This window comes from Salvelinus alpinus, chromosome 18 (assembly GCF_045679555.1).
Source record: "Salvelinus alpinus chromosome 18, SLU_Salpinus.1, whole genome shotgun sequence".
In the NCBI taxonomy this organism is placed as follows: Eukaryota; Metazoa; Chordata; class Actinopteri; order Salmoniformes; family Salmonidae; genus Salvelinus; species Salvelinus alpinus.
Window position 1 is genome coordinate 1,620,007 of NC_092103.1, and position 72,089 is coordinate 1,692,095.

Here is a 72,089-nt window from a genome sequence, read left to right on the forward strand (position 1 = left end):
CAATTAAGGCCGAAAATGGCAATTGTAAACGTGGGTCAAAATCCTTGACAGCAGTCATGATATCTTAAGCTTTAAGACACACTGGGGTTGGGGGGCTTGTAGCATAAGTCAGTAGCCAAAGGGCAATGTGGTACCGTCAGGCAATAGCTGTCTCTTGTCATAGACTACCCTGAATCTTTTAGTGAGTGGGGCGTTTCTTAGATGGAACCCCTTTTTATCCTGCACAATTTTTTTTGTAGGAGCTCAAAATCTCCAAGTCACTATTCCTGTCATTTATGAACCCCTCGACCAAGCGCGTGATTGATTCCAAGTTTACGCGCGGGGCATTTTCGTAGTTTTGAGTCACGCCCTTGGCTTTCAACACCACGTGATTGTCTTTAGTCCTAAAAGCATAGCTTTTGGGGCCACATGAGGACCATTCTGTAATATGGTCACCCTCTTCGAGTTCACTCGTTAAACCCCCAAGATAGTTGCTAAGTGGGGGGTTCCAATCCCCCTGTTTGCTTACATAGACCACAGAGTCTGTGCTGCAAGAAAAATGCTGCAAGAAACACATTTACATTACCAGGGGGTAGAACCCACTTTTTGTGTCGCCGCCATTGCACCAATGCAATGTCTTGACTCAAGAATGAAAAATGTGAAATTTCGTATTGGTCCGAAAAAACAAATTCCAAAAATTCTTCCGGGTCTTTAATGATCGACGTTGTTAGCATATTGCATCTTTGCGATAATTTCCCCCAAAGGGAGTTCAAGTACAATTTCGACACATTTCTTTTGGTTTTGTTGACCTCTATTCTGTCAGGGTCAAGAAGTATGCCTTCTCTGTCATGGTAGTCTTGAATGTACTTGTCTTTACTCTCTTGATCTGTGACCAATGCAGGATAGCCTGAAGCCATCTGCTTGCATCTCAAGAAGGTCTTGATGTACTCTTTAAAAAGTGTGTCTGATTTCCTGGAAAAGTTCCACACTTCAAAGATTTTGGCCACACGATACCCCTTCTCTAAAGCCTTAGAGAATTCAACGGTGACCCATACACCGGTCAGGGCTCTTTCTTGATCTGAGTGATCACAATGGTTTTCCTGGTTGTTGTTTTCACTGCATGTGCGACAAAGGGGAAAGAAAAGTTTTCCTTTAGGTCCCTTGTAAGGCAACACAGGTATAAACAGGCCCCTAGGCGGGTAGACAGTAGCTTTGATTAAACCAAAATAGTTTTGGCGTAAGTCAAAGTCGCGGTGAATAATTTCCGGATGCCCCATAGGATAGCATGAGGAACTCATTACATGAGGATAAAGGGATGTAAAATCTACATATCCTATTGTCTCGTCGGGTTGAGCTACATACCGCAATGTCAAAGCATTGGTCCGGCCTCCATACAAGGCCTGTCGCGGTTCCAGGGGCTCTGGAGGGCCATAGTTGGTAAGGAAGGCCTGAACATGAGGATCAGACTTTTTGAGGGCTGTCCATTCGTGCTCCCACAAAACCACAACTTTTAACCCGTAAGTAGCCTGTAAAGAATTCAATTTGTCTTGAAACTCTTGGTACATTTCCACAAAAGTCTTTTGGGTTAGGACACACATGGCCTGGGGCACAAAGCATGATTTATAACCGTGGAAGAAACAACCGTTGTACTCATACACTGTCTCAACCCCGTCAATCTGTGTGTATCCATCTACATGGTAAGGCCCAAAAGCCTTCTCCCCCCGATTCAAAGCATGTTGGATAAAAATATCTTTATCCTGGGCCAAGTACTCCAACCATTGAATGGAACCACTAGAGTATGCCTTGAATTGGCGTCGGTAGTTGTCTGGCGATGGGATAGCTATAGATGCTGGAGTTAGATAGTGTGTACGATAGGTTTTCATGCACGCGGATGCAATAGTTGTACAGCTCCAGGGGTCAATGCCCGCATCTTTGATTACCTCTTCTCTGAATCTGAGGCATCCTTCACGAAGTATAACCACGTCATTGTCACAGTATGATTCCATCTCTTTATGGAAATCAAAAGTGCCATGTCTTACTGTCTCGTACCACGTCATGAATCTCTCACGCTCTTTGGGAGATATTTGATCACACCCGTACATTTCGGGGCAGGGATAAGATTCTATATAATGTAGATTCTCCTCAGATGTGAAGAAGTGGGGGAAATATCCTTTCACAGAGTTTTCAAAACCCAAGGCCTCTGGCATTTGAGCCAATCTAATGGGTAAGAAGCTTAAGCTGTCAATGTATCTCTGTTTGAAGGCGGGGTCTACAAAACATAAGATTTTACTACCTTGAGCTATAACGCTGGGTGCAACGCCTTGCTGTATCAAGGGGTTCAGAAGAAGGTAGGAGTCATAGGCTCTAGCATTGTGCGCTATAAACGTGAAGTTTCTGTACTGGGGTTTTCTAAAGTGTTTTAGAAAGAGCAGTGCACAATTGGGTCCCTCGGCCGACCACTTTTCACCCTTGAAAGTCATGGTAGATACAAAAATAGGCAAGTGAACCCCTGATTGCTGATTTGTCTCAAAATCATAAAACACATATTTCTCTGTATGTTCATCTTCAGGCACGGGCTGAATGTAACACTCGTGTGGTACTTCTTGAACCACTTCAACGTCTCGGCTTTTCAAAAGCCCTTTACAGATTGGGCAATGTAGGAATCCACACACATGCGGTTTAGGGCTATCTATTTTAAGGTTGTAATTGCAATGGCATTTTGGACATTTCTTGTTAATGTCACAACTGCTTACAGATTTACAGGCCTTGGGGTGCCATGTTTCAGTTTTGTGTTTTTCGTAACAGTAAGCCGATCGACAGGTCCTATGACAATCCTCACAGGGGGTCAAGTTTAGCGGTTGCATAGGGCAATTTTTATCCAGACATACTGAACAGTTATAACGGCACGAGTGCCCCCCCATGCGGGTGTAGCCGGTATGACATGATGGACACACGTATGGTGCGCCTAAAAAAAGCGTTACGATTTGGAGGTGGAGGGTCCGTCATGGTCTGGGGCGGTGTGTCACAGCATCATCGGACTGAGCTTGTTGTCATTGCAGGCAGTCTCAACGCTGTGTATTACAGGGAAGACATCCTCCTCCCTCATATGGTACACTTCCTGCAGGCTCATCCTGACATGACCCTCCAGCATGACAATGCCACCAGCCATACTGCTCGTTCTGTGCATGATTTCCTGCAAGACAGGAATATCGGTGTTCTGCCATGGTCAGCGAAGTGTCCGGATCTCAATCCCATTGAGCATGTCTGGGACCTGTTGGATCGGAGGGTGAGAGCTAGGGCCATTCCCCCCAGAAATGTCCGGGAACTTGCAGGTGCCTTGGTGGAAAAGTGGGGTAACATCTCACAGCAAGAACCGGCAAATCTGGTGCAGTCCATGAGGAGGAGATGCACTGCAGTACTTAATGCAGTTGGTGGCCACACCAGATACTGACTGTTACTTTTGATTTTGACCCCCCTTTGTTCAGGGACACATTATTCCATTTCTGTTAGTCACATTTCTGTGGAACTGGTTCAGTTTATGTCTCAGTTGTTAAATCTTGCTATGTTCATACAAATATGTTAAGTTTGCTGAAAATAAACGCAGTTGACAATGAGAGGACGTTTCTTTTTTTGCTGAGTTTATATATATATACACACACCGTATACAGTTGAAGTCGGAAGTTTACATACACCTTAGCCAAATACATTTAAACTCAGTTTTTCACAATTCCTGAAATTTAATCCTAGTAAAAATCCCCTGTCTTAGGTCAGTTAGGATCACCACTTTATTTTAAGAATGTGAAATGTCAGAATAATAGTAGAGAGATTGATTTATTTCAGCTTGTATTTCTTTCATCACATTCCCAATGGGTCAGAAGTTTACATACACTCAATTAGTATTTGGTAGCATTCCCTTTAAATTGTTGAACTTGGGTCAAACGTTTCGGGTAGCCTTCCACAAGCTTCCCACAATAAGTTGGGTGAATTTTGGCCCATTCCTCCTGACAGAGCTGGCGTAACTGAGTCAGGTTTGTAGGCCTCGTTGCTCGCACACGCTTTTTCAGTTCTGCCCACAAATGTTCTATAGGATTGAGGTCAGGGCTTTGTGATGGCCACTCCAACACCTTGACTTTGTTGTCCTTAAGCCATTTTGTGTGTGTGTTTTGGAGTGTCAGTGTAGTATGTGTAAGTGTATGGTTAGAGTCCAGTGAGTGTATATCGAGCCTGTGCAAGAGAGTCAGTGCAGAAAATAATAACAAATATGAATAAAATAAGGGGGTCAATGCAAATAGTCCGGGTAACCATTTGATTAACTGTTCAGCAGTGCTATGGCTTAGGGGTAGAAGCTGTTAAGGAGCCTTTTGGCTCTCCGGGACCGCTTGCTGTGCAGTAGCAGAGAGAACAGTCTATGACTTGGGTTGCTGGAGCCTTTGACAATTATTAGGGCCTTCCTCTGACACTGCCTGGTATAGAGCTTGAAGAATATTGAAAAGAATAATGGGCAAATGTTGCACAATCCAGGTGTGGAAAGCTCTTAGAGACTTACCCAGAAAGACTCACAGCTGTAATCGCTGCCAAAGGTGCTTGTACAAAGTATTGGCTCAAGGGTGTGAATACTTATGTAAATTAGATATTTCTGTATTAAATGTTCAATACATTTGCAAACATTTCTTAATATATGTTTTCACTTTTTCATTATGGTGTACTGTGTGTAGCTGGGTGAGAGAAAAACATATATTTAATCCATTTTGAATTTAGGCTGTAACACAACGAAATGTGGGATAAGTCAAGGTGTATGAATACTTTCTGAAGGCACTGTAGACAAGGATGGGGGCTTGGGGATTTGATGGGAAAGGTCTAGACTTTACAGGGAACGACCATGGTTAGCAGGGTTGGCCTTCATTCCATTTCAACTCAATTAACTCTGAAAATGAAGTCAAATGCAGTTCACTCAGTTCAGGAAACAACAATATCATTGAATTTTCTACATTTTCAAATGTCCAATTACTAAATTGGCTGAGCTGAGCCAGACTGGAATGGAATCAGAGTTTTGCAGGCAGATCACCCGTGATACAAGTCAGTATTCGACATCCATGGCTGAGGATGTCAGGATATGACGTGGAAACCGGCCACTAGGGGCAACAGTGAGCGCTGTTACCTTTAAGTAAGTTTTGGTTTTTCTAGGACATTGTGGATGTGGATAAGCATCTGCCTCTGATTCCAAAGGTTTCATGGTTGAATCCAGCGATAACATTAACCTTAACCCTAACCTTAAAATCCGGATTTAATCCCTAAATTTAACCTTAAACAATTTGAGATTTTACGTTTGGAACAACTTTGAAATTTGAGAAACATGGATAAACGTCTAATTCTAATGTGAGACAGACCTTGCAGGAATTTTGACACTTGCTGATAGATTTGTGGATGCAGGATCACATGTTGGGATGTGGCTCCCTCTAGTGGTGCTTGTCCATATAGACTTACCCACACTCCAGGGTTTCGCTAGTGTTTTATGTTAATGTCAGCTCGGAAGACTTATGGCGAGGGCATCAACAATCTCCGCATCATTCAAGTCTGTTGCTTTGTGAGAAGGTGTTAAAGTTCACAGTTAGCCATTGTTATGCAAAAGACAGCTGAAAAGAAAACAAGCATTGCCTTGGCCCCACTTGAATGAGAGCAGGTCTACCAGATCCATGGGTAAAATACTGGGGTAAATCCTGTATGTAAATGCACCATTAGAAGCTGTATGTAGAAACCAATGGTTTAAACTCTGGGTGGTCGAGTTTGTGAGGCACCATCTTTTACTTGAGCATTATTTAGGTCACTGTAAACAAGGGCAACAAAGCCCAAATCCAGTGATAATCAAACAGAACAGAAAATACAACCACTGTTGTAATGTGTGGTGGAAAGAAGCAAACATTATTTTTGTCCCCACCAGTGACTACGCTTCTCCACTTGTGCTCTAACTAGCTATCCCCCTTTCCCTTTCTTTACATTTTCTCATGAATGGATTTCACATGAATTCTTGGTTAGTCCCATCTATGCAAATGGTATGTCCGGCATCTAGTGGTGTTTTGCAGTATGACATGACTGGAGTCTTCTCTGTAACATGCTGACCAGACCAGACATGTCGCGTGCGCGAGCGTTGCAAAATAAATGCACAGATATGTTATTCAATCATTGCACCCACACTGAGCATCTGCTTAGCCAGGTGCTAATATAGAACTTGGTTCTATTTGTGACACTGGACATGCTGCAAGTCCTGCATCTCCTCATTGGTTTTAAGGAGCATATATCAAATTTCAAATCAAATTTATTTATATAGCCCTTCTTACATCAGCTGATATCTCAAAGTGCTGTACAGAAACCCAGCCTAAAACCCCAAACAGCAAGCAATGCAGGTGGAGAAGCACGGTGGCTCGGAAAAACTCCCTAGAAAGGCCAAAACCTAGTTAGAAACCTAGAGAGGAACCAGGCTATGAGGGGTGGCCAGTCCTCTTCTGGCTGTGCTGGGTGGAGATTATAACAGAACATGGCCAAGATGTTCAAATGTTCATAAATGACCAGCATGGTCAAATAATAATACAGTAGTTGTCGAGGGTGCAGCATGTCAGCACCTCAGGAGTAAATGTCAGTAGGCTTTTCATAGCCGATCATTAAGAGTATCTCTACCGCTCCTGCTGTCTCTAGAGAGTTGAAAACAGCAGGTCTGGGACAGGTAGCACGTCCGTTGAACAGGTCAGGGTTCCATAGCCGCAGGCAGAACAGTTGAAACTGGAGCAGGAGCACGGCCAGGTGGACTGGGGACAGCAAGGAGTCATCATGCCAGGTAGTCCTGAGGCATGGTCCTAGGGCTCAGGTCCTCAGAGAGGGAGAAGGAAAGAGAGAAAGAGAGAATTAGAGAGAGCATACTTAAATTCACACAGGACACCGGATAAGACAGAAGAAGTACTCCAGATATAACAAACGGACCCTAGCCCCCCGACACATAAACTACTGCAGCATAAATGCTGGAGGCTGAGACAGGAAGGGTCATTAGACACTGTGGCCCCATCCGACAATACCCCCGGACAGGGCCAAACAGGCAGGATATAACCCTAACCACTTTGCCAAAGCACAGCCCCCACACCACTAGAGGGATACCTTCAACCACCAACTTACCATCCTGAGACAAGGCAAAGTATAGCCCACAAAGATCGCCACCACTGCACAACCCAAGGGGGGGCGCCAACCCAGACAGGAAGATCACGTCAGTGACTCAACCCACTCAAGTGACGCACCCCTCCTAGGGACGGCATGGAAGAGCACCAGTAAGAAAATTGATATAAAACATCCCCACTACATTTTTTTAAATGCTCACGAATTTCTACAAAATGAGCACAAATTTATATTAAACATGGCTACAAATTATGAAACGAGCTCACATTGTAAATGTCCACGCACTGTAATATACATCCACTATACTTTTAGTTTTGGATGTTATGATGATATTCCCTGGAGGTCGGGGCCCACAGGGCAGGTGCCCTGCGTGCCCATTCGGTAATCTGGCCCTGATCATCAAGTTAAACCACAGGTATTGTTGTTACACATCCTCACACTGTCTTGTAGGATAAAACTGAGACTGGAGCCAGCTTCCATTTTACCAAATTTTATTGTCCAAAGAATGTTCTCATAGTCCAGAAGTATTGGATGAAAATCCACAATGTTGGTGCCATACAGGAGCACTGAACAATCTGCCTCCAAAAGAGGACTGCTGCTTTTGAGGATGGTGTGGAGGTCAGTGGTTGATGATCTGAGCACCCCCTGAGATGGTGAGTATGGTTTCAGTAGACCACTATTGAGCTGGTAGATCAGATAGGAGCTTCGAGGAAAGGTAATTTAGTGCTTTGCATGTGGTTCATATTGCCTTATAGTGGATTCAGGACTTGGACAAGGAGTCAATGCAGTTTAAAGATGCATTTACATGGGGCTTTGGATGATAGTGTCAAATTTCTTAGAATGAGCAAAAATATTGGAGTTTGGGGACTGGAGGGGATAATAGTCAAGTTGGGAAATGTGCAAATTTTAGATACAAATATATAGTCAAGTTGGGGATTATTCAGATATTCCTGTTGAAAAAGAGAAAAGACAAAGATATAATCTTACAGTGATGACGGTGAATCAACGTGGAAAACACAATTGGATTTTTTTCACCCAACTTTTAACCAACATTTTTGGTTTATTTCCCAAATTTAAAACAAAACTAGACATATTTTGTGGAAATATGTCTTAGCCCTGGGCTAAAGCCATTTGTGTCCCTTCCCTTCCTACTGTCTTTCTATCACTCTACCTAGCTTCATCTCCCTGTCTAATTTGGGGCAGGGAGATGATTTGGGGCAGTGGGCTGTCTAATTTACATTAGTGTGAGTACATGAGAGGGACTGACCTGAGCCGGTGACAGCCTTTGGCAGGCTAAGGAACCTTATGGGCCGAGGCAGTTTGCTCCTGGGCTTGGTAGGAGGGGGAGCAGGCCTGGGTGGGCTGTCACGCAAGTTGACCGGGGTCCCAACATCCAAGTAGTCACGGAGCTCCGCAGAGGTGTTCATATTCATTGAGCTCAGGCTTCCCAGAGAGCTGGTGGCTATTTCCCCCATGGACATGGCCGAGCCCAAACTTCTCCTGCCCATGGCCTTCACCTCATGTACCACCTTTGGCGTAGACCAGAAAAGAATGCTCCCATCATAGAAATACATATAGAACTTGTATATACATAAACTAATACACAGAGAGATCCTGTATTCTAGGATCTATTCTATCATGCTGTCAAAGAGAGTATCCTTTCTAACCTGTACCCCCGCACACTGACTCGGTACTGATACCCCCTGTATATAGCCTCGTTATTGTTATGTCATTGTGTTACTTTAATTATTATTATTTTTTACTTTAGTTTATTTGGTCAATAATTTCTTAACTCTACTTGAACTGCACTGTTGGTTTCACGGTAAGGTCTACACTTGTTGTGTTCGGCGCACGTGACAAATAAAGTTTGATTTGATTTTAAGACATGGAACCACTATCTGTTTTGGCAATTTATCAGTCCAAGTATAATTCTGAACTGCAAATTTTTACATTTACTATAAATTCGAAGTCCATCCTACCTTCCAGGCGTCCTCCTTCAGGTGAGTCTCGATGTCCCTCACCTCCTCAATCAGGTCAATGGGTCTGTTGTTGTCAGCAAAGCCCTGGTCCGACTGAACTTTCAGGGCTTTGACTCCCCGCCTGCCCTTCTTCTTCTTGCCCCTCTTGGAGGGAGCTCCAGTGGGAGGGACGGGAACAGGCCACACGCTACTGCTGCTGAATGACTTATTTACCTGGATGGACTCCAGAGAGTGAGATCCGGGTCGAATTTGGGCTCCGTCCACCCCCACCACGTTCTTCAGTGGGGCCAGAGCTATGTGTTCAAGCCTTCGTGGCAAAGGCCTTGGTGGAGCTTTCGGCCGTGGAATGCACTGAATAGAGGGGACGAAGTGGTGCGTGAAGGTGCTGCCAACCCCGATGAGAGCAGTCCGGACATAATTCTCATGGATAGCACTTATCTTTCTTTGCTTTACTTCCATGGCCTCTCTCTCAGCTCTCTGCATCTGCAGAAGTCTGGCATCACTGATGAAGCCACGATGGCCCTCTGGGATTGGGTAGCTCTCCTGATAGCCCTGGATCACAATGGGACAGTATGAAATGAATAGCAGAAGTGAAGTAGGCAAAATAGTTTCTACAGTGTCATAAAAAGCTTTTATGCTAAAGATTTTATGGATGTAGGCCTACTGTATGTCTATGAAACCACATAATAAACACAGTGATATTTTTGAAAAACATTTGAAAATCTGATGAGCCTTACAAAACTTGAAAACATGTCCTGGTCATCCTGTTGGTTTAAAGCCATGTTTTGCTTCCTCAAGTTTTCGATGACGCTCTTCATCTGAGAATTCTCCTTCTGGAGTTTGTCAAACTCACTTGATTTTCTTCCTCGATAATTTACATTTTACATTTAAGTCATTTAGCAGACGCTCTTATCCAGAGCGACTTACAAATTGGTGCATTCACCTTATGATATCCAGTGGAACAACCACTTTACAATAGTGCATCTAACTCTTTTAAGGGGGGGGGGGTTAGAAGGATTACTTTATCCTATCCTAGGTATTCCTTAAAGAGGTGGGGTTTCAGGTGTCTCCGGAAGGTGGTGATTGACTCCGCTGACCTGGCGTCGTGAGGGAGTTTGTTCCACCATTGGGGTGCCAGAGCAGCGAACAGTTTTGACTGGGCTGAGCGGGAACTGTACTTCCTCAGAGGTAGGGAGGCGAGCAGGCCAGAGGTGGATGAACGCAGTGCCCTTGTTTGGGTGTAGGGCCTGATCAGAGCCTGAAGGTACGGAGGTGCCGTTCCCCTCACAGCTCCGTAGGCAAGCACCATGGTCTTGTAGCGGATGCGAGCTTCAACTGGAAGCCAGTGGAGAGAGCGGAGGAGCGGGGTGACGTGAGAGAACTTGGGAAAGTTGAACACCAGACGGGCTGCGGCGTTCTGGATGAGTTGTAGGGGTTTAATGGCACAGGCAGGGAGCCCAGCCAACAGCGAGTTGCAGTAATCCAGACGGGAGATGACAAGTGACTGGATTAGGACCTGCGCCGCTTCCTGCGTGAGGCAGGGTCGTACTCTGCGAATGTTGTAGAGCATGAACCTACAGGAACGGGTCACCGCCCGTAGCCCGAATGCGATAAGCCATTGATGATAAATATTAACACTCTCAAAATAAGAACTTAACCTATTTCTGTGAGAGATCTATCATGAAATGAGTGGAAATGAAATGTTGCTTGTCAGATGGAACCAGCAATGATATCATGGCAAGGCTTCCGTTATATTGTGATGTCATAAAAAAAAAAAAAAAAAAAAAAAAAAAATGTAATAAAATGTATGCACTCTACTGTAAGTCGCTCTGGATAAGAGCGTCTGCTAAAATGACTAAAATGTAAAAATGTAATGTCATAATGGGGTCTGTTGACAGTGCTGAGCACATCAGCACATGGTGAACATTCATGAAAGCTTTTTGATTCCCATATAAAATCATAAATTATATATATATATATATAAACTCAGCAAAAAAAGAAACGTCCCTTTTTAGGGACCCGGTCTTTCAAAGAGAATTCAAGTAACTTCACAGATCTTCATTGTAAAGGGTTTAAACACTGTTTCCCATGTTTCCCACACACAATCCCTCCATCAGTGCTCAGACTGTCCGCAATAGGCTGAGAGAGGCTGGACTGAGGGCTTGTAGGCCTGTTGTAAGGCAGGTCCTCACCAGACATCACCGGCAACAGCGGGCACAAACCCACCGTCGCTGGACCAGACAGGACTGCCAAAAAGTGCTCTTCACTGACAATTCGCGGTTTTGTCTCACCAGGGGTGATGATCGGATTTACGTTTATCGTCGAAGGAATGAGCGTTACACCGAGGCCTGTACTCTGGAGCGGGATCGATTTGGAGGTGGAGGGTCCGTCATGGTCTGGGGCGGTGTGTCACAGCATCATCGGACTGAGCTTGTTGTCATTGCAGGCAGTCTCAACACTGTGTATTACAGGGAAGACATCCTCCTCCCTCATATGGTACACTTCCTGCAGGCTCATCCTGACAGGACCCTCCAGCATGACAATGCCGCCAGCCATAATACTCGTTCTGTGCATGATTTCCTGCAAGACAGGAATATCAGTGTTCTGCCATGGTCAGCAAAGAGCCCGGATCTCAATCCCATTGAGCACATCTGGGACCTGTTGGCTCGGAGGGTGAGAGCTAGGGCCATTCCCCCCAGAAATGTCCGGGAACTTGCAGGTGCCTTGGTGGAAGAGTGGGGTAACATCTCACAGCAAGAACTGGCAAATCTGGTGCAGTCCATGAGGAGGAGATGCACTGCAGTACTTAATGCAGTTGGTGGCCACACCAGATAGTGACTGTTACTTTTGATTTTCACCCCCCTTTTGTTCAGGGACACATTATTCCATTCATGTGGAACTGGTTCAATTGATGTCTCAGTTGTTTAATCTTGCTATGTTCATACAAATATTTACACATGTTAAGTTTGCTGAAAATAAACGCAGTTGACAATGAGGACGTTTCTTTTTTTGCTGAATTTATATATATATATACACACCGTATACAGTTGAAGTCGGAAGTTTACATACACCATAGACAAATACATTTAAACTCAGTTTTTCACAATTCCTGAAATTTAATCCTAGTAAAAATCCCCTGTCTTAGGTCAGTTAGGATCACCACTTTATTTTAAGAATAACCTCATGCTAATCACATTGGCCTACGTTAGCTCAACCGTCCCACGGGGGGGACACTGATTCCGTAGATGTTATCTTCTCTGGTACCGTCCCACCTGGCCAACATCCAGTGAAAATGCAGAGCACCAAATTCAAATAAATTACTATAAAAACAAAACTTTTATGAAATCACATATGCAATACACCAAATTAAACCTACACTTGATGTGAATCCAGCCAACGTGTCCGATTTCAAAAAGGCTTTACGGCGAAAGCAAACGATGCTATTATCTGAGGACAGCACCCCAGCAAACAAACACAGACAATCATATTTCAACCCTCCAGGCGTGACACAAAACACAGAAATAAAGATATAATTCATGCTTTACCTTTGACGAGCTTCTTCTGTTGGCACTCCAATATGTCCCATAAACATCACAAATGGTCCTTTTGTTCGATTAATTCCGTCGATATATATCCAAAATGTCCATTTATTTGGCGCGTTTGATCCAGAAGAACACCGGTTCCAACTCGCGCAACATGACTACAAAATATCTCATAAGTTACCTGTAATCTTTGTCCAAACATTTCAAACAACTTTCCTAATACAACTTTAGGTATTTTTTTACGTAAATAATCGATAAAATTTAAGACGGGATAAACTGTGTTCAATACCGGAGCGAGCTTTCAGGTCATGCGCCTCTAACAAAGAGTACACTTCCCTCGAGCCTCATTCTGAACAGTGCTACTTCTTCATTTCTCAAAGGAAAAACCTCAATCAATTTCTAAAGACTGTTGACATCCAGTGGAAGCGATAGGAACTGCAAGCAAGTCCCTTAGAAATCTGGATTCCCAATGAAATCCCATTGAAAAGAGAGTGACCTCAAAAAAAAAGAATCTGAATGGTTTGTCCTCGGGGTTTCGCCTGCCAAATAAGTTCTGTTATACTCACAGACATGATTCAAACAGTTTTTGAGTGTTTTCTATCCAAATCTACTAATAGTATGCATATCTTAGCTTCTGGGCCTGAGTAGCAGGCAGTTTACTTTGGACATGCTTTTTATCCAAAATTCCGAATGCTGCCCCCTACCCTAGTGAAGTTAACCCCTCGTTCCATGTGTCTCTCCTCAGTCCGGTGGTGGCTGGCCCGCTCCAGGAGACTGAGGTGCGGGAGGTTCCTCCGCCCCTCTGGACATCAAGGGGGCCCCGGCGTATTCCATTCACTCCATACTGGATTCGAGGCGTCGGACGAGGGGCTTTCAGTACCTCGTGGAGTGGGAGGGGTACGGTCCGGAGGAGAGATGCTGGGTTCCGGTGGAGGACGTTTTGGACCCGTCACTGCTGCAGGAGTTCCAAGGAAGAAGAAGACACAGGGGCGGAGCTTTGGTGGCATGCCCGAGCGCTGAGAGAGCACGGCTCCTATCCCAGCCTCGTACGCGTCCACCTCCACTGTGAACGCCAAAGAGGGATCCGGGTGGGCCAGCACGGGAGCCGAGGTAAACAGAGCCCTTAGGTGACCAAAAGCACTGTCCGCCTCAGCCGACCACTCCAAACGTACCGGGCCCCCCTTCAGCAGTGAGGTAATGGGAGCCGCTACCTGACCAAAACCCCGGATAACCTTCGGTAGTAATTGCAAACCCTAGAAACCACTGCACCTCCTTTACCATGATGGGAGTCGGCCAATTACGCACGGCTGAAATGCGGTCACTCTCCATCTCCACCCGAGGTGGAAATGCGGTACCCTAGGAAGGAGACGGACTGCTGGAAGAACAGGCATTTCTCAGCCTTGACGTACAGGTCATGCTCCAACAGTCGACCAAGCACCCTGCGCACCAGGGACACATGCTCGGCGCGTGCAGCGGAGTATATCAGAATGTCATCAATATACACCACTACACCCTGCCTGTGCAGGTCCCTGAAAATCTCGTCTACAAAGGCTTGGAATACTGATGGAGCATTCATCAACCCGTATGGCATGATGAGGTAATCATAATGCCCTGAGGTAGTACTGAACGCCGTCTTCCACTCGTCTCCCTCCCTGATACACACCAGGTTGTAAGCGCTCCTGAGATCTAGTTTGGTGAAGAAGCGCGCCCCGTGCATTGACTCAATCGCTGTGGCTATGAGAGGTAGCGGGTAACTGTACTACACAGAGATCTGGTTTAGGGCTCGATAGTCAATACACGGGCACAGACCTCCCTCCTTCTTCTTCACAAAAAATAAACTCGAGGAGGCGGGTGAAGTGGAGGACCGAATGTACCCCTGACGCAGGGTTTCGGAGCTAAGTTCCCATAGCCGCCGTCTCCGCCTGTGACAGGGGATACACGTGACTCCTGGGAAGTGCGGCGTCTACCTGGAGGTTTATCGGACAATCCCCCCGACGATGAGGTGGTAATTGAGTTGCCCGCCTCTTAGAGAAGGCGAGAGCTAAATCGGAATATTCGGGAGGAATGAGACGTGGTCTGGACTTTCCACCGTAGAAGCACCAACGGAAACCCCTAAACACCTCCCCGAGCACTCTCGCGACCACCTCGTGAGAGCCCTCTGTTGCCATGAAATAGTGGGGTCATGACAAGCTAACCAGGGAAGGCCCAGCACCACGGGAAACGCAGGAGAGTCAATGAGGAAGAGACTGATTCTCTCCTCGTGACCCCCCTGAGTCACCATGCCCAGGTGATTAGTGGCCTCCCTAATCAACCCGGACCCTAATGGTCAACTGTCCAGAGCGTGAACTGGGAAGGGCCTAACCACTGGAACAATAGGGATCCCTAAACTATGGGCGAATGCTCTGTCAATAAAGATCCCTGCCGCGCCTGAATCGACAAGTGCCTTATGCTGGGAATGTGGGGAAAACTCAGGAATGTTAAAATGCAAGAACAGGTGTGCATCAGAAGGCTCTGGATGAGAATGGTGCAGGCTCACCTGGCGTGACGCCAGAGTGCCCTGCCTGCTGCCTCGACCCACAGAGGAACCAACCCGACACCGACCGGCAGTGTGACCTCTGCGGCCACAGATGGTGCACGTGAAGGCCCCTCCTCTGGCCCCCCTGAGCGCAGCACCTCCCAGCTCCATAGGTGGTGCTGGAAGAGGGAACCGACAGAGCCCTCTCTGAATGTCCGCGGGTGGCCAGCAGGTTAAAGGATGCGGCTGTATCGACAATCTTGGAACTGAAAAGTCAAAGGACTAAGCCTAAACCAACAGAATGTCAACAAGTGTCATACAAAGTCAAACAGTTACTGCAAGAGTGGAACAGGCTCCATGTCTCACCAGATGGATAATTACAAAGGAAAACAGCAAAAAGGACACAAGTTGTGGTATCAAGTCAGTATAGAACACTGATTTACAAGTACTTACACACTGAAATGGCCCATCTCGGAACAGAAAGAGTGTTGAACTTAGCACGAGAACACTTTTATTGGCCGCGCATGCAACATGACATTGAACACTTTATCACCAAAGTGTGTAAGTGTATCAAACAAAAGAAACCCAGTGTAATAACTAGGACCCCAATGCAACATGTACGAGCTACAGCTCCATTCCAGATGATTTCAATTGACTATGTGCATTTGGAGAAAAGCAGAGGGGGCTACGAGTACATTTGAGTTATTTCAGATAACTTTACAAAACTTGCACAAGCCTACCCCACCAGAAATAAGTCAGGGAAAACTGCAGCAAAAAAGCTTTTTGATGATTTTTTCCCAAAGTTTGGCTTTGTGTCAAAAATCCACCATGATCAGGGAAGAGAGTTTGAAAATCAGTTATTCAGAGCCTTGCAGAACTGTACGGGAATAGCCTATTCCAGAACCTCTTCATATCATCCACAGGGGAATCCGAGATTTAACCATACACTGTTGTCAATGTTGCGCACACTAGATGAAGAGAAAAAGGCCAACTGGGGTGATTATCTGAACAAGGTCATTCATGCATATAATTGTACCACCAGTGATGCTATTGGGTTCTCACCGTATTTCCTGCTATTTGGAAGGGCTCCACTACTACCTGTTGACCTTGTCTTTGGGTTACAGATAAAGGAACAGGAGAAATCATACCAGGATTATGCTAAGAAGTGGCAGCAACAGATGGCTGAAGCCTATGACATCGCCAGTAGAAACATGGAGAAATCAACAGCAAAGGGAAAAGCCTACTACGATCGGAAGAAAATGAGTTCGGTTCTGGTCTCAGGGGATCGTGAACTGGTGAGGAACATGTCAGAACGTGGGGGGCCGGGAAAGATAAGATCACACTGGGAGGACCAAATACATGTGGTGGTAACCAGGAAAGGTGATGACAGCCCTGTCTATGAGGTCAAATCCGAGAGGGGTACAGGCAGGTTCTGCATCGCAATATGCTCATGTCATGTAATTCCCTACCATTTGAGGAACCTGTTGAAACACCCAGTAGAGGTCTGTGGAGAAGGGAACCACCCCAGCAAAAACAGCAAAATGGGGAGAGTGCTGAGTCTGAGAGCTCAGATGACGATTCTTATCCAGTATTCATCAATAGGCCACGTAGGGATGAAGAGAGCAGACAGAGTAGCACACAACTAGTATCAGATAATAGTGAGGAACGGGGTCAGACTGATAGAAACTTCACTGTGAAGGACTGCCAGCCAGTCCTCAGAGAGCCCGGAGAGGACAGGGGTAAATATGGAAAAGGCTGAGGGCTCAGAGACTCAATCATCTCATGATGAAGTGGACACTGATTCATTGGGGTCACCCATGACCTTGCCCCGCCGTTCAGCCCGGCAGAGGAGGCCCAGAGACATTCTAACCTATAACACTTTAGGGCTGCCAAGCTCTTATCAGGATACCAACTAGAGATGTTCTGATGTGTATATATTTTCTCATTTACCTTTACTAATCACAGTGTGATAATGTTTAGTGGGGGTTGCGTCTTTGCCCATACAGGCAGACTGGACATGTCTAGATAGTTATATGGCTGTTAGGCCAGTTTTTTCCATTGTTCTCATGACCAGTACATACATCTTCTGTTTGTTTTGAGGCCAGTGAAATGTTTGGGGGTGTTGTAAGGGGCTTAATACACGTGTAATCCAGCCACTAGGGCAGACATGGGCAAACTACGGCCCGCGGGCCACATACGGCCCGTTAGGCTTTTTAATCCGGCCCGCCGAACTTGTCCAAATTATAGTAAAAACCTCCTTTTTTCCCCCTTTCCCTGCAATGCCCACGTTTCCCCAATAGATGGCGCACTCAAAACACATTGACCGTTGTTGGAGTGGCGCGTATTTCTCTTTATTTCACTTTAATTTTCACTTCGTTTCACGTCACCATTAAGCCCTTCTGTGAAAATGAGCGGACCAAAGAGAAGGAAAGTGGACAGCGAATGCCGAGTGTTTAATAAGGAGTGGACAACAAAATACTTCTTCACTGAAGTCCGATCAACGGCTGTATGTCTGATATGCCAAGAAGCTGTTGCGGTTTTCAAAGAGTACAATATCAGCCGTCACTTTGCCACGAAGCATGCAAACTATGCTAGCAAGCAGTCAACACAAGAACGGGCGGTTACTGCTCAGAGGTTGGCAGCTAATTTACAGAGTCAACAGAACTTTTTTCACCGACAAACTGCAATTCAAGAGTCAAGTACCAAGGCAAGTTATTTGCTGGCATTCAAATTAGCAAAGGCTAGCAAGCCTTTCTCCGAAGGCGAGTTTTTGAAAGAGTGCATGGTAGAGACAGCAGGTCTCTTGTGTCCGGAGAGCAAAGCCAAGTTTGAAAAAATCAGTTTAGCACGCAGGACAGTGACTCGCCGCGTGGAACTGATTGACGAAGATATAGTCAGCGAGTTAAACAAAAAGGCGGAGTCCTTTAAGTTATATTCACTAGCACTGGATGAAAGTAACGACATAAAAGACACTGCTCAGCTCCTAATTTTTATCCGAGGGATTAACGACAGTTTTGAGATAACGGAGGAGCTTTTGAGCATGGAATCACTGAAAGGGAAAACGCGAGGAGAGGACTTATATGAACAGGTGTCTGCTGTCATCGAGAGAATGAAGCTACCTTGGAGTAAACTTGCCAATGTCACCACGGATGGATCGCCAAATTTAACTGGAAAAAACATCGGGCTGCTGAAAAGAATCCAGGATAAAGTGAAAGAAGAAAACCCTGACCAGGATGTTATTTTACTTCACTGCATCATTCATCAGGAGTCTCTGTGTAAGTCTGTATTGCAGCTTAATCACGTCGTGGATCCAGTTGTAAAACTTGTTAACTTCATACGAGCAAGGGGACTTAATCATCGTCAGTTCATTACGTTCCTGGAAGAAACTAATGCGGATCACCAGGACCTACTTTACCACTCTCGCGTCCGCTGGTTAAGTTTGGGGAAAGTGTTTCAACGAGTCTGGGAGCTCAAAGACGAGATTCGCTCATTTTTTAATTTAATGGGGAAATCCGAAGAATTCCCCGAGCTGAGCGACACAAACTGGCTTTGTGACTTTGCGTTTGCTGTGGACATATTTTCACACATGAATGAGCTGAACGTGAAGCTACAGGGGAAAGATCAGTTTGCGCACGACATGTACACAAATGTGAGAGCCTTCAAATCCAAGCTGATTTTATTCTCCAGGCAAATGTCAAACAAATCTTTCGCACATTTCCCCACACTAGCCGTGCAGAAAGAGGCCGCCCGAAATGCGAAGAAATACTGCAAATCACTGGACGATCTGCACAGAGAATTTTGCCGTCGGTTCTGTGATTTTGAAAAAATTGACAAGTCACTTCAACTGGTGTCCTGTCCCCTGTCACAAGACCCCGAATCAGCACCGCAGGAGCTGCAATTGGAACTGATCGATCTTCAGTCTGACTCCGTCTCAAAGGAGAAGTTCAAGTCTCTTAAACTGAATGACTTTTACGCTTCACTTAACGAGACCGCGTTTCCAAACCTCCGGAGGACGGCGCAGAAGATGCTGGTGTTGTTTGGCTCGACCTACGTGTGTGAGCAGACGTTTAGCGTCATGAAAATCAACAAAGCCCATCACAGATCCAAGTTAACTGACCAACACCTCAGATCTGTCCTGAGAATTGCCACAACAAAACTAACTCCAGACTTTGATGCACTGGCAAAAAAGGGAGACCAACAACACTGTTCCCACTGAAATGGTGAGTTTTTCTGCTGTGTTATGAAAAAATGCATATGGAAAGTTTGGAAGTGCGTCTTTTAATTAAGAGCAATGCGCATTTACGCACAGCAGCGGTACAGTAGCTTTATTAACACGCCGCACATCGCTCTTAATTTAAATTTTCAGCTGCAGGTAGGATATTTAATACAGCCTATGTCTGTGTGCTTGGCAACGATACACGTGTACTGTTTGCGCGTGAAGGCGAGGGCGTCCGTGGCGAGTTTGTAGAGCGCGCGGTCAGGACAATCCATCCATGATTTTGCGGAGTTTAACACAAGTAGATATTATTGAGCTTGAGTATTTCGTTGTGTAATAATATGTTTTGAATGTTGAAAGTGATTCCATTTTTCAATAAATGTTGATTTCTTTAACTTTGCACCTTCGATTGAAACTTATTAAAAACAGACGCAATCTTGATAAATCACAGTGCGTATGTTATTTTAATCTATTTACATTTCCTCATCCCGGTATCTGCGAAATAGTATGTAAATGCCATATCTTGCATATTCCTTGAGACAAATTTATTAACTGATAAGGGCTATTTTTCACATTTGAAAGACAGTTAATAAATTGGGTTGTAGTGTTCTTACTGTGCTATGAGGTTTGCACACACTACATTTAATGCTTTAGTATATCCGGCCCAAACACTCCCTCCAAATGCTCCTGGCCCTGCCCCTCTGTCAAATTTTAGAACCCATTGTGGCCCGCGAGTCAAAAAGTTTGCCCACCCCTGCACTAGGGGGTACTTTGGTGAAGCCCATGGGAAATAAAGAAATATAGTTTAAGTGAATTGGGAAGAGTAAGAATGAAAAACTAAAGAAAGACTGTAAATGGCTGTTACCTGTGCTGACATGATTAAAAGTGAAGTAAACCGTACTTTTCGCGTTGTAGTTTATATGATAAGCTCATTGGAAGGGTCGAAAACTATAAACTTTGTGAGACAACCCAAAAATTGTTCCTCAGCTAGAAATGTTACACCCTCTCATGTCGCCATCTTGACCATGTCACTGATTTCATGGAGCTCTCCTGCGCATCATTTACTTCACAAAATCGCGCAAACGTGAAAGCGCCAGAAATAAAAATCGCGAGATTGTAAATATGTGTGAGAGTCAGAGATTTGAAAGCAGACGCTTTCATGCAAAATTATGTACAGTAATGCGTACATACATTTTAGGGTGGCCCAGGGAAATTAGACTTTTTCTAAGCAATTTTTTAATATTTTTCTTTGTAATACTGTATGTATTCAATCATTTCGAATTGATCACTTCCCAACGGGTACATACATCAATTCAACTTTTATTCCACGTTGGTTCAACGTATTTTCATTGAAATGAAATGGAAACAACATTGATGCCCAGTGCGTTTATTGTGTCACAGTGAATTTTATAATCTGCAGTCAATTTCATTATGTTTTCATGTGCCATGATTCTGACATTTCACATATGATCCTCATAGGATTAGGCTACATAATTACAGTGGTGCAGTAAATGTAATCTCAATTCAATACGATGTGCATATACTGTACATATAGCCAATATAGCTATTAAACCCATGTTCAGTGACTGTAATCTGTGACGCAAGTGGCCTAATATGTTTGTGACGTTCCATGGAACCCACGGTATTGTTTAAAACTAGATTCTGATTGGCTTGCAGGTCATTCTACAGTGTAAATTATAAATGAAAACGTGCTTTTATATCAGTGTTACAGATTCACATTACCGAGCGTGTCTCAACCCGTACCGCGCTTTTATCTGCCTAAAGGTATCTTCACGCACGACTGGATAGGCCTGTTGGATACGCTTGTCCAAGGTAAGGATATGCGTCAAGCTATAGCCTACTTTTAATGTTTTAGGTCCGAACTCAAGTTACTCCAGTCAAGTGATTAATCGTAAAAGTGAGTTGTTTTGACTGAGCAGTCCTATGGCCAATGCTGTTTTTGGACTATGAGATCCTCTGCTATATACTATGATGAGCCAATAACATGCGTAGATTATGCATTAGGCATTGCACAAGTCAGTGTCTAGGTCAGAATATAAATCTGCTATTTCCGTCAACTCAAGTTACTCAAGTCAAGTGATTAATCGTGAGAGTTAGTTGTTTTGACTGTCAAAACAAATAACTTTGATGGAATATTCCAAATTACAATGGCAATTATGCATCACAAATTCACAATATTACTTGTATTTCAATGATTCATCCAGGCCCAAGACATAAATTAGCCTGAAAGCTGTGTAGCAATCATTCCATTGCTGACCCATAGGATGGTAATCACATACATGATTGGCTTAATCTAGAATCATGGATACCTTTCATGTGAGTACTCCCAAACCAGATTTTTTTTACATACCTCAGAAGGAAGATACCTCAATACCTGGAAGCACTGTCTCATGTACAATTGTTAATGCTATCTCTGAAATGTCTAACAAAATGTTGACCTGATGATTCCATCAAGACCTTCTCATCACAAGTTGGAACTAGTGGTCAACATTGGGACAATGCAGCCCAAAAAAACAGGGGCAAATATTTTCATGGAGGTAAGCACTACACTTCTGATGGGTTTAAAGATTGTATTACATTATATAAAAGTGAGAAAGTAAACCCCAGCTGTTGTTATTCTTTTCACAGGGAAGGACAATCCCCATTATGCCATGAATGTTTCATTGAACTGAAAATTATTCATGATTATTATTTGACCATGCTTGTCACTTATGAACATTTTGAACATCTTGGCATAGTTCTGTTATAATCTCCACCCAGCACAGCCAGAAGAGGACTGGCCACCCCTCATAGCCTGGTTCCTCTCTAGGTTTCTTCCTAGGTTTTGGCCTTTCTAGGGAGTTTTTCCTAGCCACCGTGCTTCTACACCTGCATTGCTTGCTGTTTGGGGTTTTAGGCTGGGTGTCTGTACAGCACTTCGAGATATTAGCTGATGTACGAAGGGCTATATAAAATAAACTTGATTTGATTTGATTGCTGAACAACCATAGATATTTTTCCTCTAATTTGGCTCCCGTTCCTCCAACAGTGAGCAAGACCTGGAGCAGGGAGACACTGGAGCAGGGAGACATCCCGTCATAATTTTGGCGCCTGACAAAGTACACATTTTTTCTTCTAAATAACACTATAGTAACATCTTCTGCACAAAATTACATTCCTAATACGATTGGTGTTAAGTGAGAAAGAATCCTAAAGATGGTCCAATGGGCATGGTCTGAAGCCTCTGTAACAGTATAACTTTAAACCGTCCCCTCGCCCCGACACGGACGCGAACCAGGGACCCTCTGCACACATCAACAACGGTCACCCACGAAGCGTCGTTACCCATCGCTCCACAAAGGCCGCGGCCCTTGCAGAGCAAGGGGCAACACTACTTCTAGGTTTCAGAGCAAGTGACGTAACTGATTGAAACGCTATTAGCGCGTACCCGCTAACTAGCTAGCCATTTCACATCCGTTACACTCACCCCCCTCCTTTTCCGCAGCAACCAGTGATCCGGGTCAACAGCATCAATGTAACAGTATAACTTTAGACCGTCCCCTCGCCCCGACACGGGCGCGAACCAGGGACCCTCTGCACACATCAACAACGGTCGCCCACGAAGCATCGTTACCCATCGCTCCACAAAGGCCGCGGCCCTTGCAGAGCAAGGGGCAACACTACTTCTAGGTTTCAGAGCAAGTGACGTAACTGATTGAAACGCTATTAGCGCGTACCCGCTAACTAGCTAGCCATTTCACATCCGTTACACTTCTCGTCATCTCAGTATGTTGAACCACCTGATTTCTTGCAGGCTTGAGATTCAGATCCTGCTGAACGATGTTAAGCAGTCGATTAACCACATGCAGGGGACACTGAACACCATGCAGGGGCAGTGTATTGAGTTGCAGACTGCCATATCTAAGGTAGTGTCAGATGAGTCTCAGATACAGAAGAATCAGTCTGATGGTATGGTGATAATGATTGAGATGGTGATTATAATGATGATGACTAGCGGTACCCCACCCTACGGGCGGTAAATCATTGGATCTGATTAATTCAGTTCAATGCAATTCAATCTTTGAGGACTGCAACCATAGAAATACAATGTATTTACACTAATAATAAGCTATAGTCAACTTCCCGTTGTAACGGCTGTCAATGTCGTTCTCCTCCTCAGACGAGGAGGAGCATGGATCGGACCAAGATGCGGAGTAGGAGGTATTCATGATTTTAATGGCAAACCAACAAACACTACAAATAAACAAAACAACAAACGTGACTAACCTGCAACAGTCCTGTGTGGCCCAAACGCTAACACAGGAAACAAACACCCACAAAACACCAGTGAAACCCTGGCTGCCTTAGTATGACTCTCAATCAGAGACAAACGATACACACCTGTCTCTAATTGAGAATCATACCAGGCCGAACACAAAACCCAACATAGAAATAGAAAACATAGACTGCCCACCCAACACTCACGCCCTGACCAATAAAGACATACAAAACAAGAGAAAACAGGTCAGGAACGTGACATAACCCCCCCCTTAAGGTGCGAACTCCGGGCGCACCAGCACAAAGTCTAGGGGAGGGTCTGGGTGGGCATCTGACCACGGTGGTGGCTCAGGCTCTGGGCGAGGTCCCCACCCCACCATAGTCACTCCCCGCTTCCGTATCCCCCTCCCAATGACCACCCTCCAACTCAACCCACCTAAATGAAGGGGCAGCATCGGGATAAGGGCCAGCAGCTCCGGGATAAGGGGCAGCAGCTCCGGGATAAGGGGCGGCAGCTCCGGGATAAGGGGCGGCAGCTCCGGGATAAGGAGTGGCAGCTCCGGGATAAGGAGTGGCAGCTCCGGACTGTAGGGCAGCTCATGACTGTAGGGCAGCTCATGACTGGAGGGCAGCTCATGACTGGAGGGCAGCTCATGACTGGAGGGCAGCTCATGACTGGAGGGCAGCTCATGACTGTAGGGCAGCTCATGACCGTAGGGCAGCTCATGACTGTCTGGCGTCTCTGGCAGCTCCTGACTGGCTGGCGTCTCTGGCGGCTCCTGACTGGCTGGCGTCTCTGGCGGCTCCTGACTGGCTGGCGTCTCTGGCGGCTCCTGACTGGCTGGCGTCTCTGGCGGCTCCTGACTGGCTGGCGTCTCTGGCGGCTCCTGACTGGCTGGCGTCTCTGGCGGCTCCTGACTGGCTGGCGGCTCTGGCGGCTCCTGACTGGCTGGCGGCTCTGGCGGCTCCTGACTGACGGCTCTAACGGCTCGGGACAGACGGGCGGCTCTAATGGCTCGTGGCAGACGGATGGCTCAGACGGCGTTGGGCAGACAGATGGCTCAGACGGCGTTGGGCAGACAGATGGCTCAGACGGCGTTGGGCAGACAGATGGCTCAGACGGCGTTGGGCAGACAGATGGCTCAGACGGCGTTGGGCAGACAGATGGCTCAGACGGCGTTGGGCAGACAGATGGCTCAGACGGCGTTGGGCAGACAGATGGCTCAGACGGCGCTGGGCAGACAGATGGCTCAGACGGCGCTGGGCAGACAGATGGCTCAGACGGCGTTGGGAAGCCGGGCAGTTCAGGCACCGCTGGGCAGACGGGCAGTTCAGGCACCGCTGGGCAGACTCTGGCCGGCTGAGACGCACAATAGGCCTGATGCGTGGTGCCGGAACTGGAGGTACCGGGCTGAGGGCACGCACCTCAGGGCGAGTGCGGGGAGGAGGAACAGGGCTCTGGAGATGCACTGGAAGCCTGGTGCGTGGTGTAGGCACTGGTGGTACTGGGCTGGGGCGGGAAGGTGGCGCCGGATATGCCGGACCGTGAAGGAGGACACGCGCTCTTGAGCACCGAGCCTCTCCAACCTTACCAGGTTGAATGGTCCCCGTAGCCCTGCCAGTGCGGCGAGGTGGAATAGCCCGCACTGGGCTATGCAGGCGAACCGGGGACACCACCTGTAAGGCTGGTGCCATGTACGCCGGCCCGAGGAGACGTACTGGAGGCCAGATACGTTGGGCCGGCTTCATGACATCCGGCTCGATGCCCAACCTAGCCCTCCCAGTGCGGCAAGGTGGAATAGCCCGCACTGGGCTAAGCACGCGTACTGGGGACACCGTGCGCTTTACCGCATAACACGGTGTCTGACCAGTACGACGCCCTCTCACTCCACGGTAAGCCCGGGGAGTTGGCTCAGGTAACCAACCCGGCTTCGCCACACTCCCCTTTAGCCCCCCCCCCAAGAAATTTTTGGGTGAGCCTCTCGGGCTTCCAGCCTCTCTTACGTGCTGCCTCATACCAGCGCTCCTGGGCTGTGGCTGCCTCCTTCTCCTCCCGAGAGCGGCGATTCTCTCCCACCTTAGCCCAGGGTCCTTCTCCGTTGAGTATTTGCTCCCATGTCCATTCCTCTTCTCTCCATTGCTTTTGTTCCTGCCTTCCTTCTCCAATCCGCTTGGTCCTGGTTTGGTGGGTGTTTCTGTAACGGCTGTCAATGTCGTTCTCCTCCTCAGACGAGGAGGAGCATGGATCGGACCAAGATGCGGAGTAGGAGGTATTCATGATTTTAATGGCAAACCAACAAACACTACAAATAAACAAAACAACAAACGTGACTAACCTGCAACAGTCCTGTGTGGCCCAAACGCTAACACAGGAAACAAACACCCACAAAACACCAGTGAAACCCTGGCTGCCTTAGTATGACTCTCAATCAGAGACAAACGATACACACCTGTCTCTAATTGAGAATCATACCAGGCCGAACACAAAACCCAACATAGAAATAGAGAACATAGACTGCCCACCCAACACTCACGCCCTGACCAATAAAGACATACAAAACAAGAGAAAACAGGTCAGGAACGTGACACCCGTCTATGCTTATCTTGCTCATTGCTCACTGTCAATTGCTCACTGTTACCCTATGTGTGCAATTCTGTGATTTCTCACAGAAAAATAATTTGGTTGCAAATGTAACTGGGGCCATGTAAATAATTGTTAGGCTACTCATTTTGAATCCACCGGCGGCAACTTGTGTGACCATAAAAGTCTATGTGCGACTGGGCACAGTAAAAGTATTTGGTTACTGACCTGCCCTACATCATAGAAGGCCTTTCAAGTCGGAACTAGGACATTTCTGACTCGCTAACTCGTTATGGAATGATGATTTCAAGTTTCCCACTTGTGAAGTATCAGAATCAACCAGAAGGATGCTCTACACTAATAACTTACATTCAACTTACATTCATTTTAACTCTGAGGTTCCAAGTTTTCGATGGCATGTGAATGCGTCAATAATTGCCATGGTAATTTTGAATGTTCAGTCAGTGAGCATTATGGGTAATTGTCCTACATACTTACATCAAATGCTGTAGTAACAGTGCCATTCCAAACACAATAAATGTGAAATTTAACAAAGATACAAAATATTGCTAAAGTGAAGAAAATCAGCTCAAAATTGTAGGAGGAAATGCCCCTGCAGCAGGGAGGCTTATGGTATTATAATATATTGTAGATAACATAAATATAATTTGTATTTACAGTATCAGTACACATACAAATGAAAGTATATGCTAGGGATTGATCTACACTGAGTGAATAAAACATTAAGAACACCTTCCTATTGAGTTGCCCCCCTTGGTGGTGAACCATTGTTGATACTCAGGGAAAACTGTTGAGCGTGAAAAACCCAACAGCATGGCAGTTCTTGACACAAACCGGTACGCCTAGCACCTACTACCATACTCTGTTCAAAGGGACTTAAATCTTTGGTCTTGCTCATTCACCCTCTGAATGACACACATACACAATCCATGTCTCAATTGTCTAAAAATCTATCTTTAACCTGTCTCCTCCCCTTCATCTACACTGAGAAGATTTAACAATTAACATCAATAAGGGATTATAGCTTTCACCTGATTAGTCTATGTCACGGAAAGAGAAGGTGTTCTTAATATTTAACACACTCAGTGTATGTGTCAATGATGTTACAGATTCCAAGTGGTTGATTTTTTAGGGAATGACTATATGCTCTATATTATACCTGCAGATCATCACAGCAGCCGAAGTTGCTTTGCAGAGGGAGGAGATCGTCCGAGCATCAGGCCTCATCCCGTCACAGAGGGAGGGTATCCTCCAAAAAGCCAGTGTCCCTGCACAGACGGAGGGGATCCTCCAAATATCCAGTGTCCCTGCACAGAGGGAGGGGATCCTCCAAACAGCCAGTGTCGCTGTACAGAGGGAGGGGATCCTCCGAGCATCAGGCCTCATCCCTGCACAGAGGGAGGGGGTCCTCCAAACAGCCAATGTCCCTGCACAGAGGGAGGGGATTCTCCCAGCAGCTAGCATCACTGCACAGAAGAAGGAGATGCTCCGAGCATCAGGCCTCATCCCTGCGCAGAGGGAGGAGATCCTCCGAGCATCAGGCCTCATCCCATCACAGAGGGAGGCGATTCTTCCAGTATCTTCTATCACTGCGCAGAAGAAGAAGATCCTCAGAGCATCAGGCCTCATCCCTGCACAAAAGGAGTTGATCCTCCTGATGGCCAGTGTCCCTGCACAGAGGGAGGGGATCCTCCAAACAGCCAGTGTCCCTGTACAGAGGAAGGGGGTTCTCCCAGCAGCTAGAATCATTGCGCAGAAGAAGGAGATCCTCTGAGCATCAGGCCTCATCCCTGCACAGAAGGAGGGGATCCTCCGAGCATCAAGGCCTCATCCCGTCGCAGAGGGAGGGGATCCTCCGAGCATCAGGCCTCATCCCTGCACAGAGGGAGGGGATCCTCCAAACAGCCAGTGTCCCTGCACAGAGGGAGGGGATTCTCCCAGCAGCAAGCATCAATGCGCAGACGGAGGAGATCCTCCGAGCATCAGGCCTCATCCCTGAAGAGAGGGAGGACATCCTCCTCACAGCCAGTGTCCCTGCACAGAGTGAGGGGATTCTTCCAGCAGCTACTGTCACTGTGCGAAAGGAGATCCTCCGAGCATCAGGCCTCATCCCTGCACAGAGGGAGTTGATCCTCCTGATGGACGAGGCCAACCCTCAGTGCCAGACTGGCAGCCGGCCGGTGGCTGAGCCCGAGACCCCTGCTGTTCACAATAACAGTGGAGGCTGGCTCAGCTGGGTCTTTGGGAGTGGAAGAGTTAATAAGAAGGAGGTTCATCTACCTGAGGACAAAGACAGATCTGTAAGGAACTGGTTATTAACACTATATTCTATGTAGAGACAATTGAGTGGATTAAAAATAATAATAATTGTGACTTGCTTGACATTGCTAATATCTTCTTCCTCAAATTGTCTGGGATCCAACTCTGCACAGATGGGTTAACAAAACTGAGCCCAAGGCTGAGGTACACACTTACATTCAATGAAATTAAAAACAGTGAACAACCATTGTATTTCAACTGTGATAATATTACTAACAATTTGGGAAATGTGTTGATGTGTTTTACAGAACAAGTGTGTACCACCACCTCCACCGATGGGGACATATGGATATGGTGTGTTGAGGGGTTCAGTGGTTTTGGAGGGAGTCTGAAGTTCTATCTGGGCTGTCCCTTGGTGGTGTCCCCCTCCCTCCTAAGGAGGAGCCACTGAGACATGTGATGAGGCCAAGGAAGATCACTCTGCAAGGACGGGATAGGACACATCACAACACTGCTGCTCATTCATATTCAAACACACCTCAGAGTACGGACACAAACATGGATGCCAACCGCCCCACACACACAATGAACTTACCTGTACATATCAGAATCATACATTCGACAGCCACCTCTTCCCCCACATGTATTGATCCCCCACCTCAAACATGTTGAGTCAATTCCAGATGCTGGAATGGTGCTGGAATGCAGGTGCAGTAGGGCCTAGTATGTAATGATGTGATACCATGTGTACCCCATATCCTGTGTTTGTGTTGATGTTTTTTAAATTTTATTTAACTTTTATTTAAACAAGGAGTCACATTGAGATTAAACATCTATTTTACAAGTCATATTGAACAACTACCAGAGAAACTTCTCTACATAGAAATTGCATACCATATTTTTTCCATACATCAAAATAATACTTTGTCAATCAACAATTACTTACATACATAAGGCCTCAACAAGGCCCCAGTTAATGGTTGAAAATAACTTATTTCAGTGCCAATGAGTTACACTGCGTGTATAAAATATTAAGAACACCTGCTCTTTCCATGACATATGCTGACCAGGTGAATCCAGATTAACGCTATAATCCCTTATGGATGTCACTAGTTAAATCCACTTAAATCAGTGTAGATAAAGAGGAGGAGACAGGTTTTTTTAAAGGCTTGAGACAATTGAGAATGTGTATGAGTATGTGCCATATAGAGGGTGAATGGGCAAGACAAAATATTTACGTGCCTTTCAACGAGGCATGGTAGTAGGTGCCAGGGGTACCAGTTTGTGTCAAGAACTGCAACGCCGCTGGGTTTTTTACACTCAACAGTTTCCCGTGTGTATCAAGAATGGTCCACCACTCAAAAGACATACAGCCAAATTTACACAACTGTGGGAAGCATTGGAGTCAACATGGGCCAGCATCCCTGTGAATGTGTTGTACACTCAGTACATTAATAGTATTGGTACCGTGTTCTTGCCGTAACCTGTAAAGCTGGAGCAGCCTGCGAGGCAGGGGGAGGTGTAGGTGATGCCGTTGTCTGAACACACAGGGTCCCACTCCCCAGCCAAGCAGGAGCAGTCTCTGTTACAGGCTGCCATCGTACACCAGGGGACCTGGGGGACAGAGAAAATGGCTGGTAATAATTATGTTTAAATAATTGTTGCTGAACTATCATTGACATAGGCACAGTGACAAAACAGCCAGGAAACCTGGCTCAGTAACAACCATACTGTATATTCCCACAAGAGGGAGCCCTGGCACAAGCCCATGTGTGTTTTGGTCTAACTCTCCCTCATATTCCACTGATCAAAACTTTTGTTTTTATCAACCAACCAATCAGATGTCATATTTACCCGTTGTAGGACATGTTCAGACCAGCCACCTGAACGTTGTCACACTTAGTGCCAGACTGCAGAGGGAGGAGGAGCTAGGCCATGAAGGAGGTGACGAAAGACAGCTGGGCTCCAGACACAACGCCAAGCTTATACCTCTTCATCAGTAGACCTCCCAGGAATATCCCCACCGCACCCACAGGCAGGTTCAACTCACCTGGAAAAGTTATACTCACACATCTATAGTGCAACCAGTGTGCACTATAGATTCATGTTCAACAAACCTACAGGGGATGGGAGAGAACAAAAAAGTGTATTAAATGCCATTCAACATCAGTACTGACAGGATGGAACATTTCAGATGGAGCATGTCCAGGTTTCTATTGCTTCGTTGAGACAGGCAGCCCAATTCAGGATTTGTTTTGATTAATTGGTCTTTTGACCAATCAGATATGCTCTGAAAAAGAGCTGATGCAAAAATATCTAATGTGATTGGTCAAAAGACCAATTGGTGGAAAAAATATCATAATTAGGCTGCCTGTCTAAACGTATCCCTTGTCTCTCTGTCTCTGACCCAAACCTCAGTCCTTGCATCGATTACAGAGGGCTGAAAAGGATTACGATCAAGAATTGTTACCCCCTACCCGATGTCCGCCGCCTTGGTGTTGGCCCTAGGAGCCTAATTATTCACGAAATTGGACCTCCGCAACGCTTAAAATCTGGTGAGAATCAGGGAGGGAGATGAGTGGAAAACTGCCTTTAACACCCCTAGTGGTCACTGAGTATTTAGTCATGACCTTTGGAATATCTAACTCACCGGCAGTCATTCAAGCATTGATCAATGACACTCTTAGGGATTTGTTGAATCGGTTCGTCTTTGTTTACCTCGACGACATCCTGATCTTCTCCAAAAACCCTTCCGGAACACATATGGCCCTGTCCCACCTCACTCAAGCAGGTTTTTGCAGGAATCCCGAGGCTGACAGGGCATTTATAGAGCTCAAGGGACGTTTCAACTCCGGACCCATCCTCGTTCATCCTGATCCTACTCGTCCCTTTGTGGTAGAGGTGGACGCCTCGGACACCAGAGCTGGGGCAGTCCTTTCACAGCGGAACGAGGAGGACAAGAAACTGCACCCATGCGCCTTTCTCTCCAAGCGGTTCTCGACCAACGGAAGGCAACTACGATGTAGGCAACCGGGAGCTCTTGGCAGTTAAGTGGGCCCTTGAGGGATGGAGACACTGGTTGGAACCACTGCTTCATCTTCTGGTCTCTTCTTTGCACCTGGGTCCAACCTTACCACGTCAGTTATAGCATCTCTTAATCCCTTCTCTTAACATGTATGGCCCCAAAACATAATCAAGCAGCTGACCAATTACTCAAGACTTTAGTTCTAAATTAACTGAGATTAATCAACAACTGGATACATTTCTTTATTTCTAAAGTGAAACTATCCTCTGCATTGGAGTATCTCTACTCCAATGCAGTTTAATGCAGTACAAGTTTAACCAGTATTTCAGTTGTTTTACCGTCCCATGAAGAAGTGTGGCAGGCCTGGGAGGAAGGATCCTACAGCCATGTGGAAACAGCCCATAGCAATGAGCCTGGGCTGGTGCAGCTTCGCCCCAAAATGGCTGACCACAGCCAGGAACAGCAGGTTACCTGCAAGAAACCACAACACTACAGTAGTCAGGAATCGCAAATTATAAACACTGTTTAAAAAAAAACTAAAAATGCCATATCAGTTTGGATGCTAGGCTGCAACAACATAGCATCAAATAAAACAATGTTAGGGGTTTGACAGTAGAGTCATGGACAAACGCCAGTCAATCAATTAATAGGAACAACTATAAAACTGGACAGTATTGAGAGCAGACTCTGATTGAACCACAAAAAAAAATTGATAATGTAGTCTGTTTCTGGTTTTTACTACATGAACTCTCAAGCAACTCAATGTTATTGTTGATACCTATCTCAAAGCTGCCGTCTATGAGTCCGATGAGAGAGCTGGACAGGTCAAAGTGTCTCTCTGAGTGATGGCACTCTTCATGTAGGTCCCTGACAGAGCTTTGGTGAAGGAGGTGAATGACAGGGCCACGGTGAACTGCTGACAAACACAAGAGAGAGAACATTAGTGTGTATTTGTCCGTGTGTATGTGCATGCGTGGATGCGTGTGCAGACAGTGTGCATGTGTAGCTGAGGTGGCCTGCAATAGTAAAAAGAACGGACACAAGTTTACGTCTGCAAAGTTCTGGCGCTTTCTTTATTCTGAAGAATGTTTTTTTTCTCTTGTTCAATTGTCTATTTTCTTGTTAGTACTTTGAAAATATTCACATCAAACAAGTGCACACTTTAAATTACACTTTACCTAAAGCAGAATTTAAAAAAATTCCACAAATAACCCTGTCTTAGTGTATGGTTTCACATGAAAACCACAATGTATTTCACATTCAAACAATAGAAACACCTATATATGAAAACATAAATAACTGAATGTTTTTCTATATACCCGCTACCTCTATAAAAAACTGACAACAATACATTCAGCTTTAAGATAGTGGCACCTCCAGAAAATCGTCTCTCTCACTGTATGCACTAAAAGTCCACCAGACTGAGCGTGCTCGGACAGTTTACCAGCTAGTGAGCACAATTTTACACAAAACCAATAACATGGAAAACGAACTCAGAAATCCCTAACAAATGGATTCTTTATAAAAAAAAATATCCTAGACAAAATTCAGTACAAGTAAGCTACTCAGTAAACATAGTCTCTGTGACGCTAAATCGTTTTTTACCTCAGCTAGCATCAAGCTAACATATACTCTCACTCAATGTAAATCACGTTCTTCGCTCACTCAGTTCGACACAAAGCCAAAACAAAACCTTTCCTAACGTGATAATATCTTGACAAAGTTGTTAAATAGCATGTTATTACATATTGTGTATATATTTGAACGTTTGGAAGTTCTGTTACATACCTGTAATAGTAAAAAATAACAGACACAGTTTACCTCTGTAAAGTTCTGATCCTTATTCTGCAGAATGGTGAGCGCTTGGCCAGAACTTGCTGTTTCTCCTGCCTCAACAGTGCAACACCGCCATCTATTGGCCTGATGGACTGCTAACACTAAAGTATGTAGAAATTACAATTTAGATTAATTAAGACAAATTGGGGGGGGGATAAATAATAAATGGGTGTCTGTTTTTAGTGACTTAGTTTTCAACCCATTACACATGCACAATCGTACATGTGCATTTTAAAGCATTATTAACAACCTTGAGTGTGGAACTGCAGGGCGTTTACGCAAAAACCACATGAATTTCACATGTGAACAACACGGGAAGTGTTCCAAAAACATGTTTTCATGTAATCTTATGTGAAGATAATCTGATAACATGTAAAGCAACATGTGATTACATTAAACTAAACATGTGAAAATGTGATCACGTTGTGTTCCAAAACATGTTTTCACATGATTTCAAATCAAATGTAAGTTGAAATCATGTGGTTTTTCTGTCAGGGCAGGAATATAAGATGCATTTTGATGTTATGTTTGATGTTACATGATCTTGAAAATGCAATGTTCTTTGAGGTTCTTCCATGTTCCTTTCCATGTATTATCCATTTTGCTTTCCCTCAGTCCTTTTCACTTTCCTTGGCAAAACAAGCTCTGTCTCCGGCAAGACTTATTCAGAGCCACCATGAATTGAAAGCAGCTTCTGACGCATTTTAGACCATTCAACAAATAGTTTTATAATGACGCGTAGACCCAACTAAACACCCTGGATTCTTTACACACACATTGAAAGCCAAAAATCTCAAATTTGGACTCATCAGACCAAAGGACACATTTCCACCAGTCTAACGGTCCATTGCACGTGTTTCTTGGCCCAAGCAAGTCTCTTCTTATTATTGGTGTCCGTCCTTTAGTAGTGGCTTCAATGGAGCAATACAACCACGAAGGCCTGATTCACGCAGTCTCCTCTGAACAGTGCATGTTGAGATGTGTGTGTTTCTTGAACTCTGTGAAGCATTTATTTGGGCTCCAATCTGAGGTGCAGTTAACTCTACTGAACTTATCCTCTGCAGCAGAGGTAACTCTGGGTCTTCCTCATGAGAGCCAGTTTCATCATAGCGCTTCATGGTTTTTGCGACTGCACTAGAATAAACTTTCAAAGTTCTTGACATTTTCTGTATTGACTGACCTTCATGTCTTAAATAACAATGGACTGTTGTTTCTCTTTGCTTATTTGAGCTGTTCTTGGCATAATATGGACTTGGTCTTTTACCAAATAGGAATATCTTATGTAAACCATCCCTACCTTGTCACAACACAACCTATTGGCTCAAACGCTTTAAGAAGGAAAGAAATTCCACAAATGAACTTTTATGAAGGTACACCTGTTAATTATAAAAGCATTCCAGGTGACTACCTCATGAAAAGGTTTGAGAGAATGCTAAGCGGTCATCAAGGAAAAGGATGGCTACTTCGAAGAATCTCAAATATAAAACATATTTTGATTTGTATAACACTTTTTTGCTTACTACATGATTCCAATTGTGCTATTTCGTAGTTTTGATGTGTTCACTATTATTCTAAAATGTAAAACATTGTAAAAAAAAAAAAAAAAAGAAAGAAAAACTCTTAAATGAGTAGGTGTGTCCAGACTTTTGACTGGTACTGTATATATTGTGATATTGCAAATATGGTACAATCCAGGGGTGCAAAGCTCTTGGAGACTTACCCAGAAAGTCTCACAGCTTTAATCACTGCCAAAGGTGATTCTAACATGTATTGTGAATACTTATGTAAATGAGATATTTCTGTATTTCATTTTCAAGACATTTGAAAAAATAAAATAAAACATGTTTTCACTTTGTCATTATGGGGTATTGTCTGTAGCCGGGTGAGATGATAAAAAAAACTATAATTTAATCCATTTGGAATTCAGGCTGTAAGGAAACAAAATGAGAAATAAGTTAAGGGGTATGAACACTTTCTGAAGGCACTGTATATCTGCAAGAAAGTGATAAATGAGCGACTCTTTGAAAGGGGGTCATATATACCTTGCCTTATTAAAAAAAAAAAAAAAAAAAGCTATCATGCAATAATCGGCATAGTTTCTCAGACCAAATCTTCATTCTGGTTTAAACAAAGCAATCTGATAATACTCCAGTAAAATACAAGCTACAGGGAATGCAAAAAAATGGCTTCTGCAAAGCACATATACATTGTCCAATCAACATCCACTCAATGATTTCATTCTTCGGGTCTTTATTCAAACACAAACACACTTGGAATAAAATGCTCTTTCAGTGTCTTGTTGCAGGTAGTGCAATGTTCAAAAGTGTGTGAGAGATTAGCATTAATGTGTGTGTATGTGTGTGGGGTCAAGTTTGGACGGTCGTACATATGCAAATAGCAGAGTTTGTATATTTCAGGACCATGGAGAGCAGCGATATCTGTCATCCAGCCCCACATGACAGTAGACAGCGGCCATCTCATGTGAAGTTGGCACTGGGGAAATCCCATGTAATGAGAAACGAGGCCTAGGAGGCAAAAAGACTGAAGGAGAAGACTCCCACAGGATCTCTATGCTAAACTGTTCTGCCACATTCATTTCAAATGTTACATCTTTCGATTTGTAAATAATAGGGAATACATCTGCAAATAATTTAAACTGACTATTCAAACTACACTGTAAAGCTTTAGTGTGTCTGTGCATCATAGGTACAACTGTAAGCAATTCCGTTCTCAAATGGCTGTTTAATGCGAGAAACAAAATTAAAAACACCTGTTAGACCATTACAATGCGTACTGTCATGCATTTTTACTATTACCAACAAGACAACGAAGTGATACGTGCCATGGAGACATAACGGATACTTTCCAAAAGTTCCCACGCTGAGCGATATTGTTTACTACACTATTATGCATACAATCCAAGTCATACGTTTATTGTCATTCATACTCTTATTTTTAACCGAATATCTTTGCAAAAGTGTTCAATTCAGAGCTCGGAAATATTGGAATAATGTGCTTAAGGGGACTGACAACAGGATAACACAACAACCACATTTTCAATTGACAATCATTGCTTTAAATGGAAGTGGTCGATTGTTTATACATGCCTATACAAATCTATGTATTTAACTTGTAAACCAAGGTTGGATTAGTAGGTCTAAGCAACATGCACCTGGATAATCGCGCCATGAATCGGAACGGGCTCCTACGTCCTCATATACACATGACAAAATAAAGAGTTTAATCTTTCACGAAATAAAGACATACAAGCATACCCATTTATACAGGTTCTACACATTCCATTTCTCCATGGCAATAGAATATAAACATTCTATTTTGCGCCAAACATCGCCTACACCTTAATTCTAAGTGCAGCATATTGGACGACTCCACAGTCATTGATCATTCGCGACTTTAAGTAATTCCTGTTATCTCTAGAGCATCCCTGTCACGATCGTCATATTGTGGAAGAGAGGAGGACCAAGGCGCAGCGTGATAACAATACATCTTCTTTTATTAACGAAGACGAACACGAAACGAACACTGACAAACTATACAAAAACAACAAACGACCGTGAAGCTATAAAACGAAAGTGCAGACACAAGCAACTAACGTAAAGACATAGACAATCACCCACAAACTACCTAATGACTATGGCTGCCTAAATATGGCTCCCAATCAGAGACAACGATAGACAGCTGTCTCTAATTGAGAACCAATCTAGGCAACCATAGACATACAAACACCTAGACTGAACACTGCCCCATAAACATACAAAAAAACCTAGACAATTCAAAACACATACATCCCCCATGTCACACCCTGACCTAACTAAAATAATAAAGAAAACAAAGATAACTAAGGCCAGGGTGTGACAGTACCCCCCCCAAAGGTGCGGACTCCGGCCGCAAAACCTGACACAGAAGGGGAGGGTCCGGGTGGGCCTTCTCACGGTGGCGGCTCGGGTGCGGGACGTGGACCCCACTCCACCATAGTCAATACCCGCTTTGGTGGCGCCTCTGGAGCGAGGACCCTTACAGCGAGTCCCGGACTGAAGACTATCCTAGAGGGCGCCACTGGACGGAGGGGCAGCTCCGGACTGAGGGGCAGCTCCGGACTGAGGGGCAGCTCCGGACTGAGGGGCAGCTCCGGACTGAGGGGCAGCTCCGGACTGAGGGGCAGCTCCGGACTGAGGGGCAGCTCCGGACTGAGGGGCAGCTCCGGACTGAGGGGCAGCTCCGGACTGAGGGGCAGCTCCGGACTGAGGGGCAGCTCCGGACTGAGGGGCAGCTCGTGACTGAGGGGCAGCTCGTGACTGAGCTCGTGACTGAGGGGCAGCTCGTGACTGAGGGGCAGCTCCTGGCTGACTGCCGGCTCTGGCAGCTCCTGGCTGACTGCCGGCTCTGGCAGCTCCTGGCTGACTGCCGGCTCTGGCAGCTCCTGGCTGACTGCCGGCTCTGGCAGCTCCTGGCTGACTGCCGGCTCTGGCAGCTCCTGGCTGACTGCCGGCTCTGGCAGCTCCTGGCTGACTGCCGGCTCTGGCAGCTCCTGGCTGACTGGCGGCTCTGGCAGCTCCTGGCTGACTGCCGGCTCTGGCAGCTCCTGGCTGACTGGCAGCTCCTGGCTGACTGGCAGCTCCTGGCTGACTGGCGGTTCCTGGCTGACTGGCGGCTCTGGCAGCTCCTGGCTGACTGGCGGCTCTGGCAGCTCCTGGCTGACTGGCGGCTCTGGCATGTCCTGACTGGCGGGTGGCACTGGCAGCTCCTGACTGGCGGGTGGCACTGGCAGCTCCTGACTGGCGGGTGGCACTGGCAGCTCCTGACTTGCGGGCAGCTCATGACTGGCGGGCAGCTCTGGCAGCTCCTGACTGGATGGCGGCTCTGGCAGGTCCTGGCTGACTGGCGGCTCTGGCAGGTCCTGGCTGACTGGCGGCTCTGGCAGCTCCTGGCTGACTGGCGGCTCTGGCAGCTCCTGGCTGACTGGCGGCTCTGGCATGTCCTGACTGGCGGGCGGCACTGGCAGCTCCTGACTGGCGGGCGGCTCTGGCAGCTCCTGGCTGACTGGCGGTGCATTCCGCATTCCGGAGTTCACTTATGGTCCCACAAAGGTAATCTTAAGAGAAATTCATTTTAGCATACTGTAAATGCCTGTGCATAATGTGCATAACAAAGCATCATTATTTTCATTATCTTCAAAGGAATTCTGTAGAAGCAGCCTTTATTTTCAGACTCTGCAGGCCTGCTGGGAGGAAACATATTACAATAAACAGGTAAGATTCATCCCACAAAAACATAAACAACAGAAAGAGAGTTGTATTTCAAGACAGTTTAGAGAAGTTGGTCATAAGAGTTCTTAATATCACTTGCAAATTGTCAGGCATGAGCAGTTGTGAAATGTTGCGAGAGGCCCTTCTGAAAGCACATGATGTGGCACGGTCTCACACCTTACCTCATCTTGCAGAAGAAGCTCATGGTCCACTATCTGCTGCTCCAGAATCAAGGCCAGGTCCCGCCCCATGTCACCACGGAGCACATGAGCAACTGGCTGGTGTCTCAGGCCAAAAAATCCCTTAGGGAGAGGTGAGTCCCACGTCAACACTCACCTTCACTGCAATTCCCTGCCACCAGCAGCACTCCAGGAGGTGTGGGTAAAATAAACAACAGAAAAATCAGAAGCCAGGAAAGTTGAATTGCTCTGTGTTTTATTTGAAGGGTGTGGAAGGAAACCCTGGAGGAGGGAAACGACCTCGCTCAGCTGGTAAGAGAATGAGAGTTAGAGACATACTACAAGTCAGTGAGCTCTTTTACTGGCCTTTCAACAACGAGATAGCACAGCAGAATAGATCTGTTGTGAAATTACACTAATGGGACTTCCTGTTTCATACTGCAGGCCTGGGAAGTAAACACTTGCCTAAAAATGATGGACATAGAGCACAAGGCTTTCTGCAAGCTCCGGAACTCCATGCACCCCACCTCGCCAGCTGACATGTGAGTTCCATGTACTGCCCTGCATATGACTTGATCCATTTATCTGGAACTACGCAGAAACAGACTAAGACAGTGTTCTCTGTGAGCACATTGCACATCGTTTAGCTTTGTCTTCTCCTTTTTGTTGATTTCAGCGATCCTAAAGTCCACAGCATCGTGGAGAGAGCTGTGAGGAGCATTCTGGGCAAGCAGTCCAATGAGCCCCTTAGCAACCTGCTCAGCCCATCTCAGGTGGTGGTGGAGGTGGTGTCCAGGCTCCTCCTGGCCCTGTGGCTTCAGCCAGAGGAAGGCCATTCAGAGCACCCAATCCTAATAAGCGGGATGGCCGTGGGCATGGTGGCGGCCGTAGTGGAGAAGCTCTCCTGCATGTTAAAGGACCCTTCCCCTCACATACCTTTCTCCCGGGCTGCTGCTTTTGACTCTGTGCGGTCGATCCTCGGGAGAATCAGTCAGTCCTTCTCCACGGATGACCTCCAGAGCCCTTTTTATATGAGCTCTGTCTGTGCCTTTGTGGCGGACGAGGTGCAGAGCTGCTTCCAGCCCCCTGCAGCCACCCTATCAGTCCCCCCTGTCCTCGCGGTGGCCGTTTCCACCATACTACCAGCTGACATCCAAGCAGGTGAGTAGCAATGATAGAGAGCACTCTGACAGATGCCTGTTGTGATGACATCTTGGTGCATTGTAGTAGTAGAGCTCATCAGGATTGTTGTTGTCACCCATAACACAGACCAGGCTTCTTCCCACCTGGAGGTTGTGGACATCACCACTAACACAGAGGCAGATCCGGCTTCTTCCCACCTGAATGTTGTGAACATCACCACTAACACAGAGGCAGACCCAGGTTCTTCCCACCTGAATGTTGTGGACATCACCCCTAATACAGAGGCAGATCCGGCTTCTTCCCACCTGAATGTGGTGGACATCACCCCTAATACAGAGGCAGATCCGGCTTCTTCCCACCTGAATGTTGTGGACATCACCCCTAATACAGAGGCAGATCCGGCTTCTTCCCACCTGAATGTTGTGGACATCACCCCTAATACAGAGGCAGACCCAGGTTCTTTCCACCGGAATGTGGTGGACATCACCCCTAATACAGAGGCAGATCCGGCTTCTTCCCACCTGAATGTGGTGGACATCACCCCTAATACAGAGGCAGAGCCCATCTCTTCCCTCTTGGAGGTTGTGGACGTCACACCTGAAGAAAGGACTCTCACGATGGCCGTCTTCGCCACTCTGCCAGCTGACATCCAAGCAGGTGAGTAACACTTAGAGAGCACTCTGACAGGTGCCGTTTGTCATGACATCTTAGCAGGACCTTTCAACTGGCCAGTGTTTAGAAGCTACGGTTTGCATGTTTACATTCTGTTCCTATTTTTTCCCTTTCCAGAGGATGTTGTTGTGGTCATCCCGGATGTCACCCCACACGTCACCAAGGACGTGACACTGGATGTTCCATGCAGAGCTAGGAAAGGGGCAGTCCGGCGATTATTTTGCAGGCTTTGGAGGGCAGTGTGCTGCTGCGCCTGCCACAAGGAAGAGGAACAATATTAATTATTCATTAGACCTTCAAAAATGGGATTGAACCATAGACCAATAAATTATTCGCATTATAATTGGACTCAATTCTGCTTTTCTTCTGTTTACTACTTAATTTCAGAACTTTTCTATAAACTTTCACTTTGCAAGTGTGGAGTAGGTTGTGTAAATAAGTGGGAAACATCCCAATTTTAATGCTTTTAATAATTTACTTTGTACAAAAGAATCATTTGACAACAAAAAAACCGAGGGCGCTCAACCAACATTGAGTTGGGGTGCAACCAAAAATTTGAATCATCATAGAAAAGGAAAAAGCGCAACTCTTGCTCACTATAAAAAAAATGCATTGTTTTATTCAGGCAAGGTTAAAAGATTAACGTTTCGGCCTAGTCTATGACGATATGCAAGTTGTGTTTGCCCAGTAAAAGGGTGACCCAGACTCACCCTGGTTCTTGAGGGTTGAAGACAGTGAAAAATGATCATTAAGTAAATGGGACTTTTCAATTCTTGAATAAAAATCTTTAATGAACATGAATTTAAATACAATCAACTTGAGGATCAGAGCAGGCAGGCTGACTGGCTAGCCCTGAAGGCCCTCTGCCTCTGTGTGGTTCATCTCAACCAAGAGGTTGTGTGGGTTGTCTTTCTCTCTGTGGGTGTGAATCACTATGACCTCTCCCTCTGCCTGCCATTTGGCTGATCAGAAGCCTTCTGCTCTTTCTTGCTCACATGAACAGGAGGAATGGCCTCTGGGGTAACCTCCTCCTCTATCTAACGCCTCTTCCACCTCCTCTTTCTGACTGTGTTCGACTGAGGTCACTCGTTCTCTCTCCCTGGGTGTTGGATAGTTCCTCCTCCTCTGTGTCTTTGTGAGTTTGGAGTGAGTTATCCTGTTCCGGCTCCCTCTAAGGGTGTGCACCGTAATCTCTTTCGGTGTGTTGAGGGGTTCAGTGGTTTTGGAGGGAGTCTGAAGTTCGATCTCTAGCGATGAGTGTGGGGTCTGTCCCGTTGTGGTGTCCCCCTCCCTCCTAAGGAGGAGCCACTGAGACATGTGTTGAGGCCAAGGAAGATCACTCTGCAAGGACAGGATAGGACACATCACAACACTGCTGCTCATTCATATTCAAACACACCTCAGAGTACAGACACAAACATGGACGCCAACCGCCACATACACACAATGAACTTACCTGTACATATCAGAATCATACATTCGACAGCCACCTCTTCCCCCACATGTATTGATCCCCCACCTCAAACATGTTGAGTCAATTCCAGATGCTGGAATGGTGCTGGAATGCAGGTGCAGTAGGGCCTAGTATGTAATGATGTGATACCATGTGTACCCCATATCCTGTGTTTGTGTTGATGTTTTTTAAATTGTATTTAACTTTTATTTAAACAGGGAGTCACACTGAGATTAAACATCTATTTTACAAGAGTGCCCTATAAAAGTTAAAGTCATATTGAACAACTACCAGAGAGAACCTTCTCTACATAGGAATTGCATACCATATTTTTTCCATACATCAAAATAATACTTTATTGTCAATCAGCAATTACTTACTTAGATAAGGCCTCAACAAGGCCCCAGTTAATGGTTGAAAATAACTTATTTCAGTGTCAATGAGTTACACTGCGTGTATAAAATATTAAGAACACCTGCTCTTTCCATGACATATGCTGACCAGGTGTATCCAGGTTAACACTATAATCCCTTATGGATGTCACTAGTTATATATCCACTTAAATAATTGTTGCTGAACTATCATTGACATAGGCACAGTGACAGATCTCCAAGGAGATGTAGGCGCAGGAGAAACAAGTTCCAAAGAAAATTGTGTTTTATTCAACTAGCTCAAAAAAGAACAGGAACACCGGACTACAGCAATAGCCACGAAAACCCCACTCAGACACAGTCTAGGGAAAAACACCTGTAAAACATAAGCTAATAAAAACGAAAACAATCCCACGAAAACAATCCCGCGCAAAACCCCAAAGGAAATGTCGAATTAAATACCCCCCCCTAATTAACCAAAATGAAACCAGGTGAAACACAAAACAGACATAACCAAAAGAAAAGGAAAAAGGATCGGTGGCAGCAAGTAGACCGCCGAACACCGCCCGAACAGGGAGAGGAGCCACCTTCGGTGGAAGTCGTGACACAGTGACAAACAGCCAGGAATCCTGGCTCAGTAACAACCATACTATATATTCCCACAAGAGGGAGCCCCGGCACAAGCCCACGTGTGTTTTGGTCTAACTCTCCCTCATATTCCACTGATCAAAACTTTTGTTTTTATCAACCCACCCACCCACCAACCCACCAAACAATCAGATGTCATATTTACCCGTTGTAGGACATGTTCAGACCAGCCACCTGAACGTTGTCACACTTAGTGCCAGACTGCAGAGGGAGGAGGAGCTAGGCCATGAAGGAGGTGACGAAAGACAGCTGGGCTCCAGACACAACGCCAAGCTTATACCTCTTCATCAGTAGACCTCCCAGGAATATCCCCACCGCACCCACAGGCAGGTTCAACTCACCTGGAAAAGTTATACTCACATATTTATAGTGCTACCAGTGTGCTGGAGTTTCATTTCCACTCATGTTCAACAAACCTACAGGGGATGGGAGAGAACAAAAAAGTGTATTTAATGCCATTCAACATCAATACTGACAGGATGGAACATTTCAGATGGAGCATGTCCAGGTTTCTATGGCTTCGTTGAGACAGGCAGCCCAACTCAGTAATTTTTTTGAGTAATTGGTCTATTGACCAATCAGATATGCTCTGAAAAAGAGCTGATGCGAAAATATCTAATGTGATTCGTCAAAAGACCAAAAAAAGTTCAAAAGACCAATTAGTGGAAAAATATCATAATTGGGTGCCTGTCTAAACGCATCCCTTGTTTCTGTCTCTGACCCAAACTTCAGTCCTTGCATCGATTAGAGGGCTGAAAAAGGATTACGATCAAGAATCGTTACCCCCTACCCGATGTCTTCCGCCTTGGAGTTTGCCCTAGGAGCCCAATTCTTCACCAAACTTGACCTCCGCAACGCTTAAAATCTGGTGAGAATCAGGGAGGGAGATGAGTGGAAAACTGCCTTTAACACCCCTAGTGGTCACTGAGTATTTAGTCATGACCTTTGGAATATCGAACTCACCGGCAGTCATTCAAGCATTGATCAATGACACTCTTAGGGATTTGTTGAATCGGTTCGTCTTTGTTTACCTCGACGACATCCTGATCTTCTCCAAAAACCCTTCCGGAACACATATGGCCCTGTCCCACCTCACTCAAGCAGGTTTTTGCAGGAATCCTGAGGCTAACAGGGCATTTATAGAGCTCAAGGGACGTTTCACCTCCGGACCCATCCTCGTTCATCCTGATCCTACTCGTCCCTTTGTGGTAGAGGTGGACGCCTCGGACACCAGAGCTGGTGCGGTCCTTTCACAGCGGAACGAGGAGGACAAGAAACTGCACCCATGTGCCTTTCTCTCCAAGCGGTTCTCGCCAGCGGAAGGCAACTACGATGTAAGCAACCGGGAGCTCTTGGCAGTTAAGTGGGCCCTTGAGGGGTGGAGACACTGGTTAGAACCACTGCTTCATCTTCTGGTCTCTTCTCTGCACCTGGGTCCAACTTTAACACATCACAGTTATAGCATCTCTTAATCCCTTCTCTTAACATGTATGGTCCCAAAACATAATCAAGCAGCTGACCAATTACGCAAGACTTTAGTTCTAAGTTAACTGAGATTAATCAACAACTGGATACATTTCTTTATTTTTAAAGTGAAACTATCCTCCGCATTGGAGTATCTCTACAAGTACAAGTTTAACCAGTATTTCAGTTGTTTTACCGTCCCATGAAGAAGTGTGGCAGGCCTGTGAGAAAGGATCCTACAGCCATGTGGAAACAGCCCATAGCAATGAGCCTGGGCTGGTGCAGCTTCGCCCCAAAATGGCTGACCACAGCCAGGAACAGCAGGTTACCTGCAAGAAACCACAACACTACAGTAATCAGGCATCGCAAATTATAAACACTGTTTTTTTTTTGAAACTAAAAATGGCATATCAGTTTGGATACTAGGCTGCAACAACATAGCATCAAATAAAACAATGTTAGGGGTTTGACAGTAGAGTCATGGACAAATGCCAGTCAATCAATTAATAGGAACAACTATAAAACTGGACAGTATTGAGAGCAGACTCTGATTGAACCACAAAACAAAATGGATCATGTAGTCTGTATCTGGTTTTTACTACATGAATTCTCAAGCAACTCATTGTTATTGTTGATACCTATCTCAAAGCTGCCGTCTATGAGTCCGATGAGAGAGCTGGACAGGTCAAAGTGTCTCTCTGAGTGATGGCACTCTTCATGTAGGTGCCTGACAGAGCTTTGGTGAGGGAGGCGAACGACAGGGCCACGATGAACTGCTGACAAACACAAGAGAGAGAACATTAGTGTGTGTTTGTCCGTGTGTATGTGCATGCGTGGATGCGTGTGCAGACAGTGTGCATGTGTAGCTGAGGTGGCCTGCAATAGTAAAAAGAACGGACACAAGTTTACGTCTGCAAAGTTCTGGCGCTTTCTTTATTCTGAAGAATGTTTTTTTTCTCTTGTTCAATTGTCTATTTTCTTGTTAGTACTTTGAAAATATTCACATCAAACAAGTGCACACTTTAAATTACACAACATAAATGCACTTTACCTAAAGCAGAATTAAAAAATGTTCCACAAATAACCCTGTCTTAGTGTATGGTTTCACATGAAAACCACAATGTATTTCACATTCATACAATAGAAACACCTATATATGAAAACATAAATAACTGAATGTTTTTCTATATACCCGCTACCTCTATAGAAAACTGACAACAATACATTCAGCTTTAAGATAGTGGCACCTCCAGAAAATCGTCTCTCTCACTGTATGCACTAAAAGTCCACCAGACTGAGCGTGCTCGGACAGTTTACCAGCTAGTGAGCACAATTTTACACAAAACCAATAACATGGAAAACCAACTCAGAAATCCCTAACAAATGGATTCTTTATCAAAAAAATCCTAGACAAAATCCAGTACAAGTAAGCTACTCAGTAAACATAGTCTCTGTGACTCGTAAATCGTTTTTTACCTCAGCTAGCATCAAGCTAACATATACTCTCACTCAATGTAAATCACGTTCTTCGCTCACTCAGTTCGACACAAAGCCAAAACAAAACCTTTCCTAACGTGATAATATCTTGACAAAGTTGTTAAATAGCATGTTATTACATATTGTGTATATATTTGAACGTTTGGAAGTTCTGTTACATAGCTGTAATAGTAAAAAGAACAGACAGTTTACCTCTGTAAAGTTCTGATCCTTATTCTGCAGAATGGTGAGCCCTTGGCCATTACTTGCTGTTTCTCCTGCTACAACAGTGCAACAGATCTATCTATTGGCCTGATGGACTGCTAACGCTAAAGTATGTAGAAAATACAATTTAGATGAATTAAGACAATTACATAAACAATTTGGGGGGGGAAATAAATAAAGGGGTGTCTGTTTTTAGTGGCTTTGTTTTCAACCCATTACACATGCACAATCGTACATGTGCATTTTAAAGCATTATTAAGAACCCTGAGTGTGGAACTGCAGGGCGTTTAGTGGCCTGCTTGTCAGGGACACACAGCTCCTGTTGGCTGGTCAGCTTCGCTCTGTCCTCTGCTGAATCACACATCCTATCCAGTCAGATACGCAAAAACCACATACATTTCACATGTGAACACGGGAAGTGTTCCAAAAACATGTTTTCATGTAATCTTATGTGAAGATACTCACATAAAATGTAAGTTGAAATCATGTGGTTTTTCTGTCAGGGCAGGAATATAAGATGCATTTTGATGTTATGTTTGATGTTACATGATCTTGAAAATGCAATGTTCTTTGAGGTTCTTCCATGTTCCTATCCATGTATTTTCCATTTTACTTTCCCTCAGTCCTTTTCACTTTCCTTGGCAAAATCAAATCAAATCAAATGTATTTATATAGCCCTTCTTACATCAGCTGATATCCTAAAGTGCTGTACAGAAACCCAGCCTAAAACCCCAAACAGCAAGCAATGCAGGTGTAGAAGCACGGTGGCTAGGAAAAACTACCTAGAAAGGCCAGAATCTAGGATGAAACCTAGAGAGGAACCAGGCTATGAGGGGTGGCCAGTCCTCTTCTGGCTGTGCCTGGTGGAGATTATAACAGAACATGGTCAACATGTTAAAATGTTCATAAATGACCAGCATGGTCAAATAATAATAATCACAGTAGTTGTCGAGGGTGCAACAGGTCAGCACCTCAGGAGTAAATGTCAGTTGGCTTTTCATCATTGAGAGTATCTCTACCGCTCCTGCTGTCTCTAGAGAGTTGAAAACAGCAGGTCTGGGACAAGTAGCACGTCCGTTGAACAGGTCAGGGTTCCATAGCCATAGGCAGAACAGTTGAAACAAGAGCAGCAGCAGCATGGCCAGGTGGACTGGGGACAGCAAGGAGTCATCATGCCAGGTAGTCCTGAGGCATGGTCCTAGGGCTCAGGTCCCCCGAGAGAGAGAAATAAAGAAAGAGAATTAGAGAGAGCATACTTAAATTCACACACGACACTGGAGAAATACTCCAGATATAACAGACTGACCCTAGCCCCCCGACACAAACTACTGCAGCATAAATACTGGAGGCTGAGACAGGAGGGGTCAGGAGACACTGTGGCCCCATCCGATGATACCCCCGGACAGGGCCAAACAGGCAGGATATAACCCCACCCACTTTGCCAAAGCACAGCCCCCACACCACTAGAGGGATATCTTCAACCACCAACTTACCATCCTGAGACAAGGCCGAGTGTAGCCCACAAAGATCTCTGCCACGGCACAACCCAACCCAGACAGGAAGAACACGTCAGTGACTCAACCCACTCAAGTGACGCACCCCTCCTATGGACGGCATGGAAGAGCACCAGTAAGCCAGTGACTCGGCCCCTGTAATAGGGTTAGAGGCAGAGAATCCCAGTGGAGAGAGGGGAACCGGCTAGGCAGAGACAGCAAGGGCGGTTCGTTGCTCCAGTGCCTTTCCGTTCACCTTCACACTCCTGGGCCAGACTACACTCAATCATAGGACCTACTGAAGAGATGAGTCTTCAATAAAGACTTAAAGGTTGAGACCGAGTCTGCGTCTCTCACACGGGTAGGCAGACCATTCCATAAAAATGGAGCTCGATAGGAGACAGCTCTGCCTCCAGCTGTTTGCTTAGAAATTCTAGGGACAATTAGGAGGCCTGCGTCTTGTGACCGTAGAGTACGTGTAGGTATGTACGGCAGGACCACATCGGAAAGATAGGTAGGAGCAAGCCCATGTAATGCTTCGTAGGTTAGCAGTAAAACCTTGAAATCAGCCCTTGCCTTAACAGGAAGCCAGTGTAGGGAGGCTAGCACTGGAATAATATGATAACATTTTTTGGTTCTAGTCAGGATTCTAGCAGCCGTATTTAGCACTAACGGAAGTTTATTTTGTGCTTTATCCGTGTATCCGGAAAGTAGAGCATTCCAGTAGTCTAACCTAGAAGTAACAAAAGCATGGATACATTTTTCTGCATCAATTTTGGACAGAAAATGTCTTATCTTTGCAATGTTACACAGATGGAAAAAAAGCTGTCCTTGAAACAGTCTTGATATGTTCGTCAAAAGAAAGATCAGGGTCCAGAGTAACGCCGAGGTCCTTCACAGTTTAATTTGAGACGACTGTACAACTATCAAGATTAATAGTCAGATTCAACAGAAGATCTCTTTGTTTCTTGGGACCTAGAACAAGCATCTCTGTTTTGTCCGAGTTTAAAAGTAGAAAGTTTGCACCCATCCACTTCCTTCTGTCTGAAACACAGGCTTCTAGCGAGGGCAATTTTGGGGCTTCACCATGTTTCATTGAAATGTACAGCTGTGTGTCATCCACATAGCAGTGAAAGTTAACATTATGTTTTCGAATGACATCCCCAAGAGGTAAAATATACAGTGAAAACAATAGTGGTCCTAAAACGGAACACCGAAATTTACAGTTGATTTGTCAGAGGACAAACAATTCACTGAGACAAACTGCTATCTTTCCGACAGATAAGATCTAAACCAGGCCAGAACTTGTCCATGTAGACCAATTTGGCTTTCCAATCTCTCCAAAAGAATGTGGTGATTGATGGTATCAAAAGCAGCACTAAGGTCTAGGAGCACGAGGACAGATGCAGAGCCTCGGTCTGACGCCATTAAAAGGTAATTTACCACCTTCACAAGTGCAGTCTCAGTGCTATGATGGGATCTAAAACCAGACTGAAGCATTTAGTATACATTGTTTTTCTTCAGGAGGACAGCGATTTGCTGTGCAACAGCTTTTTCAATTTTTTTGAGAGGAATGGGAGATTCGATATAGGCCGATAGTTTTTTATATTTTCTGGGTCAAGGTTTGGCTTTTTCAAGAGGCTTTATTACTGCCACTTTTAGTGAGTTTGGTACACATCCGGTGGATAGAGAGCCGTTTATTATGTTCAACATAGGAGGGCCAAGCACAGGAAGCAGCTCTTTCAATTGTTTAGTTGGAATAGGGTACAGTATGCAGCTTCATGTTTTAGAGGCCATGATTATTTTCATCATTGTGTCAAGAGATATAGTTCTAAAACACTTGAGTGTCTCTCTTGATCCTAGGACCTGGCAGAATTGTGCAGACTCAGGACAACTGAGCTTTGGAGGAATACGCAGATTTAAAGAGGAGTCTGTCATTTGCTTTCTAATGATCATGATCTTTTCCTCAAAGAAGTGAATTAATTTATTACTGCTGAAGTGAAAGCCATCCTCTCTTGGGGAATGCTGCTTTTTAGTTAGCATTGCAACAGTATCAAAAATAAATTTCCGATTGTTCTTATTTTCCTCAATTAGGTTGGAAAAATAGGATGATCGAGCAGCAGTGAGGGCTCTTCGATACTGCACCGGTACTGTCTATCCAAGCTAGTCGGAAGACTTCCAGTTTGGTGTGGCGCCATTTCCGTTCCAATTTTCTGGAAGCTTGCTTCAGAGCGTAGGTATTTTCTGTATACCAGGGAGCTAGTTTCTTATGACAAATGTTTTTAGTTTTTAGGGGTGCAACTGCATCTAGGGTATTGCGCAAGGTTAAATTGAGTTCCTCAGTTAGGTGGTTGACTGATTTTTGTCCTCTGACGTCCTTGGGTAGGCAGAGGGAGTCTGGAAGGGAATCAAGGAATCTTTGGGTTGTCTGAGAATTTATAGCATGACTTTTGATGCTCCTTGGTTGGGGTCTGAGCAAATTATTTGTTGCGATTGCAAACGTAATAAAATGGTGGTCCGATAGTCCAGGATTATGAGGAAAAATATGAAGATCCACAACATTTATTCCATGGGACAAAACCCACTGAGTCGATGATGGCTCCGAAACCTTTTGGAGCCAAAAAGTCACCAAAAATTAGAATATTATCTGCTATGACTACAAGGTGGGATAGGAATTCAGGGAACTCAGTGAGGACGCTGTATATGGCCCAGGAGGCCTGTAAACTGTAGCTATAAAAAGTGATTGAGTAGGCTGCATAGATTTCATGACTAGAAGCTCAAAAGACGAAAACGTCGTTTTTTTTGGTATATTGAAATTTGCTATCGTAAATGTTAGCAACACCTCCGCCTTTGCGGGATGCGCGGGGGATATGGTCACTAGTGTAACCAGGAGGTGAGACCTCATTTAACACAGTTAATTCATCAGGCTTAAGCCATGTTTCAGTCAGGCCAATCACATCAAGATTATGATTAGTTCATTGACTATAACTGCCTTGGAAGTGAGGGATCTAACATTAAGTAGCCCTATTTTGAGATGTGAGATATCACGATCTCTTTCAATAATGGCAGGAAAGGAGGAGGTCTTTATTCTAGTGAGATTGCTAAGGCGAACACCTCCATGTTTAGTTTTGGTCGAAGCACAGACACGGTCTCAATGGGGATAGCTGAGCTGACTACACTGACTGTGCTAGTGGCAGACTCCACTAAGCTGGCAGGCTGCTAACTGGCCTGCACCCTATTTCATTGTGGAGCTAAGGGAGTTCGAGCCCTGTCTATGTTCGTAGATAAGATGAGAGCACCCCTCCAGCTAGGATGGAGTCGGTCACTCTTCAACAGGCCAGGCTCGGTCCTGTTTGTGGGTGAGTCCCAGAAAGAGGGACAATTATCTACAAATTCTATCTTTTGGGAGGGGCAAAAAACTGTTTTCAACCAGCGATTGAGTTGTGAGACTCTGCTGTAGAGCTCATCACTCCCCCTAACTGGGAGGGGGCCAGAAACAATTACTCGATGTCGACACATCTTTCTAGCTGATTTACACGCTGAAGCTATGTTGGGCTTGGTGACCTCTGACTGTTTCATCCTAACATCGTTGGTGCCGACGTGGGTAACAATATCTCTACACTCGCCAGTTTTAGCTTAGCCAGCACCATCTTCAGATTAGCCTTAACGTCGGTAGCCCTGCCCCACGGTAAACAGTGTATGATCGCTAGATGATTCGTTTTAAGTCTAATACTGCGGGTAATGGAGTCGCCAATGACTAGGGTTTTCAATTTTTCAGAGTTAATGCTGGAAGCCTTCGGCGTCTCATACCCCGTAACGGGAGGAGTAGAGACCAGAGAAGGCTCGGCCTCAGACTCCGACTCGCTGCTTAATGGGGAGAACCGGTTGAAAGTTTCTGTCGGCTGAATGAGCGACACCGGTTGAGCATTCCTACAGCATTTCCCTCCAGAAGCCATGAGAAAGTTGTCCGGCTGCGGGGGCCGTGCGAGGGGATTTCTACTACTATCTGTACTTACTGGTGGCACAGACGCTGTTTCATCCTTTCACACACTGAAATTACCCTTGCCTAACGATTGCGTCTGAAGCTGGGCTTGCAGTACAGCTATCCTCGCCGTAAGGCGATCGTTCTCCTGTATATTATGAATACAGCGACTGCAATTAGAAGGCATCATGTTACTACTTAGCTTCGGCTGTTAGAGGTCTTGACGAACCATGTCCAGATAAAGCGTCCGGAGTGAAAAAGTTGAATGAAAAAAAAGTTGAGTGAGGGAAAAACTCAAAATATAAACGGAAATTAAAAAGTAAAAACCGTAAAGTTGTCAGGTAGCAAAGTAAGGTTAGCAACAAAATGCACAGCAGCACGTATATATCAGAAATGTCAGAAAACAAGCTCTGTGTCCATCAAGACTTATTCAGAGCCACCATGAATTGAAAGCAGCTTCTGACGGATTTTAAACCATTCAACAAATAGTTTTATAATGACGCGTAGACCCAACTAAACACCCTGGATTCTTTACACACACATTGAAAGCCAAACATCTCAAATTTGGACTCATCAGACCAAAGGACACATTTCCACCAGTCTAAGGTCCATTGCACGTGTTTCTTGGCCCAAGCAAGTCTCTTCTTATTATTGGTGTCCGTCCTTTAGTAGTGGCTTCAATGGAGCAATACAACCACGAAGGCCTGATTCACGCAGTCTCCTCTGAACAGTGCATGTTGAGATGTGTGTGTTTCTTGAACTCTGTGAAGCATTTATTTGGGCTCCAATCTGAGGTGCAGTTAACTCTACTGAACTTATCCTCTGCAGCAGAGGTAACTCTGGGTCTTCCTCATGAGAGCCAGTTTCATCATAGCGCTTCATGGTTTTTGCGACTGCACTAGAAGAAACTTTCAAAGTTCTTGAAAATTTCCCTATTGACTGACCTTCATGTCTTAACCTGTTATGGCTGCAGCCCGACGCCGGTACACCTATGACAACATCCAGCTCAAGTGCAGGGCGCGAAATTCAAAATCTATTTAAAAAAAATATTTAACTTTCACACATTAACAAGTCCAATACAGCATTTGAAAGATAAACATCTTGTCAATCCAGCCAACATGTCCGATTTTTTAAATGTTTTACAGAGAAAACACCACATATATTTATGTTAGCTCACCACCAAATAAAAAAGAGGACAGACATTTTTCACAGCACAAGTAGGATGCAAGTAGCATGCACAAGCCAACCTAACTAACCTAGAACCAACCTAAATAACCTAGAAAAAAACTACCTCAGATGACAGTCCTATAACATGTTACACAATAAATCTATGTTTTGTTCAAAAAATGTGCATATTTTAGCTATAAATCAGTTTTACATTACTGCTACCATCATAGCTAGTCAGAAATCGCACGGGAGTAGCCAGAGAAAATACAGACACCAACGTCAACTACTAATTACACATCAGAAAACATTTCAGAAAAATATATGGTGGATAGCTAATGAAAGACAAAGATCTTGTGAATAGAGCCAATATTTCCGATTTTTGAAGTGTTTTACAGCGGAAACACAATATATCGTTATATTAGCTTACTACAATAGCTAGCACACAGCAGCATTGATTCTAGTCAAACGGTAGCAATAGCACAGTTCGACAGATATATGAAAAAGCATCCCAAATTGGGTCCTTATCTTTTTTGATCTTCCATCAGAATGTTCTCCAAGGGGTCCTTTGTTCAGAACCGTCTTTCTTTGGATCCAGAACGAACGATTTCCCTCTTGAATTAGCAAGCACACTGGCCGTGCGGAGCTAACCTCTCCGTCTTGACAAAATTCTTGCGTCGCATCACGTCTAAAGTCCAGAATAAATTTCAATAATATAATTAAACTATATTGAAAAAACATACTTTAGGATGATATTGTGACATGTATCAAATAAAATATATTAAAATTAAAATATATTCACCTTTAACGAGGGTTTTCCAGGAGCCGAGTCCAGGTCCTACTTCGCGCCCAGAAAAAAAAAAAAAGTGCGCAACTCTCACTCCAAGAGGTTGTGTTCAATCCCAGGACGAGATAATCAAGTCATTTCTGCTCTCACTTCCGCATGACACCCAGGGGAAGGCGTATGACGTGTTTCTACAGTCTTAAGTGACATGCCCTTTTATAGACAAGCTCTTGAAGAGAGACATCGATTTTGGAAATCTCACTTCCGGATAGGAAATGGGCTGTAAAAAGAGTTCTGTTCCACTTAGAGAAATAATTCAAACGGTTTTAGAAACTAGAGACTGTTTTCTATCCAATAGTAATAATAATATGCATATTGTACGAGCAAAAATTGAGTAAGAGGCCGTTTGAAAATGGGCACATATTTTCCAGTTTTTCAATACGCCCCCTGCAGCCATTTAAGTGACGATGGACTGTTGTTTCTCTTTGCTTATTTGAGCTGTTCTTGGCATAATATGGACTTGGTCTTTTACCAAATAGGGCTATCTTCTGTAAACCATCCCTACCTTGTCACAACACAACCTATTGGCTCAAACGCTTTAAGAAGGAAAGAAATTCCACAAATTAACTTTTATGAAGGTACACCTGTTAATTTAAATGCATTCCAGGTGACTACCTCATGAAAAGGTTTGTGATCAAGGAAAAGGATGGCTACTTCGAAGAATCTCAAATATAAAATATATTTTGATTTGTTTAACACTTTTTTGCTTACTACATGATTCCAATTGTGCTATTTCATAGTTTTGATGTCTTCACTATTATTCTAAATTGTAAAAAAAATTAAAAATAAAGAAAAACCCTTAAATGAGTAGGTGTGTCCAGACTTTTGACTGGTACTGTATATATTGTGATATTGCAAATATGGTACAATCCAAGGGTGCAAAGCTCTTGGAGACTTACCCAGAAAGACTCACAGCTTTAATCGCTGCTAAAGGTGATTCTAACATGTATTGTGAATACTTACGTAAATTAGATATCTGTATTTCATTTTCAATACATTTGAAAAAACATTTTTAAACATGTTTTCACTTTGTCATTATGGGTTATTGTCTGTAGCTGGGTGAGATGATAAAAAAAACTATAATTTTATCCATTTGGAATTCAGGCTGTAAGAAAACAAAATGAGGAATAAGCTAAAGGGTATGAACACACTGTATATGTGCAAGAAAGTGATACATGAGTGACTCTTTGAAAGGGAGTCATATATACATTACCTTATTGAAAATAAATAGCTATCATGCTATAAATCCGCAAAGTTTCTCAGACCAAATCTTCATTCCGGTTTAAGCAAAGCAATCTGATCATACTCCAGTAAAATACACGCTACAGGGAATGCAAAACAAATGGCTTCTGCAAAGCACATATACATTGTCCAATCAACATCCACACATTGATTTCATTCTTCGGGTCTTTATTCAAACACAAACACACTTGGAATAAAATGCTCTTTCAGTGTCTTGTTGCAGGTTGTGCAATGTTCAAAAGTGTGTGAGAGATTAGTGCAACAGTATAACTTTAGTCCGTCCCCTCGCCCCGGGCGCGAAACAGGGACCCTCTGCACACATCAACAACAGTCACCCACGAAGCATCGTTACCCATCGCTCCACAAAGGCCGCGGCCCTTGCAGAGCAAGGGGAACCACTACTTCAAGGTCTCAGAGCAAGTGACGTCACCGATTGAAAGGCTATTAGCGCGTACCACCGCTAACTAGCTAGTCATTTCACATTCGTTACATTAGCATTCATGTGTGTGTATGGTCAAGTTTGGACGGTCGTACATATGCAAATAGCCGAGATTGTATATTTCAGGACCATGGACAGCAGCGATATCGGCATAACGATATCTGTCATCCAGCCCCACATGACAGTAGACAGCGGCCATCTCATGTGAAGTTGGCACTGGGGAAATCCCATGTAATGAGAAATGAGGCCTAGGAGGCAAAAAGACTGAAGGAGAAGACTCCCACAGGAACTCTATGCTAAACTGTTCTGCCACATTCATTTCAAATGTTACATATTTCGATCTGTAAATAATAGGGAATACATCTGCAAATAAGTGGAACTGACTATTCAAACTACACTGTAAGCTTTAGTGTGTCTGTGCATCATAGGTACAACTGTAAGCAATTCCGTTCTCAAATGTCTGTTTAATGTGCTAAACAAAATGAAAAACACCTGTTAGACCATTACAATGTAGCTGCACAATTCTAAATCTCAGCTCTGGGAAGTCTGTATGAGTAATAAAGGACACAGGTCCTCGAAATGAAAACAGGTACAAGAGAACAGCACCTGTAACAGTGGATAAATTACCACTCCAACCACAAAGGCACAGACAGAGCTCATATAAAAAGGGCTCTGGAGGTCATCCGTGGAGAAGGATTGACTGAGTCTCCCGAGGATCGACTGCACAGTCAAAAGCAGCAGCCCGGGAGAAAGGGATGTGAGGGGAAGGGTCCTTTAAAATGCAGGAGAGCTTCTCCACTACGGAGAAGCACCACGGCCATCCCGCTTATTAGGATTGGGTGCTCTGAATGGCCTTCCTCTGGCTGAAGCCACAGGGCCAGGAGGAGCCCGGGAACCACCTCCACCACCACCTGAGATGGGCTGAGCAGGTTGCTATGGGGCTCATTGGACTGCTCGCCCAGAATGCTCCTCACAGCTCTCTCCACGATGCTGTGGACTTTAGGATCGCTGAAATCAACAAAAAGGAGAAGACAAAGCTAAACAATGTGCAATGTGCAATTTGCTCACAGAGAACACTGTCTTAGTCTGTTTCTGCGTAGTTCCAGATGTGTAGATAAATGGATCAAGTCATATGCAGGGCAGTACATGGAACTCACATGTCAGCTGGCGAGGTGGAGTGCATGGAGCGGCGGAGCTTGCAAAAAGCCTTGTGCTCTATGTCCATCATTTTTAGGCAAGTGTTTACTTCCCAGGCCTGCAGTATGAAACAGGAAGTCCCATTAGTGTAATTTCACAACAGATCTATTCAGCTGTGCTATCTCGTTGTTGAATGGCTAGTAAAGAGCTCAAAATCAAATCAAATCAAATTTTATTTGTCACATACACATGGTTAGCAGATGTTAATGCGAGTGTAGCGAAATGCTTGTGCTTCTAGTTCCGACAATGCAGTAATAACCAACAAGTAATCTAACCTAACAATTCCACAACTACTACCTTATACACACAAGTGTAAAGGGATAAAGAATATGTACATAAAGATATATGAATGAGTGATGGTACAGGACGGCATAGGCAAGATGCAGTAGATGGTATAGTGTACAGTCTATACATATGAGATGAGTAATGTAGGGTATGTAAACATAAAGTGGCATAGTTTAAAGTGGCTAGTGATACATGTATTACATAAAGATGGCAAGATGCAGTAGATGATATACAGTACAGTATATACAGTGGGGAGAACAAGTATTTGATACACTGCCGATTTTGCAGGTTTTCCTACTTACAAAGCATGTAGAGGTCTGTAATTTTTATCATAGGTACACTTCAACTGTGAGAGACGGAATCTAAAACAAAAATCCAGAAAATCACATTGTATGATTTTTAAGTAATTAATTAGCATTTTATTGCATGACATAAGTATTTGATCACCTACCAACCAGTAAGAATTCCGGCTCTCACAGACCTGTTAGTTTTTCTTTAAGAAGCCCTCCTGCTCTCCACTCATTACCTGTATTAACTGCACCTGTTTGAACTCGTTACCTGTATAAAAGACACCTGTCCACACACTCAATCAAACATACTCCAACCTCTCCATGGCCAAGACCAGAGAGCTGTGTAAGGACATCAGGGATAAAATTGTAGACCTGCACAAGGCTGGGATGGGCTACAGGACAATAGGCAAGCAGCTTGGTAAGAAGGCAACAACTGTTGGCGCAATTATTAGAAAATGGAAGAAGTTCAAGATGACGGTCAATCACCCTCGGTCTGGGGCTCCATGCAAGATCTCACCTCGTGGGGCATCAATGATCATGAGGAATGTGAGGGATCAGCCCAGAACTACACGGCAGGACCTGGTCAATGACCTGAAGAGAGCTGGGACCACAGTCTCAAAGAAAACCATTAGTAACACACTACGCCATCATGGATTAAAATCCTGCAGCGCACGCAAGGTCCCCCTGCTCAAGCCAGCGCATGTCCAGGCCCGTCTGAAGTTTGCCAATGACCATCTGGATGATCCAGAGGAGGAATGGGAGAAGGTCATGTGGTCTGATGAGACAAAAATAGAGCTTTTTGGTCTAAACTCCACTCGCCGTGTTTGGAGGAAGAAGAAGGATGAGTACAACCCCAAGAACACCATCCCAACCGTGAAGCATGGAGGTGGAAACATCATTCTTTGGGGATGCCTTTCTGCAATGGGGACAGGACGACTGCACCGTATTGAGGGGAGGATGGATGGGGCCATGTATTGCGAGATCTTGGCCAACAACCTCCTTCCCTCAGTAAGAGCATTGAAGATGGGTCGTGGCTGGGTCTTCCAGCATGACAACGACCCAAAACACACAGCCAGGGCAACTAAGTAGTGGCTCCGTAAGAAGCATCTCAAGGTCCTGGAGTGGCCTAGCCAGTCTCCAGACCTGAACCCAATAGAAAATCTTTGGAGGGAGCTGAAAGTCCGTATTGCCCAGCGACAGCCCCGAAACCTGAAGGATCTGGAGAAGTTCTGTATGGAGGAGTGGGCCAAAATCCCTGCTGCAGTGTGTGCAAACCTGGTCAAGAACTACAGGAAACGTATGATCTCTGTAATTGCAAACAAAGGTTTCTGTACCAAATATTAAGTTCTGCTTTTCTGATGTATCAAATACTTATGTCATGCAATAAAATGCAAATTAATTACTTAAAAATCATACAATGTGATTTTCTGGATTTTTGTTTTAGATTCCGTCTCTCACAGTTGAAGTGTACCTATGATAAAAATTACAAACCTCTACATGCTTTGTAAGTAGGAAAACCTGCATAATCGGCAGTGTATCAAATACTTGTTCTCCCCACTGTACATATACATATGAGATGAGTAATGTAGGGTATGTAAACATTATATTAAGTGGCATTGTTTAAAGTGGCTAGTGATACATTTTTACATAATTTCCATCAATTCCCATTATTAAAGTGGCTGGAGTTGAGTCAGTATGTTGGCAGCGGCCACTAAATGTTAGTGGTGGCTGTTTAACAGTCTGATGGCCTTGAGATAGAAGCTGTTTTTCAGTCTCTCGGTCCCTGCTTTGATGCACCTGTACTGACCTCGCCTTCTGGATGATAGCGGGGTGAACAGACAGTGGCTCGGGTGGTTGTTGTCCTTGATGATCTTTATGGCCTTCCTGTGACATCGGGTGGTATAGGTGTCCTGGAGGGCAGGTAGTTTGCCCCCGGTGATGCGTTGTGCAGACCTCACTACCCTCTGGAGAGCCTTACGGTTGTGGGCGGAGCAGTTGCCTTACCAGGCGGTGATACAGCCCGACAGGATGCTCTCGATTGTGCATCTGTAGAAGTTTGTGAGTGCTTTTGGTGACAAGCCGAATTTCTTCAGCCTCCTGAGGTTGAAGAGGCGCTGCTGCGCCTTCTTCACAACGCTGTCTGTGTGGGTGGACCAATTCAGTTTGTCCGTGATGTGTACACCGAGGAACTTAAAACTTTCTACCTTCTCCACTACTGTCCCGTCGATGTGGATAGGGGGGTGCTCCCTCTGCTGTTTCCTGAAGTCCACAATCATCTCCTTTGTTTTGTTGACGTTGAGTGTGAGGTTATTTTCCTGACACCACACTCCGAGGGCCCTCACCTCCTCCCTGTAGGCCGTCTCGTCGTTGTTGGTAATCAAGCCTACCACTGTAGTGTCGTCCGCAAACGTGATGATTGAGTTGGAGGCGTGCATGGCCACGCAGTCGTGGGTGAACAGGGAGTACAGGAGAGGGCTCAGAACGCACCCTTGTGGGGCCCCAGTGTTGAGGATCAGCGGGGTGGAGATGTTTTTACCTACCCTCACCACCTGGGGGCGGCCCGTCAGGAAGTCCAGGACCCAGTTGCACAGGGCGGGGTCGAGACCCAGGGTCTCGAGCTTGATGACGAGTTTGGAGGGTACTATGGTGTTAAATGCTGAGCTGTAGTCGATGAACAGCATTCTCACATAGGTATTCCTCTTGTCCAGATGGGTTAGGGCAGTGTGCAGTGTGGTTGCGATTGCGTCGTCTGTGAACCTATTGGGTCGGTAAGCAAATTGGAGTGGGTCTAGGGTGTCAGGTAGGGTGGAGGTGATATGGTCCTTGACTAGTCTCTCAAAGCACTTCATGATGACGGAAGTGAGTGCTACGGGGCGGTAGTCGTTTAGCTCAGTTACCTTAGCTTTCTTGAGAACAGGAACAATGGTGGCCCTCTTGAAGCATGTGGGAACAGCAGACTGGGATAAGGATTGATTGAATATGTCCTTAAACACACCAGCCAGCTGGTCTGCGCATGCTCTGAGGACGCGGCTGGGAATGCCGTCTGGGCCTGCAGCCTTGCGAAGGTTAACACGTTTAAATGTTTTACTCACCTCGGCTGCAGTGAAGGAGAGCCCGCAGGTTTTGGTAGCGGGCCGTGTCAGTGGCACTGTATTGTCCTCAAAGCGAGCAAAAAAGTTATTTAGTCTGTCTGGGAGCAAGACATCCTGGTCCGCGACGGGGCTGGTTTTCTTTTTGTAATCCGTGATTGACTGTAGACCCTGCCACATACCTCTTGTGTCTGAGCTGTTGAATTGCGACTCTACTTTGTCTCTATACTGGCACTTAGCTTGTTTGATTGCCTTGCGGAGGGAATAGCTACACTGTTTGTATTCGGTCATGTTTCCGGTCACCTTGCCCTGGTTAAAAGCAGTGGTTCGCGCTTTCAGTTTCACGCGAATGCTGCCATCAATCCACGGTTTCTGGTTTGGGAATGTTTTAATCGTTGCTGTGGGTACGACATCGTCAATGCACTTTCTAATGAACTCGCTCACCGAATCAGCGTATTCGTCAATGTTGTTGTTGGACGCAATGCGGAACATATCCCAATCCACGTGATCGAAGCAGTCTTGAAGTGTGGAATCAGATTGGTCGGACCAGCATTGAACAGACCTGAGCGCGGGAGCTTGCTGTTTTAGTTTCTGTTTGTAGGCTGGAAGCAACAAAATGGAGTCGTGGTCAGCATTTCCGAAAGGAGGGCGGGGGAGGGCCTTATATGCGTCGCGGAAGTTAGTATAACAATGATCCAAGGTTTTACCAGCCCTGGTAGCACAATCGATATGCTGATAGAATTTAGGGAGTTTTGTTTTCAGATTAGCCTTGTTAAAATCCCCAGCTACGATGAATGCAGCCTCAGGGTGTGTGGTTTCCAGTTTACAAAGAGTCAGATAAAGTTCGTTCAGGGCCATCGATGTGTCTGCTTATATATACGGCTGTGATTATAATCGAAGAGAATTCCCTTGGTAGATAATGCGGTCGACATTTGATTGTGAGGAATTCTAAATCAGGTGAACAGAATGACTTGAGTTCCTGTATGTTGTTAGGATCACACCACGTCTCGTTAATCATAAGGCATACACCCCCGCCCCTCTTCTTACCAGAAAGATGTTTATTTCTGTCGGCGCGATGCGTGAAGATACCAGCTGGCTGCACCGACTCCGTTAGCGTCTCGAGTGAGCCATGTTTCCGTGAAGCAAGGAACGCTACAATCCCTGATGTCTCTCTGGAATGTTACCCTTACTCAGATTTCATCAACCTTATTGTCAAGAGACTGGACATTGGCGAGTAGTATGCTAGGGAGTGGAGCGCGATGTGCCCGTCTCCGAAGCCACTAACTTGTAGTATGTCTCTAACTCTCATTCTCTTACCAGCTGAGCGAGGTCGTTTCCCTCCTCCAGGGTTTCCTTCCACACCCTTCAAATAAAACACAGAGCAATTCAACTTTCCTGGCTTCTGATTTTTCTGTTTATTTTACCCACACCTCCTGGAGTGCTGGTGGTGGCAGGAAAAGGCAGTGAAGGTGAGTGCTGACATGGTACTCACCTCTCCCTAAGGGATTCTTTGCCCTGAGACACCAGCCAGTTGCTCATGTGCTCCGTGGTGACATGGGGCAGGACCTGGCCTTGACTCTGGAGCAGCAGATAGTGGACCATGAGCTTCTTCTGCAAGATGAGGTAAGGTGTGAGACCGTGCCACGAAATACCATATCATGCTCTTTCAGAAGGGCCTCTCGCAACCTTTCACAACTGCTCATGCCTGACATTTTGCAAGTGATATTAAGAACTCTTATGACCAACTTCTCTAAACTGTCTTGAAATACAACTCTCTTTCTGTTGTTTTTGTGGGATGAATCTTACCTGTTTATTGAAATATGTTTCCTCCCAGCAGGTCTGAAAATAAATGCTGCTTCTACAGAATTCCTATGAAGATATTGAAAATAATTATGCTTTGTTATGCACAGGCATTTACATAAAATAAAATTTTCTTAAGATTACCTTTGTGGCACCATAAGTGAACTCCGGAATGCACCAAACCCTATCCATGGTAAGATGGGGAAGAAATGCAGCGCTATAGATATACGGGATGCTCTAGAGATAACAGGAATTACTTAAAGTCGCGACTGCTCAATGACTGTGGAGTCGTCCAATGTGCTACACTTAGAATTGAGTTGTAGGCGATGTTTGGGGCAAAATAGAATGTTTACATTCTGTTGCCATGGAGAAATGGAATGTGTAGAACCTGTATATTTGAGATATGCTTCTACAGTGGGGAGAACAAGTATTTGATTACACTTCCGATTTTCCAGGTTTTCCTACTTACAAAGCATGTAGAGGTCTGTAATTTTTATCATAGGTACGTACACTTCAACTGTGAGAGATGGAATCCAAAAACAAAAATCCAGAAAATCACATTGTATGATTAAGTAATTAATTTGCATTTTATTGCATGACATAAGTATTTGATACATCAGAAAAGCAGAACTTAATATTTGGTACAGAAACCTTTGTTTGCAATTACAGAGATCATACGTTTCCTGTAGTTCTTGACCAGGTTTGCACACACTGCAGCAGGGATTTTGGCCCACAATTCGACAGAAGAAATGGACATTCTAAAACCAAACAACGATTTATTCTGGACCAAGGACTCCTTGTACAACATTCTGATGGAAGCTCAGCAAAAGTAAGAAAACATTTATGATGTTATTTCGTATTTCTGTGTAAAATGTTGACTCCTATTCTCCGCCGTGTTGGTGAGTGCTGTCTCACAATAACGCAAGCTGTATGTTATGGTAAAGTTATTTAAAAAAAATCTAACACAGCGGTTGCATTAAGAACCAGTGTATCTTTAATTTGCCATACAACAAGTATTTTTATGTAAAGTTTATGATGAGTTCTTTGGTCAGATTAGGTGAGTGTCCAAAATATCTCCGGACATTCTGGGAAAATGTTGCAACGTATTCACAATGTATAACCACGATTTGCAGCTCTAAATATGCACATTTTCGAACAAAACATAAATGTATTGTATAACATGATGTTATAAGACTGTCATCTGATGAAGTTGTCCAAAGGTTAGTGATTAATTTTATATCTTTTGCTGGTTTTTGCGAAAGCTACCTTTGCGGTGAATAAATGCGTTTGTGTGTTTGGCTATTGTGGTAAGCTAATATAATTCTATATTGTGTTTTCGCTGTAAAACACTTTAAAAAATCAGAAATATTGGCTGGATTCACAAGATGTTTATCTTTCATTTGCTGTACACCATGTATTTTTCATAAATGTTTTATGATGAGTATTTACGTATTTCACGTTGCTCTCTGTAATTATTCTGGCTGTTTTGGTGCTATTTTTGATGGTAGCTGCAATGTAAAACTATGATTTATACCTGTAACGGTTTTCTTCCTGGGATGAAGGAGAGGACCAAAACGCAGCGCGGCTAGTGTTAAACATAATTTAATAAAGAATGTCTGAACACTACAAACAACAAAACAATAAATGTGAAAACCAAAAACAGTCCTATCTGGTGCAGAACACAAAGACAGAAGACAACCACCCACAATCCCCAACACAAAACAAGCCACCTATATATGATTCTCAATCAGGGACAACGATTGACAGCTGCCTCTGATTGAGAACCATATCAGGCTGAACAGAGAAACAGACAAACTAGACACACAACTTAGAATTCCCACCCAGGGGCCTGTTGCACAAAAGTAGAATTAAGACATCCGGGATAAATGACTCAGCTGAGCTCAATGAAGCCAAAACATGTGCGTCCAGGCTTAATTGGTTGCACAAAGACCAAGCCAGGATGAGCAGACACGGATTCATTAAGCCAGGTGAAACCAATCCTGGATAGGTGCGCGCTCACGGCTCACTCAAATAGACCCCGCCACAGATCACAGATTAACTGATTTACCATGGCAACTAGAGCCGCGTACTTTTCCCCGTCGGAAGCACAAATCCTCATGGAGGCATACGAGGAGGTAAAAGATATAATTAAGAAGAAAGGCAACACCGCCACAGTGATAAAGCAAAGAGAAAAAGCGTGGCAAAGTATTGCAGACCGCCTGAATGCGTAAGTAGTGCACAATTACACACTCACCGCTCCGCTGAAACATCACAATTACAATTCAAATATTTAATTCACATCTCCAAAAATGCAGTTGTACTGTAATTATGAAACGGTTAAATTTTTAATTGAAATGCACTGCAGATATGAGTGAAATTGTGTAAAGTAACTCCATCCCACTGTATAAAGCTATGATAAATTTTTTGATATTTTTACTGAAAACAAGACAAAAATACCAAGTAATTTTTTGCAGTGTGACTCCATTAAATGTGTGTGTGTGTGTGTGTGTGTGTAGATTAAACATGAACGGGCCAAAACGGACATGGCAGCAGGTCAAAATCAAATACAAGAACATTCTGCAGAATGGTATGGTCCCTGACTAATATTTAACAAAGCACAAGCATATATTGTACCCAGAAGGTGCCTGCTCACACATTGTCTGTACTGTTTTAGCAGTGAAAAAGAATACCCACAGACAAGGCACGGGTGGTGGGTCACCAAAGGCTGACCTTACCCCAGCAGAGGACATGGCCTTGGAGCTAAATAAAGGCAGGCCCGTCTTAGAGGGGATCCCTGGGGGGAAAGAGACGAGCATAGGTTCCTCCCAAGATGCCACCCGCTTCATTCAAGGTATGTCCTTCCATCTCTACATGGGATACAACCACATTCATATTGAATCAATTTGGACTGTCTGACTTTGGTTTACCTATTGCCTTGCAGTGTCTGGCAGCACTGTGTTCCTGTTAGAGCCACCAGCACAAGCACCAGACGATGCTGATCCAGTGAGTACTCCATCAAAGGCATACTGTAGGCCTGGCATGTCTTGTCTACTAGCTTCAATATGAATCCGATTAAATGTGATAGGGTGAAGGCCCCAGTGCAGCAGCAACAGCACATGATGGAGACGATGATGAGGAGGAGACCATCTCTCTGGATTCCAGAAGGCATGAGGTATCATGTTAAGACTGTGAAAGTACTATTTACTCTACAATGGTGAGGAGTCCTCATCAAAATCAAAAAATCTAATTTCTTTTACAGGACCCAGATGCTATACAGTGGGAAAACCAGCCTGGCAACATAGTGCGTATTAATAAAAGGACACCACATCCTGCCAAATTCCAGCTGCGCTAATTGTATTGTGTTCACAGAGCTCACAAGCTATCAGAAAGTTGTATGGCAACCACCTCCGGCGCCAAATAGAACTGGCAGACATAGACATTCAGTACAAGAAGAAAAAGATGGAAAATCTTGCACTGGAGTCCGAAATAAAAAAGAGGACAATTAGGAAACTGGACCTTGAAATAAAAAAACTTGAGAGGGAGGTGAGATATGCCTTCAATGTACACTGTATGCTAACTGTAACACAAATGTATTAATCATTATTTTTCTTTCCTCCCCCAGCTCCAAGAAGATGACACAGCTCAAAATAAAAATTAGGTATATTCTCGTAAAGTCAAGTGAGCCATGACATATGAGCTCTTATTGTGAGCACACAGGACGGTGGCATCTTTCTAAGGTTTTTTTTATTTTCCCAGCAATCAGTACAACCAAGTCATCGTTATAAGGCATCGCCCTCTTTTGCCCACCCCCCCAGCACCAGGTGTGGCCACTAGCCTATATGAAGGCCCAAAATTGTGTGTTCCTTTCTGCTCTGACAATGGCATGCCCATTCGTGCGAGATGTGGTGGATGAAGAAGCACTTGTGCTGAGGAGAGCCTTCAGGCGAGAAAGGGTCTTCAGGGACCGGTTGGACCCACTGGCCTTCCCTGATGACCATCTATATGAAAGATACAGGTTTTCTGCAGATGGCATCAGGTATCTATGCAGACTACTGGGTCCCAGGATTAAGCACCGCACTGCACGGAGCCATGCACTGAGTGTGGAGCAAATGGTTTGTGTGGCCTTGCGCTTTTTTGCTAGTGGAGCCTTCCTGTACTCAGTGGGGGATGCAGAACAGCTGAACAAGGCCACAATTTGCCGCACAATAAGGAGTGTGTGTCTGGCTATCAAAGCATTAGCAGATGTCTTCATCTCCTTCCCTGGCCACAGAAGACTCTGTGACATCAAAGAGGAGTTCTATAGGATTGCAGGTAAGAGGATCTACAAATTACAGGACAACTGTTAACACATAGTAGGATACTCATTACTTTGTGTGACAGGTTTCCCCAATGTCATTGGTGCAGTGGACTGCACACACATAAGGATAAAAGCCCCCTCAGGTGCCCATGAGGCCGATTTTGTGAATAGGAAATCCTTTCACAGCATTAATGTTCAGGTGAACATAACTTTTTGATATTGTCCATTGACGAACACTCTGCATTGCCAGTGATGTGCATTGATTGGTGTAATATTCCTCATCTTATGATTTCAGATGGTCTGCAATGCTGACTGTGTGATCAGCAATGTTGTGGCAAAATGGCCTGGCTCAGTCCATGACTCCAGAATCTTTCGGGCCTCTGAAATCTATCAGTGCCTATCACAAGGTAAGCCACACAACCCCTATTTATAACCATCATGGCTGTGTCAAGAATATCACTGTGTTTATGAGGTAGTAATGATGAGATTTTGTGTTGACAGGTGAATTCTCTGGTGTGTTGCTGGGAGACAGGGGGTATGGCTGCCAGCCTTTTCTCCTGACACCTTTCACAGACCCCCAGGAAGCACAGCAGGCCTACAACCATGCCCATGCCAGGACCAGAGTTGAAATGACCTTTGGCCTCCTGAAGGCACGCTTTCACTGCCTTCACAAATTAAGGGTCAGCCCTGTTAGGGCATGTGATATTACTGTGGCTTGTGCTGTCCTCCACAATGTGGCCTGCCTGAGGAAGGAGAGGGCCCCCAGAGTGCCACCAGCCATGGACTGGGACAATCCGGCAATCTTCCCTGATGACGACAGTGGTCGGCTGCTGAGGGACCAATATGTGTTGAATTATTTTAGTTAGTATGTGTGCTTTCAATTTTGGTTAAATATGTCCTGCGGTGGCAGAGGAATTTGGTTTTTTTTGGGTTCGTTTTTTGACGAATTTGGCCTCTTATGATGTTTGTGCGGTATACTGTGTGTAATACAAGGCTGCAGGGAGGCTACTGCATCCATTCATTTGTCTGTTCAGTTGATGTGTATGGATTTGTCCTGCATTTATTTTAGTGTGCAGACATGCAGGGTGTGTTATATACAGACCTTTGAATGTGTATGTATCATTTTGTATAATATGCTTGGATTCTGTGCTTTCCATCTTGTAGAGTCACTGTGACTTCAGTTTCGAAAGGAGCTGATGGTTTACCTGCTTTGTTTTGTCCTTATTCAATAAAGGAACATAATGTTACACATTGTGTTTTTATATTCATATGGAATGTGTATTTGTTTATATGACAGAGTACTAGGGCCACACTGAAGAAAAAGGATAAAGTCATAAATTTATGAGGCTGGTTCTTTCTGCAGAAAAGCTACATATTGTTTTTACAGTTTTGATACTTATGACAATGTGATACTTAATATTCTGGCACATCAGCATGTCTTTGTTTATGAAACCATACTGAAGTACAATTTCACGAAATGCCCCACATCTGTCATTTTAACAACTGTCCTCCTTTAAAACAACTGGTTACAATATTATGACTTGTGTTTTTTTCCCCTCTGTGGCCCTAATATTCTATCATTTTATATATAGCCTTATAGTCTATGGGAAACTGTAAATTATCTAATGATAGCAACATCATCTAAAAATCATTTTTTATCCAAAATCATTGAAATTAATGATCACAAACGTTTAAATAATAACAGTGGGTCTAGTTATATGTGATAACAATGTATAGTGAGCAGTGAAATAACTATTGGTTTCCATTTGTGGTGACTGCTGACTGACATTAGGGATGAGATTAAATAGATCCTGGAATTTAGCCTGGTCTGGAGCAGGCTAGCTCCACAGAATAAATCTCCATGGTAATTTATACCATAACATATCCTCCTGCCCCCTATCCATCTTTAGTGCAACCGGATTACGGATCAATTGAGCCAGGATCACCAAGATATCCTGGCTTAATCCCTTATCCTAGTTTTGTGCAACAGGCCCCAGCTCACTTCCTGATCAACACTAAACAAGCAAAACACATAAGAACTCTGGTCAGGACGTTACAATACCTCACATATGCACATTGTCGAATAAAACATAAATGTATTGTATAACATGTTATAAGACTGTCATCTGATGAAGTTGTTTCTTGGTTAGTGACAAATTTTATCTCTATTTTGTTGGTTTTGTGAAAGCTACCTATGCGGTGGAAACATGGTGAAAATATGCGGTTGTGTGTTTGGCTATTGTGGTTAGCTAATAGAAATACATAGTGTTTTCGCTGTAAAACATTTTAAAAATCGGAAATGATGGCTGGATTCACAAGATGTTAATCTTTCATTTGCTGTATTGGACTTGTGATTTCATGAAAATTATATTATATGATATCCCTGTCCCGTTAGGCTAGGCTATGCTAGTCAGCTTTTTTGATGAGGAGGATCCCGGATCCGGGAGAGAGAAGCGATAGAGGTTAAAATAGTGTCTGTGAGTATAACAGAACTGATTTGGCAGGTGAAAACCTGAGAAAAATCCATTTGGGAAGTAGTTTTTCTTTGGTTTTGTAGTTTTCTATTCAATGCCATTACAGTATCCATTGACTTAGGACTCAAATTGCAGTTCCTATGCCTTCCACTAGATGTTAACAGTCTTTAGAAATTGTTTCAGGCTTGTATTCTGAAAAATGAGGAAGTAAGAGCAGTCTGAATGAGTGGGACCCTAAAGTGTCACAGAGCTTTTTCATGCGCACGACCGAGAGAGTGCCTTTCTTGTTTACCTTTTGACGACGTTATTGTCCGGTTGAAATATTATCGATTATTTAGGCTAAAAACAACCTGAGTATTGAATATAAACATCGTTTGACATGTTTCTATGAACTTTACGGATACAATTTGGATTTTTTGTCTGCCTGTTTTGACTGCATTTGAGCCTGTGGATTACTGAAGAAAACGCGCGAACAAAACGGAGGTTTTTGGATATAAAGAGACTTTATCGAGGAAAAGGAACATTTATTGAGTAAATGAATGTCTGCTGAGTGCAACCATATGAAGATCATCAAAGGTAAGGGATTAATTTTATCTCTATTTCTGACTTGTGTAACTCTACTACTTGGCTGGTTACTGTTTGTAATGATTTGTCTGCTGGGCTATGTTCTCAAATAATCGTAAGGTATGCTTTCGCCGTAAAGCATTTTTAAAATCTGACACCGTGGTTGGATTCACAAGAAGTTAATCTTTAAACCTATGTAAAATATGTTTTGTTTTCTGAATTTTTATAATGAGTATTTCTGTATTTGAATTTGGCGCCCAGCAGTTTCACTGGCTGTTGAAGAGGTGGGACGCTAACGTCTCACGTACCCAAGAGAGGTTAAGGTGGGGGTTAGGGTAAGAGTGAGGTTAGGGTTAGGGGAGTCCTTCTATTGGTCAAGGTGTCAACAGTGGTGAAAACTGGCCACCAGAGAGGAAATTGCCACCGGCGCTGTCCTCCACTGCTGGTTGGCCGAGTGTCACTACATGACCGTCCGTCATGGGTCCTGGATGTTTTCGTTCGTCAATACGTTTAACCCTCAGGTGATGTTGACCCGCCACTGTGATCAACCCTCCCGCTGTCCTTGGGTCAAAATGACCCGCCCTGGTGTTTAAAACCCTCCCGCGGTCCTTGGGCCATGTTGACTCGCCACTGGGATCAATCCTCCCGCTGTCCTCGGGTCATTGGTACACGTCCGTACATGTCCAGACACGTGAATCAGTGAAACCAATCCCCTCTATGTTATTATTCAACTTGTAATGCGATGACCTGTCAAATGGTCCTCAGTAGCATATCACAAACAGGGAAGGACGGCAGAGCATAAGGTCATGGAGATGATCCCAGGACCCACAACATATGCCGTTTCCCATGCCCATGACATCGCCTCAACATTCTACCTGTTCATCACACCAGCAATAGAGACAATCATCCTGGACATGACAAATCTGGAGGGGTTTCGAAAATATGAAGACAGCTGGAAAGGGATGGATGAGACTGACCTGCATGCCTACATAGGGCTGCAAATCTTAGCAGGTGTATACTGGTCCCGAGGTTAGGCTGCAGCTAGTCTATGGGATGCAGAGAGTGCAAGAATGCTACGATTTAATGACCGTGAGTCGAGACCCACAAGACGTGCGACAGGCAAACTGGCAGCCATAAGAGAGGTCTGGGACAAGTGGGTCGAGCGGCTGCCAGTCCTCTACAACCCAGGGCCTGACGTGACAGTGGATGAGCAACTGGTTCCATTCAGAGGTAGTATATCTAGGGTTCTTCCTAGGTTCTGTCCTTTCTAGGGAGTTTTCCTAGCCACCGGGCTTCTACGCACCACTTTGAGACATCAGCTGATGTAATATCAGCCGATGTAAGAAGGGCTTTATAAATTTGATTTGATATATATAATAAAAGTGATTTTGACTACTGATGTCTGTGACTGTTTCTGTGACTGCTTCTGCCGACATTGATACTAATAATTACCGATGATGCTAATCTCTTCTTGCCAAAGGTTGTTGTCCTTTCCCGGCAGTACATGCCCAGCAAGCCAGCAAAATATGGGATTAAGTCATGGGTGGCCTGCGACGCCAAATCCAGCTACGCTTGGAAGATGCAAGTCTACACCGGGAAGCCGAACAGTGGAGGCCCAGAGAAGAACCAGGGGAGGCGGGTTGTGCTTGATGTGACAGAGGGACTGAGGACATGTAACAATTTCTTCACCTCTTATGAACTCGGACGGCAGCTCCTGAAGAGGAACGTCACCATGGTTGGCACGGTTCGAAAGAACAAGTCTGAGCTCCCACCTGCACTGCTTGCGTCAAAGGAAAGAGAGGTCTTCTCATCAAGGTTTGTCTTCACGCCCACCACCACTCTAGTTTCCTACCTCCCAAAGAAAAACAAGAATGTGTTACTTCTGAGCACACTGCACACAGAGGCTGAAATTAGCGATCGTCAGGACAAGAAGCCAGCCATCATCCTAGACTACAATTGCACAAAGGAGGTGTGGACAACCTAGATAAGGTGATTGGAACATACAGCTGCAGAAGGATGATGACCAGGGGCCAGCGGGCAATCTTCCACAACATCATTGATGTTTCCTCCTACAATTACTTTGTCATATGGAGATAGATCAACCCTAGCTGGATGCCTCGTAAGCGGAACAAGAGGAGGGTGTTCCTGGAGCAGCTGGGAAAGGCACTTGTAACTCCATTCATCGAAAGGAGAGAGCATCTCCCCCGCACAGAAGCATCTGCAGCTCTTGTGATCAACCTGAGGAGCCAGCTGCCCTAGCCACAGCACCACCTGGGGCAAGTAAGAGGAAGAGGTGTCAGATCTTCCAAACCAAAGAAGGACTGTAAAACGACCCGAGCTTTCTCGTAGACTCGATGAGCACGTACAGCGGAGTGTCTTTCGACGATCAGGAGGACTCAGACCTCGTCTTCAAGTGCATCATCAATGCTCTAGCAGACGGCTGTGGGCCCTCTAAAAAGATAGGGAAATTATGGGACATTGAGAAGGAGGAACGTATGAGATGCCTGAGTTGTAACACAGTCCAGTCTATACTCATTAAGTCCCTGTGTTGATCGAAGAAAATCTCCCCAACGAGCTGCAGGAATACAGCAAACAGTACACTGACAACACGCTGACGACCTGTGACTACCATTGCACAGATC

The 72,089-nt window shown here is 44.7% G+C and overlaps 3 protein-coding genes across 4 annotated transcripts; 2 read left to right on the forward strand and 1 right to left on the reverse strand.

Moving 5' to 3' along the window:
• Positions 1-5,757: 5,757 nt before the first annotated feature.
• LOC139544470 (uncharacterized) lies at positions 5,758-30,657 on the reverse strand. Its single transcript, XM_071351598.1, has 5 exons — positions 30,383-30,657; positions 29,996-30,142; positions 27,429-29,008; positions 9,117-9,668; positions 5,758-8,666 (listed from the first exon to the last, which is right to left on the reverse strand). Exons 4-5 carry the CDS (start codon positions 9,597-9,599, stop codon positions 8,367-8,369), a joined length of 783 nt encoding a protein of 260 aa, XP_071207699.1. The 5' UTR covers positions 9,600-9,668; positions 27,429-29,008; positions 29,996-30,142; positions 30,383-30,657; the 3' UTR covers positions 5,758-8,366.
• Positions 17,956-23,607, forward strand: LOC139544607 (general transcription factor II-I repeat domain-containing protein 2A-like). The gene is made up of 3 exons (XM_071351935.1): positions 17,956-19,280; positions 23,204-23,358; positions 23,570-23,607. The coding sequence occupies exons 1-3, from the start codon at positions 17,956-17,958 to the stop codon at positions 23,605-23,607; spliced, it is 1,518 nt and encodes a 505-aa protein (XP_071208036.1).
• A 33,302-nt stretch (positions 30,658-63,959) lies between the features above and the next one.
• On the forward strand, positions 63,960-67,677 carry LOC139544469 (putative nuclease HARBI1). 2 transcript variants are annotated; one of them, XM_071351596.1, is made up of 9 exons: positions 63,960-64,339; positions 64,629-64,699; positions 64,787-64,963; positions 65,054-65,115; positions 65,198-65,284; positions 65,372-65,413; positions 65,482-65,655; positions 65,735-65,770; positions 65,869-66,142. In XM_071351596.1, exons 1-8 carry the CDS (start codon positions 64,182-64,184, stop codon positions 65,768-65,770), a joined length of 807 nt encoding a protein of 268 aa, XP_071207697.1. In that variant the 5' UTR covers positions 63,960-64,181; the 3' UTR covers positions 65,869-66,142. The 2 variants fall into 2 exon arrangements, with proteins under 2 accessions (XP_071207697.1, XP_071207696.1); XM_071351595.1 differs by lacking the exons at positions 63,960-64,339; positions 64,629-64,699; positions 64,787-64,963; ... (2 more) ...; positions 65,735-65,770; positions 65,869-66,142 and adding exons at positions 66,149-66,423; positions 66,493-66,608; positions 66,705-66,816; positions 66,911-67,677 and having other exon boundaries at positions 65,100-65,115.
• The last annotated feature ends 4,412 nt before the right edge of the window (positions 67,678-72,089 follow it).

Bases quoted from the DNA above. Each gene is read 5' to 3' on its own strand.
- LOC139544470 (XM_071351598.1), bottom strand. From the start codon at position 9,599: ATGCAGAGAGCTGAGAGAGAGGCCATGGAAGTAAAGCAAAGAAAGATA. The intron at 8,667-9,116 runs GTAGGATGGACT...TCTACGCCAAAG, and splicing joins TGAAGGAGGACGCCTGGAAG to GTGGTACATGAGGTGAAGGC.
- LOC139544469 (XM_071351595.1), top strand. The intron at 65,285-66,148 runs GTATCATGTTAA...AGATGGCATCAG, and splicing joins TGGATTCCAGAAGGCATGAG to GTATCTATGCAGACTACTGG. The intron at 66,817-66,910 runs GTAAGCCACACA...TTGTGTTGACAG, and splicing joins CTATCAGTGCCTATCACAAG to GTGAATTCTCTGGTGTGTTG.
- LOC139544607 (XM_071351935.1), top strand. From the start codon at position 17,956: ATGGTAGAGACAGCAGGTCTCTTGTGTCCGGAGAGCAAAGCCAAGTTT. The intron at 19,281-23,203 runs GTTAACTGACCA...GATTTCTTGCAG, and splicing joins AAAGCCCATCACAGATCCAA to GCTTGAGATTCAGATCCTGC. The intron at 23,359-23,569 runs GTATGGTGATAA...TCTCCTCCTCAG, and splicing joins ACAGAAGAATCAGTCTGATG to ACGAGGAGGAGCATGGATCG.